At 50.8% G+C, this 70,851-nt stretch overlaps 4 protein-coding genes across 4 annotated transcripts; 2 read left to right on the forward strand and 2 right to left on the reverse strand.

Moving 5' to 3' along the window:
- Positions 1-321: 321 nt before the first annotated feature.
- LOC311203133 (olfactory receptor 14A16-like) lies at positions 322-1,248 on the forward strand (the record flags this gene model as incomplete). Its single annotated transcript, XM_084277767.1, has 1 exon — positions 322-1,248. One exon carries the CDS (start codon positions 322-324, stop codon positions 1,246-1,248), a length of 927 nt encoding a protein of 308 aa, XP_084133893.1.
- A 12,266-nt stretch (positions 1,249-13,514) lies between these two features.
- Positions 13,515-14,438, forward strand: LOC311203134 (olfactory receptor 14I1-like; the record flags this gene model as incomplete). The annotated part of the gene is made up of 1 exon (XM_084277768.1): positions 13,515-14,438. One exon carries the CDS (start codon positions 13,515-13,517, stop codon positions 14,436-14,438), a length of 924 nt encoding a protein of 307 aa, XP_084133894.1.
- An 8,366-nt stretch (positions 14,439-22,804) lies between these two features.
- LOC311203135 (olfactory receptor 14C36-like) lies at positions 22,805-56,081 on the reverse strand (the record flags this gene model as incomplete). Its single annotated transcript, XM_084277769.1, has 2 exons — positions 22,805-23,295; positions 55,805-56,081. The coding sequence occupies 2 exons, from the start codon at positions 56,079-56,081 to the stop codon at positions 22,805-22,807; spliced, it is 768 nt and encodes a 255-aa protein (XP_084133895.1).
- A 9,894-nt stretch (positions 56,082-65,975) lies between these two features.
- LOC311203034 (olfactory receptor 14A16-like) lies at positions 65,976-66,899 on the reverse strand (the record flags this gene model as incomplete). The annotated part of the gene is made up of 1 exon (XM_084277672.1): positions 65,976-66,899. One exon carries the CDS (start codon positions 66,897-66,899, stop codon positions 65,976-65,978), a length of 924 nt encoding a protein of 307 aa, XP_084133798.1.
- Between the last annotated feature and the right edge of the window lie 3,952 nt (positions 66,900-70,851).

Consider the following 70,851-nt stretch of genomic DNA (forward strand, 5'->3'; position numbering starts at 1 on the left):
GGAGAAAGAAGGAACTGCTTCCAGAAATGCCCTGGCAAGGGAGGATTTGGGAACTCCCTCATATCGCCTGCAGCGCAGACACTGATATTCTACAGAACTCAGGCAGGAATGAGTTTCTAGAGAGGCAACAGCTGACCAGGGAGTCCCAGCAGTGGCACGTTCAAGGCAGCACAAAGCAGACCTGCCAAAAATGTCCTGAAAAAAGTCCTCCTTAATACAGAGAGTCAATGTGAATTGGAAGAGGTTGTCCTCATAGAAGTGTTCCCTAACCTTTCGTTGCATTTTCCAACTCTCACAGCTCTCCCCACTTGATGGCTGCAGATGTCCAACAGCAGCAGCTCCATCAGCCAGTTCCTCCTCCTGCCCTTTGCAGACACACGGGAGCTGCAGCTCCTGCACTTCTGCCTCTTCCTGGGCATCTACCTGGCTGCTCTCCTGGGCAATGGCCTCATCATCATCACCATAGCCTGTGACCACCACCTCCACACCCCCATGTACTTCTTCCTCCTCAATCTCTCTCTTCTTGACCTTGGCTGCATCTCCACCACTGTTCCCAAATCCATGTCCAATTCCTTGTGGGACACCAGGGCCATTTCCTTCTTGGGATGTGTGACTCAAATCTTTTTCTTTACATTTTTGTTCTCAACAGAGTACTTTGTTCTCACCATCATGGCCTATGACCGCTACGTTGCCATCTGCCACCCCCTGCACTACGGGACCCTCCTGGGCAGCAGAGCTTGTGTCCACATGGCAGCAGCTGCCTGGGGCAGTGGGTTTCTCTATTCTCTTCTGCACACAGCCAATACATTTTCAGTGCCCCTCTGCCATGGCAATGCTGTTTCCCAGTTCTTCTGTGAAATCCCCCAGATCCTCAAGCTCTCCTGCTCAGATGCCTACCTCAGGGAAACTGGAGTCCTTGTGGTCAGTGCCTTTTTGTATTTTGGTTGTTTTGTGTTCATTGTGGTGTCCTATGTGCAGATCTTCAGGGCTGTGCTGAGGATCCCCTCGCAGCAGGGACGGCACAAAGCCTTTTCCACCTGCCTCCCTCACCTGGCTGTGGTGTCCCTGTTTCTCAGCACTTCCTTCTTTGCCTACCTGAAGTCCCCCTCCATCTCCTCCTTATTTCTGGACCTGTTAGTGGCATTCCTTTACTGTGTGTTTCCACCAGCAGTGAACCCCCTCATCTACAGCATGAGGAACCAGGAGCTCAAGGATGCCATGTGGAAACTGGTGACTGGATGCTTCTAAGCAGCAATAAACTGCTCATCTTCTTCTGCTTATCGCTGGTCATGTAACTCATATTAGGACCAGTCTGTATTTAGTAGGGACTTTTCGTTTCTGTGGGCTTTTTCCATCTGTTTTGTCTCTGATGTAATAACACCTTCATCCCATTCCTCATGCAGTGTCTCCAGGTCTTGTTTGACTCAGACATGGCAGCAGGAGAAACACTCCCCTTCCCCTGTACCTGCATCACCACCAGTCTGCCTCTTTCATCTCCATTGTCATTCAGGTGTTTCCACCCATACTGATGTTATGGCGATGCCTAAGGACATCTTTTCAGCAGTCTTGCTGGTTTTATGCACTTCACTTTGCTCACAGCTTTTCACCTCTGCTTGTTCATCGCTCAGATGCCGTTCAGCTCTCTCGTACCTGCTTTGAGCTTCAGAGAGCTGGAAAACATCCCATCTTTCAGTAGTCTAATGAACTGTTCTGTGAGAAGGTCAGTGTGTTGAAAAGTGACCTTTCTATGGATCTGATTGAAACTGTTCTGGGAGAGAATCTGCTCTGAAAGCTGACCCCCTGCACACGCTGCTTGGCCGTAGCAGCAGCTGAGGAGAGAGATTTCATGGGTATTAAACTGTGTCATGTTGAACTGCTGTTTGTTGTCAGAGAAATCTGTCTGTGCCTGTGAGCACAGATGATGGGAGGAAAAGTGCTGGGAGTCCCAGGAGGCCAGTGAGGGAACTGCTGGGCTTGGGGAAGAGTAAGATTCTTTATGCAGGGCTGGATCTGAAAATACTGCTTTTCCTGCCCGTCCAGATCTCCTTAGGAGACTGACACCCATTGCGTAATGTGGCTGTCACTGCTTCTATCAACTGAGCCATGACAGGAAATAGTCATGAAGAGAAAATATCCTCCATTGTAATATTGCTTTGAACTGTTCATCATTAAATACCTAACTGAAATCCAATTATTTGTAGAAGTCTGGATTTTATTAATGAAATTGACTTGAACAGATATGCTTTTTAAGGCTTTCTGTATTTCCATGAGCCCCTATTGTATATTTGCTTCTGAGTCCACAGAACTCAGATACCAAGATGAGAGTGAAGAAACCTCTTAAAATGTCAGTCAGACCTAATGCCCAAAGTACCTTGAAGCGTTCATGGGCCCTACTGGGAGCCATTACTGACAAAAACTCCCCATGAACATCTTACACCTCACAACTGGAGGCCATGAGGACAAACCCAGGCAAAGCACAGGCAGCTCTGATGCTGAGGACACCCTGGCTTGGTCTGATGAAGCAGAAATGCCAAGTGCTGAGCCCCAGCCCCTGAGCAGGGAGATCCTGACCCCCAACTGTGTCTCAGGGCTCTTACATGGGATGTGGGGAGTGTGATACCAAGGGTAGGACAGGGATGTGACACATGGATGCCTCCCTACGTTGAGTTCAAGGAAGCAATGATGTTCCATGGCCACGAGGACAATGTGTCTTCACTGAGGCCTCTGCAGGGACATCAGCCACAGCCAAGGGCTGTGATCTCATTTCTATCAGGCCCTTTCAGCCTGGCCAGCACCCTTGGCCATCTGCACCACAGCCCATCTCACACTGCCCCACACCTGTGCCAGTTTCCCTGCAGGCTGCAGGCACCCAACGCCTTTCCCCACCTTGTTCTCACCTCATGATGTCCCCGCCTGTACTGCTGTCTCCCCCTCCTCGCCAGCTGTTCCCAGAAAAACAAAGCCACCAGCCCATCCACACTTCCACCAAGTAACTCCAAGCACCACAGCACTACCCTCAGAATGGCATTTCTCCATGCTCATAACCCATCTGCACCTCTAGTTTTAATTGTCATTCATTTGAAAAGGAAATTTCAAGCTCTCTGGAGCTACCCCTATACTCTCCTCAGATTCCCCTTCCCCAGGCTAAAGAAGCCCAGATCTCCCAGCCTCTCCACACAAGACCCCTAACCCTGTCTTAGCAGAATTTCTTTCAACCTTATGACTGTTCCTCCACACTCGTGCTTACTGGGGACCTCCCACTGCTGGACTCTCTGCTGGTGTCCACAGCAGTGCTGAGTCAAACTGACAGTGAGTGCCTTTGCCTGGGTGGCCGTACTGCTCCCAGTGCTGCCCAATGTGCTCATGGCCAGGTTCCTGTGTAGCAGCCCTGGCTGCTGTGGCATCCCTCAGAACGCCCAAAGCCTCCTCCTTGACACTGCTGCTCCACCAGTCATGTCTGAATTCCCTTGATGTGCAGGTGTTGAGGTTTAATCCTGCTCACTGATGATGTCATCGTGCATGGGAGATTCTTTTGGGCAGTTGGCAGCAGCTGCCCTGGCAGTCCTTCCTCACAACAACCAGTGCTCCCTGAGCTTACTTTCTGGTGGAACAGCAAGTGAATCAGGAAGGGCCTTGATGCTGGGCAAGCACTGGGCACCAATGAATAAATTATCATGTGTCACCAGTGCTGGATTGGTCACAAAACAGTACGATGTGTTGGTTCTACCCCTGTTGTGGTTATCCCCTGATGCAGAACATCACAAGATCAGAAGGGGCAGATCAGCTCTGGTTGGAAAAGTTCTTGAGGTTTCTCTCTGTAAAACCACGGAGGGTTTTGCCAGGGTCTGCTGGAAGTGAAGCTCCGATGTGTCAGTGGTTAATGTGTGAGTGTAGAAGCCTCAGCTGACTTGTGGTGCCTCAGCAAGAGGCATTAAAGGACATGATAGAAAATAAATAAAAAGAGGAGAGAGTGCTGTAAATGCTTGTGGTGGTTCAGCCCCAAACAGTGTCTCAGCACCACACACCACAGGCTCACTCCCAGAGGAGAAAGAGACAGAGCCTCTGTTGGTTGGGATAAGGAGAGTTCACTGAAAAAAGCACCATGAAACTAGAACAATAAACAGCCCATGACACTCATACCCGGTGAGAACACAGAGTACCTTACCCACCTGAGGATTACAGAGTGCTGCAGGACAGGAGGACCAACCCAACACCCCAGCTGCACTCAGACTGCCCTGGAGGCACCCAGGAGTGGTGCCCAAACCAGCTCCTTTATGGAGAAGTGCTGTCAGGTGGTGTGGAAAACAGCCAGGGCTAACTCAGCGTTCCCAAGCAGCCAGCACAGGTGAGATAACTGTGGCCTGACCAGAACCAGGACATTATCCACCCCTTTTTGCACACCGTCTACATCATGGCCAGATGGGTTTGCCTCTGCACTCCCAGTTGCTTTGTTTCCATTGCTGCAACCACCCCCACAGGGCACCCCCACAGGAGTTGGCCAGACACCTCAGCCACTGTTGGTGCTTCTTCCTTTCCCCAATCTATTACTGCCAGGCAGTTGGCGTATGATGCTGGTGCACTCCACACAGACTTACACAACGTGGGTGAAGAACATTGGACTTCGTCAGGATTGGTGGGTAGCTGCAGATCATCAGGATCATAGGAATTCATCTCTCACGTGGCTGATCCCCTCAAACACAGCACACTCTGCTCTGTGGTCATGCACTTGCCTGGCCAACACATGACATCTTCACTGAACGGGGACCTTTCCCCCACACTGGACAGAAGTGGCCTCCAGAGGCTGAGGGCTTGAGACTTCTTTCCAATCACCTTGTCAATGGCTCCTTCTCTGGACAGGGATCCCAGCTCCTTGGCCTCCCTGCCTTCTAATTCCAGGCTGTGTTCCCCATTGTCCCAGCATCAGAGTAGCCAGAGGATGATGTGCTCCCCTGGAAGGCAGCTGAAATCTTTTCTCATTTCTCCCAGCTCACTCATGTACAAGGATCAGGTTATAATGCTCACTCCCGGAGGAGAAACAGACAGACCCTCTTTGGGTTTGGAGGAAGACAATTTACTGACAAAATCACTGTGAAAAAATGATAACAGCACATCACAAACTACACTCACATCCAGTGATAACAGAGAGTACTTTACTGACCAAAGGATCACAAGGTGCTGCACAATGCAAGGACAAACCAAACACCCCAGCCACACTCAGACTAACCTTAAGGAAACCATGAGTGCCCCTCCCCAGCCAGCCCCTTTTATGGGGGAGAGATGTCAGGTGGTGTGGAAAACAGCCTGGACACACTCAGCTCAGCTGTGCTAACTCAGGTCACCTCTGCTAATTTAGCTCACCTCTGCTGGCTGCTTGGGGAGGTGAACTCTTGCCTGGCCAGAAACAGGACAGCTGTGCATTTAATCTCCCCTGTCTGTCACATATTTCTACCTGTCCAAAGTCAATTGACCATGTCTGAAATCATAGTTCCAACAATGGATCTGCACACCAGCGCTTCTGGTTGCTCTCTAGATATCCCTTCCTCTTTCCCTTGGACCATTCAGACACCTCTCAACCATCCAGCTGCTGCTCTGAGTTTCAGGGAGTTAAACCCTTGCCTTTCTGGCAGTTGTCTGACTCATTCTGTCTTTAGCCAGCTCTTGACTGTGGTGATGTCACAGTCTCCTTCCTCACTAGAACATCTCTCACAGGGTTAAGCTTTGTGGCAGGTGAACCTCACTGGTGGCAGATTGCACTTGGCACAGAGTGAGGAGTGTTTGATTTAATGGTGAATCTTGTCAGGTTTCTCCTGTTGTTGGGAAAATAACTCCCTGTGTGCTGCCTGTGTGCAGCCAGTTCTCTAAGGAAAGCAGGGGAGCTGGTACAGAGGGGCTGTAATGCCCCACTGTGGAGTGCAGAGAGAGACCTGATGTAAGGACAAGGGATGCAAGTCCCAGTTGGCTGGTGAGAGTCATGGTGGGCTTGTGGAGATGTGCACCAAGGTTGTCCCCACTGCCTCAAGGGACCCTTTTTCAGAGCAGTCCAGACCTCCTTAGGAGGCACCCTGGATCAATCTCAGTCAGAGGATGTCACCTCTCCTCTACAGTGAAAATAATAACCTACACCCTGAAAAAGAAATCAATTTTACTCTGAGCTCCCTTTGAAACAGCTTCAATGATCTGTACATCTCTTGAAGACCTGAAGATCTTTACATGATGAGATATAGCTCGTTAGTGCTTTCTTTTTCTTACAATGAGCCCTGGGGTGCATTTGGTGGTGAGTCCTTGAAGCTCAGGTACTGAGAGGAAATTACACAAAAAACTCCATGTCAAAAGCAGAAGCCAAAGTACCTGAAGTATTAATGAGTCCCACTGAGAGCCATTGCTGGCTGAGCCTCCCCAGGGACTCGTTAGCACAGGTAATTGGAGGCCATGTTGGCTGGTAGGCAAAGGCAATGTACAAGCAGCTGAGATACTGAGCAAGCACTGGGTCAGTTTGATGAAGCAGAAAGGCCAAGCCCTTACCCCCAACCCAGGGAAGACAGGTCCTGCCCCTCAGGCATTGCTCAGGCTCTTCCTGGGGCAGCGTGGGGTGTGTAATGCTGAGGGAAGTACAACAGGATGAGAGTTTCTCCTCATTGTTGGTCCAAAGCCCAGCTAGAAATTCATCTGTCCTCCATTTAAATAAAAGAAAGAGCAGGGAGACCCTCCATCCCCTATCAGATTCAGGAGGAAACATTGTGGAAAGATGAGGACAAGGCTGAGGTTCTTAATGAAATCTTTGCCACTGACTTTGGCAATAGGAGCAGTTGCACAGAGAGAATCCAATTCCCTGAGCTAGGAGACAGGGACAGGGAGCAGAATGAGCCCACCTCAATCCAGGAGGAGATGGTCCTGCTGCACCACAGAGATGTGCACAGATCTGTGGGGCTGAATGGGATGCAGCCAAGGGTGCTGAAAGAGCTGGCAAGGGGGGTTCACCAAACCACTTTCCATCAGTCCTGGCTGACTGGATCAGTCAATGTAACCCCCTGTATAAGAACGGACAGAAGGATGATCAGGGAAATTACAGGCCTGATGGTTTGACTCCAGTCCCAGAGAAGCTGATGGAGCAGAACATCCTGAGCAGCATTAGCCAGTTCATGAAGAACCCCCAGGTGATCTGGTCCAGTCAACTTGGGTTCATAAGGGCAGGTCCTGTTTGACCCACTGAATCTCTCTCTATGACAGAGTGACGTGCTTCTTGGACAAGGGAAGGGCTCTGCATGTTGTCTACCTTGACTTTAGCAAGGCCTTGGACATATTTTTCCAGAACTTTCTCTTAGAGAAGCTCGCTGCTTGTGGCTGGAAACTGTGGTGGTTCAGCCCCAAACAATGGCTGAGTCCCACATGCTGCTCGCTCACTCCCAGAGGAGAAACAGACAGAGCCTCTGTGGGCTGGGATAAGGACAGTTTACTTACAGAAGCACTATAAAAGGGGAACAATAACAGCTCAAATTGCACTCATACCCAGTGATAGCAGAGATAGAACCTTACAAACCCAACAATAACAGAGTGCTCTGCCATGCCATGACCAGCCCTCCCCAACCAGCCCCTTTGATGGGGAAGTGATGTCAGGTGGTATGGAAAACAGCCCAGGTGAACTCAGCTCAGCTTTGCAGCCTGCTTGGGGAGATGAGCTCTGGCCTGTCCAGTAGAAGGACATTATCCACCCCTGTTTCCACACCATCTAAATCATGCCCAGATCTTACATTTTCACAGTACTGGGGAGGTTCATAACAGTATTTATTATTTAGACTATCTGCCATGGACCACCATCCAGGAAATAGTATAGAGAAATATGTAATATTTGGCCTTTTTTCTCCTTTGGCATTTTCTAAAGCCAACTGGATGGCTTTCACCTCTGCAAACTGGCTGGATTTGCCTTCTCCATAGGCAGCTTCTGCAATTTGTGTAGGACTCCATACAGCAGCCTTCCACCTCTGATGTTTACCAGCAATGCCAGAGGACCCATCGGTGAACAGGGCATATTTTTTCTCATTTTCTGGACGTTCACTACACACTATGCACTATTCAGCACATCACCTGCTTCTCTGGTGATATTCCAAAATCTTTGCCCTCTGGCCAGTCTGTGATCACTTGCAGGATTTCTGTGCAATTGGGGTTTCCTATTCCAGCCCACTGTGTGATAAATGTGACCCACTTGCTCCACATAGCATGAGTGGCATGGTGTGTAGGAGGGGCCTTCCCTTTGAACATCCCGACCAGCACCAGCAGTCGGGGTGCCAGGAGGAGCTGGGCTTCAGTTCCAATCGCTTCTGAAGTGGCTCGAACCCCTTCATAGGCGGCCAGTATTTCCTTTTCTGTTAGAGTGTCTGAATCCTCTGTAACCCTGACTCCAAAACCAGAGAGACTGACCTTAAGCCTCCCCTGGTGCTTTCTGACAGAGTCTCCAGGTAGGGTCATTCTCCCAGGCTGTCCTGTAGAACACATTTTTTACATCTGGCACAGTCTGGACTGGCCCAAGGGCTACTACACAGACTATCTCCTGTTTGATCTCTTCAAAGGCTTCTCACTGCTCAGGGACCCATTGGAAATTGTTCTCTTACCAGGTTACACGGTAGAAAGGGCTGACAATGAGACTGTGGTTTGGGATATGCATTCTCCAGAAACCCACAGTGCCTAGGAAAGCTTGTGTCTCCTTTTTGTGGGTGGGTGGAGACATAGCTGCTATTATATTGATAACATCCAATGGGATCTGATGACACCCATCCTGCTATTTTATTCCTAAAAAGTGGATTCCTTAAGGAGGTCCCTTGCCCTTACTCTGTCTGATGGCAAAACCAGCTTTAACAGAATTCAGATTATTTTCTTCTCTTTCTCAAAAAATTCCTCAGGTGTGCTGTCCCATGCCATGACATCATCAATATACTGTAGGTGCTCTGGGGCTTCGCCCTGCTCTAATGCAGACTGGATCAGTCCGTGGCAGATGGTGGGGCTGTGTTTCCAGCCCTGGGGCAGTCAATCCCAGGTGTACTGGATTCTCTTCCAACTGAAAGCAAACTGTGGCCTGGATTCTGCTGCCAAAGGAGTCAAGAAAACCACATTTACAATGTCAATTGTAGTGTAGCACTTGGCTGCTTTTGACTCCAGTTCATACTGGAGTTCCAGCAGGTCTGGCACTGCAGCACTCAGAGGGAGCACTCAGGGCACGATAGTCCAGCATCAGCCTCCACTCTGCACTGGGCTTCCCCACTGGCCAGATTGCACTGTTGAAGGGTGAGCGGGTTCTACCAATCACTCCCTGACTCTCCAGTTGATGATCAGTTTCTGAATGGGAATCAGGGAGTCTCTGTTGGGTGTGGTATTGTTGCCTGTCCACCATCATGGTAGCAATTGGTACTCGCTGTTCTTCAACCTTTAGCAGCCTCACAACAGCAGGGTCTTCTGACAGCCCAGGCAGAAGAGACACTTATTCAATTTCTTCTGTCCTTGAGGCTGCTATTCCAAAAGCCCCCTGGTACCCTTTTGGGTCTTCAAAGTGCCCTCTCTGCAGGAAGTCTATGCACAGTATGGACAGAGCTGCAAATCATCAGGACCACACTAAATCATCTCTCACATGGCTAATCCCCTCAGATAATGGATATCCTGCTCCATGGTTGTCCACTTGTCTGGCTAATAGACAGCATCTTCAATGAACTGGTACCTTGCCCTTACACTTGATCAAAGTCACCTCCAGAGGCTGAGGGCTTGAGCCTTCCTTCCAATTGCCTTGTTACTGCCTCCTTCTCTGGACAGGGATCCCAGCTGCTTGGCCTCCCTGCCTTCTCCCTGCTGCCTGCCCCATTGTCCCAGCTTCGGAGTAGCCAGGTGATGATGTGCTCCCCTGGAAGGTGGCTGAAGGCTTATCTTTCAGCTCAAGGACAAGGATTGGGTTATAACCTCTGGTATTGCCTCTTCAGGGCCTTGCAATGGTCCCATTTCATCATCATCTTTCACAATGAGGAGTGATTTCTCCATGTATTTCTTCTTCTGGATAGAGGTGACTGACAGGCGTACTGGTTGGCTGTCTGGATCAGCTCTGGGGTTGGCCTCTGAGGTTTGAGCACCCATGGTGCTTCTTGGTGAGACTGGAGGAACTGCACTCTCTGAGTCATGGGTAGCTCCAGTGCCTGTTGTAAGGGTTCTTTCTGGCTCAGCTGTGGTGTTGGTTTCTGAGGCCTGGGCAGCCACAGTGCCTCTGGATCTGTTTTTCTTGTCTAGGTATTTTTTAATGCCCTCCCACACCCCATGCCACCCCGACCCTTCAGCCCAGGAAAGACCTCTTGGCAATATTCTTGGAGCAGTTTTTGGTTACACGTAGGTCCAGACAGACATTCAGGACAGAGAGCAAGACACATATGCTGGTCTGAACATCCCAGGATAGTCAACATTCTCAACAGATGCTGTAAAAAGCCTAAAGGGAAAAGGGGAGGAGAAAGCACCCCTGACCTCATCCTCTACCATTATCAAAACCTTCAGGCCCCACCTTGTGATTTAAAAAGGCGTGTGGTGGTTCAGCTCCAACCAGTGGCCTAAGTACAGTTTACTGACAAAATCACAATGAAAGGAGGACAAAAACAGCCCACAGTGAATTTCACTTATACCCAGTTATGACCCAATAACTGCACAACATTATGACCAATCCGATGACTTGGATGCAGTTGCACTGCCCTGGAGGCACCAGGAGTGCCCCTCCCCAACAAGCCCTTTTTATAGGGGAGTGATGTCAAGTGGTGTGAAAAACAGCCTGGGCTAACTCAGCTCTCCTGTGCTGCCTGCCTGGGGAAGTTAATACTGCCCTGGCAAGATGCAGGACAGATGGGATGTGATTGGGATGGGGATGGGATTGGGATGATGTAGTCAAGGCACCCATCGATCATGAGGCGTGTCAGTTTGCCAGGGTTGTTTGCCTGTGCAGCTGTAAAGTCACAGGCTGTAAGAGGTTATAACTGCCCTATGACCTGCCCAAATTCTTCCACAAACCCTGCCAGCCAGGGACTGGCTGCTGAGGGAGGGGAAAATGTTGGAGAGACTATAACAGTGATGATTAAACTGTTGCCCAGAGGAGCAGCCAGGAAGATGCCCAGGAAGAGACAGAATTTCAGAAGCTGCAGCTCCTGTGTGTTTGTAAAGGCCAGGAGGAGGAAGCAGCTGATTGACCTGCTGTTGAACATGTGGTGCCTCTGGGTATGGATGGTCCTAACTGTGACCATCTGCTGTCATAGAATTTTGCCAATGGAATTCCCCACCAAGCTCAAAACTGCTGCTCCCAGGCACTGTCCTCTTTCAGCATTGTTCTATGGAACCTTGAACCCACTCATGTCTCTTGGACCATCTCTGGCCCTTCAGGTGACATTAGGGGTTGGTGTCTGAGCAACTGTCTCCTGGCCTCCACCCTCAGTAATTCCCATGGGCACCGGGACCAGCAGCTCCCAGGCAGCAGGTGCCTGTTTTGTGCCCACTGGAATTGGGGAAAGAGGAATCCCAGCTCTGGTGGCTTTGAGACAATCACAGTCAACAGCTGTGTCTCTTATCAGCCCCAGGGCTGCAAAGAAAGGATGAGGTGCCTGGAGGGTGCAGCCATACTCCTTAACCTCCACAGGGGAAAACAGTCCCCTCGCTGTCCCTGCCTGGGGGTCCTGTCTCATGGGGAGACAAGGAAAGGTGATCCTCCTGCCCAGCTCTGGTTGGATCAGGAGAAAGGACTCTGCTGGACTGGAGGATTTATCACCAGAAGAGGGTGGGACCATCAGTGAGGACTTCAGTGTCTTTCAAAGTAGGTTCCCTGGAGCTCTAGGGAGGAGCCCGGAAAGGATGGAGGGCATGATGTCTTCAACTCTTCTTCTGCTGTGAGCTGGGCTGGGCTCCTGGGATGGACAGTGGGAGCTCAAGAAATATTGCAGCGCTGCAGAGAGACAGCTCTGGCCAGGAGCAGCTCCTCTGCCAAGCACACAGGGCTGGGGACACTGCCTGGAGGCACCGAGGGGAGACCTGGGAGGCTGAGAGAGCTGATGGATGCTGAGAGCTCACTGGAGGAGAAATCTCCACAGCATTCTGCCTGGTATGTCTGTGGGTGCAGGGCAATGCAGGTTCTGTTCCTGGAGGGATCTCCTAAAGCTGGGACATGGGGCAGTGTGTGGGGTCTGTCAGGAGGACAGGTTCTCTCTAGGACCAGAAAGTGTTGCCTGGAAGGGCTGCCCTTCTGCCCCATCAGAGGGACAGGGCAGGACAGCTGTCTTCTCCTGGGCATGGCTGCAGAGGTGTGAAGCAGCGTGTGCACCCAGGGGTGCCCAGGGCTTTCCCTGTGAGCAGGGTCCCTTTGCCTGCCGGGACTGTGTGCTGGGGCAGGGACTCTGCTGCTGCCAGGGTCAGCACTCAGCCTGGCTCATGGGCTTTCCACAGGGATAGAGAAGGACCTGTGGGTTGGAGTGTGATCCATCAAAGGACAGTATAGGCTCCTTCTGCTGTCAGTGTGCTGCGTAGAACAGGTTTGCTCCCAGCTCCAGAGGATCCCTGGCGACTTCCCTGGGTATGTTCAAGAACACCAAGGATGCATTTTCCACTCAGGTGAAGAGACTTTGCTTTGAATTTTCTGCTCCTGTGTACTGGTTGGGAACTGGGAGCTGAGCTTTTCTCAATCACTTTGCAGAAGGCAGTCCAAACTCACTTGTCATTAGGACTTGTCAGAGCTTCTCCTGAGCCCTGCACACACAGAGGATCCCCGGGGCAGTGCCCTGATGCCAGGAGGGCTCTGCAGAGCAGAGCTCAGTACAGGGCAGGTTGGATGATGTCTGTGAGCACAGAGAAGGAGGTGACATGGGCAAAGAGAAGCAGCTCAGGCAGCAGAAACAGAGGGAGCTGCTCCCAGAAATGCCCTGGCAGTGGGGATTTGGTAACTCCCTGACACCCCCACAGTGCTCACACTTTCCTACTGCAACTCTCTGGTTTCATCCACCCAGCACAGACTCTGCATGCAGAGTTCCAGGGTTTCTGACTGAGTCTTGTCCTTGATAGCAAACACAAAGTAAGAGGAAACTCCTGAGTGCCTGTCTGTCTGTTTCTGTCCTTCCAGCCTTGGCTGGAGCATTTCGCACTGTTTCCCCTCCTGTCCTTGCTGTCTTTGTCCCACAGTTACCAAAGCTTCAAAGCTCTGCCCTGCCATCAGGTGAAACTGGAGTGACAGTGCTGAAAAGCTCATTCCTATCCACAGGGGATTAGGCTGAGATCTCACCATCCTTCTATTTACTGACTGCTGTCAGGGAGGACTGAGTTCTCGAAAGCCCACGGCTGACCCTGCTCCCAGCAGTGGCACGCTCAAGCCAGCACAAAACAGACCTCCCTCTGTATTCAGGAGGACCAGTCAATCTGAGTGTAATCCCTAAGAGTTGCAAGAAGATTTCCTCAAAGAAGAGTTCCCTAACTTCTTTCCCCAACTGCCTTTTCCTTGAACAGGTCTCCATGCCCACAGAAAGGAAATGTCCAACAGCAGCTCCATCAGCCAGTTCCTCCTCCTGCCCTTTGCAGACACAAGGGAGCTGCAGATCCTGCACTTCTGCCTCTTCCTGGGCATCTACCTGGCTGCTCTTCTGGGCAATGGCCTCATCATCATCACCATAGCCCGTGACCACCACCTCCACACACCCATGTACTTCTTCCTCCTCAACCTCTCTGTTGCTGACATTGGCTACATCTCCACCACTGTTCCCAAATCCATGGCCAATTCCTTGTGGAACACCAGGGCCATTTCCTACACAGGATGTGTGGCTCAACTCTTTTTCTTCGTATTTTTAATTGCAACAGAGTACTATCTTCTCACTGTCATGGCCTATGACCGCTACGTTGCCATCTGCCACCCCCTGCACTATGGGACCCTCCTGGGCAGCAGAGCTTGTGTCCACATGGCAGCAGCTGCCTGGGGCGGTGGGTTTCTCAATGCTGCACTGCACACAGTCAATACATTTTCACTGCCCCTCTGTAAGGGCAATGCTGTTGACCAGTTCTTCTGTGAAATCCCCCAGATCCTCAAGCTCTGCTGCTCAGATGCCTACCTCAGGGAGATTGCAGTCATTGTGGTCAGTGCCTGCTTAGTTTCTGGTGTTTTTGTGTTCATTGTGGTGTCCTATGTGCAGATCTTCAGGGCTGTGCTGAGGATCCCCTCAGAGCAGGGACGGCACAAAGCCTTTTCCACCTGCCTCCCTCATCTGACTGTCGTCTCCCTGTTTGTCAGCACTGCATTGTTTTCCTACCTGAAGCCCCCCTCCATCTCCTCCCTATTTCTGGACCTGGTACTGTCATTCCTTTACTCAGTGCTTCCACCAGCAGTGAACCCCCTCATCTACAGCATGAGGAACCAGGAGCTCAAGGATGCCATGTGGAAACTGATGGCTGGTAGTATCTAAGCAGCAATAAACTGCTCATGTTTTTCTGCACATAGCTGTCCATGTAACTCACGTTAGGACCAGTCTGTATTTAGTAGGGTTTTCAATTGCCATTTTTCCTTCTACTTTGTCTAAACTATAACATGGTTCATGTTCAACCCATTTCTGATGCAGTATCTCCAGGTCTTGGTTAAGCCATTCACGTCAGCATAAGAAATGCTCACCTTGCCCTGTACCGGCACTACTGCTACTCAATCTCTTTCATTTCCATTATCATTCAGGTGTTTTCATTTCTCCTGATGATACAACTACGACTAAGGACACCTTTCAGCAGACTGGCTGGATGTATGAACTTCAGTTCCGCACAGGTTTCCACCTCTGCTTGCTTTTTGGTCATTCAGATGCCACTCATCTCTCTGGTTTCTCTTTTGAGCTTCAGAGAGCTAGAAAACATCCCATCTTTCAGAAGTCTAATGAAGTGCTCCGTAATGTCCAGAATAGAGTTAATTTTCCTTCTAGCTGCCAGAGGAATGCAAAGTATGGGAGCTGGGATGAGAACAGTGCTGATAGAACGTGGATGTTTCTAGTTGTTACCAGGCAATAAAGGACTTTTCAGTTGTTCATATTTCCCTGCTAAGGAGAAGGGAATGGACACAGCCAGGACAGGTGATCTGAACTGGCTGAAGAGGAGATTCCATTCCAATTACTAGATGCTCAGCATAAAGGGTTGATTGGTGGGGAAAGGAGGAGGCAGCTCCAGGATGCACGGATTTGGGAACGGTCCATTTTTGGGATGGCTCTGACCTGTATGTTCTGAGCTTTCCAGTTGGGTGAGAAACCACACTGTGTATCACCAGATATGTATATTTTATTACAAAGACTTACTGTTGTTTCTCCCTCTCTGCTGTCCCAGTAAGCTGTCCTTTTCCCTGTCCTCGAGGTTATGGATTCATTGGTTTTCCTTCTCCCTCCCTTTCCCCCTCTCTCAATTCCTCCCTCCCCACACCCTCTTAAAGAACAAGCAGCTGCTTGGTGCCCGGCTCTCAGCTGGGGCAAAACCACGACATGTCAGAAGTTCAGTCTGTCGATAGCTGAGGTTATGGGGCTGCTGGTGTGTTACCTGCAGAGGTTTCATGCCAGGAACACCTTTTCTTCAGGAGCTATTACACTACGTGTTATAAGTTGGAAGGTGGATCCTGGTAGAGCCGGAAAATTATGTCAAGGAATATTAGGGTCGTGTCCATTGTAGGAATCTGCAGCTTCCTGTCAGCTCCCTGGGAAGGCTTCAGGCCAGGAACATCCTTCATCCCTCACACCTTTTGCTTGGGACGTACTGCTGGATGTTTAACAGGTTGAAAGTTGGGTGTTGGTATAGCCGGAAAGTGCAGCACCATATTACTGGCCTAAACCTCCCCTTTCCCTCCTCAAATGCCCACCTATCCAGTCCCAGAACCCAGCTAAAACATCCCCACGCCCCCTCCCAGCACCCATGAGTTCCCCTGCCACCCCTTAAATGCAACCCCAGCTCCCTCAGCACCCCCCTAGAACTCCTGATAGCCCCCCAGCATGCCATTGTCACCCAACCCTCCCTTTTTCACTCCCAAAAGTCCCCAAATGACCCCAGAGCCCGCCAACGACCCCAAATTCCATCTCAGCACCAACTGGTTCCTCTCATCCTCATCCCCACGTTAACTCACCTAGCCCATCTTTTATACCTCCCAGCATCATATTACCCCCCCAAAATAACCTCCCTTTTTCATTTCCACATCCCTGCATATCTCACGCAAGTGCTCCCATACACTCCCCTCCTTCATCAATCACGGGTACCCCTCCACGCCTTGACCCCCTCTCAGCCTACACTTAACCACACCCAGAACCCTTGGTGGCCTCCCACCTCCCTGTATCCTTTTCAAACCCCTCTTCCCCTAAGAAATCTCACCATACCCCCCCAGCACATCCTACGCCACCTCCATGCCATTGCAGCGCATATGCTGGAATGCTCTGTGCAATGCTGGAGGTGCCACCCCTCCCTCTCTAGCCCTCCTTTATGCACCCCAGCACTCCTTGGTGGCCCCCCAACACCCTCAAACACACCACAACCTACTCTTTCCCCCTTGATTTCCTTGATATCTCTCCCCATCATTCCCATATGCCCCATGCCCCCCACAACCTCTTAAGACCCCCCACCCCAACTTTAACTCCCCAGCACCATCTATACCCCATATTACTCCCCCAAACTCCCTCTTTTTACCCCCCTACATGCCCCCCAGAAAAAGAAGTGATCCCACTCTGTCCCCAGCCTCTTCTTAACTCCCCCCAAAATCTTCTATACCCCTAAATACCATATTATCCTGCCCCAAATCCCACTGTAGTGAGGGAGATAATATGGTGCTCAGGGGATGTGCAAGTAAATGGGAGAGAAGGGTCTCTTTTATGCCAGTGCTGAGATCAGCCATGTTCAGTCTCGTACTGGCCATCTTGCTTTGCCTCATCCTTCTTGCACTGACTTGTTTTGCTCCTCGGAATGAGCTTTTGCTCCTGAGCCTGGTTATCTGCAGACAGGGAAGGGACTGGCATGGATAGACAGAAAGCAGGTGTGCTTGAAGAGCAGCCACACAGAGGAAAATGGATGAGGAGAAAATGCTTTTGTCCTATACTGTAAAAAGCCCAACACCAGCCCCACCCCCCGATAAAGCAAGGAAATGGGAATAGCACTTCTGAAGTTAATGGAGACTTTGCAACAGGTGAAGGAAGTACTGTCACAGAATCACAGAATGACAGAACATCCAGAGTTGCAAGGGACCCCGAAAAGATTGTCTAGTCCAACCCCCTGCCACAGCAGGATCACCCAGACTAAATCACACAGGAAAGTATCCAGACAGGTGTGAATGTCTCCCGAGGAGGAGACTCCACAACTTCTCTGGGCAGCCTGTCCCAGGGCTCTGTCACCCTCACAGTGAAATAGTTTCTCCTTACATTCACATGCAACTTCCTCTGCTCCAGCTTGCACCTGTTGTCTTGTCCTCTCTCTTGCAATTGCTGAGAAGAGCCTGGATTCCTCCTACTGACACTCACCCTTTATATGTTGATAAACCTGAATAAGGTCAGCCCTCAGTCTCCACTTCTCCAAGCTCAAGAGGCCCAGCTCCCTCAGCCTGTCCTCATAAGGAAGGTTTTCTACTTTTGGGGGCCCTGAGCTGGGCTCTTTCAAGGAGTTCTTCTTCAACTGAGGGGCCCAGAACAGGACACAACAATGCAGGTTCAGTCTCACAAGGGCAGAGGAGAGCAGGAGAAGGACATCTCTTGTCCCACTAAGCACAGCTGTTCTGATACACCCCAGGATGCGACTGGCCTTCTTAGCCAGGAGAGCACATTGCTGGCTCATGGTCATCCTGCTGTCCACCAGCACCCCAGGTCACTCTCACCTACGCTGCTCTCCACAGGCCACTCCCCCTCCTATACTGGTATCTGAGGTTGTTCTTCCCCAGATGCCAAACCCTACACTTGCCCTTGTTCAATCTCATTAAACTTCTCCCCACAAGTAGTAGTGTCAAGAACAACTCCAAATACACAAAAGAGTCACGAGGCAATCACAGTCCTGCCCTGCTGTCGTGCACTGGGGAGCTGGAAGAAGATTCATGAACTTAGACCAAAAGTTAACCCCGATGACGTCTGTGGGTTATACTAAACTCAGCAGGGAAAGTAGACACTTGGGAAGGGATTGCCACCCAAAAGGAACACATGGACAGGCTGGAAGAGTGGGCAAGGTCAAGTGTAGGGTCTAGGAGGTGAGAAAGCATAATCCAGGAGTGCAGCACCGACTGGGATCCACCTTGCTGGAGAAGAGCTCTGTGGAAAAGGACCTGGGGGTTCCTTTGAACAAGAAGCTCTCTAGGACTAAACAGAGTGCTGCTGCAGCAAACAGCTCTGAGGTGCCTCAGCATGGGGATCACCAGCAGACATAAAGAAATCACTGTCCCACTCTACTCAGCAATTGTCAGCCCACACCTAGAATTCTGGGTGCAGTTTTGGTCGCTGCTCTAAAAAAAAAGTTCTATCCAGTCTGGAGAAGGTCCAGAGAAGGGCCACAAAGATGACCCAAGGCCTGGGAAGCTTAAGGAAAGGCTGAGGGAGCTGGTTTTTTTTTCAGCCTTCAGAAAAAAAGGCTTAGGGGAGACCTCACAACCAGGTGCCAGTACTGAAAGGCTGTCTACAAAGAAGGGAGAGACTCCTGTTTTTAGAAGGAATCACATGGAATAGCTGAGGAATAATGGGTGCAAGTTCCTGCTGAACAGATTCCCAGAGGACATAGGAAGAAACCTTTACCCTGAGAACCAGGGTTTTGCACCATGTTCCATGGGAAGTGATGGATTCCCCAACATCAGACATTTGTAAGAGTCAGTGGGATGGGGGGTGGGGCCAGTTGGTCTGTGTGGTGCTTTTCTTGAGACTGAGCCCTTGCTGAACATGGTTGGACCAAATAGTCCCTGAGTTCCATTTCAGCCGGGTACTCTGTGGTTGTCCGAGTCTAGTAACATCATCACTGTCCTTCCAAAGCATTCTCATGAGTTGAGCCCTCCTGTTTTGATCCTCTGGAAGTACAACTGTGGTTCTGTTCTATGACGAGGGGGAGCAGGCTGTGAGGACATGAGGCTTCTTCCAGGGGTCCACTCCAATGTCATTTAGAAAGGATCTCTTGGTTTTATTTCTTATTTCTCACCTTCTTTAACACCTGTTGCTGTCACTTTGTTAGTGGCATCACAAGTTGGAGAGCCATCTGCAAGCAGACAGGAAGCATTAACACAATGGAGTGTCACTTCAAACCAACCTTGAGAAACTCTAGGGTTAGATTTGAATAAAAATATCAAGAAGATTCCCATCCAGAAGAGATCTTCTTATTCTGATCTTAATTATCTGGCGTGGAATTAATTTCCATGTGGTCACCCCCATGAGGTGAAACCATGAGAAAAGGTTCCAGCACAACACCCCCACATCAAGGCAGCTCAGAGATGATGGGTGGAGAACTGGCTGCAAGGAGAAGAATTTGGTCATTCCAGGGGAAGCCATAGCAGTCAGAGGTGCTGAACAGGAATCTGGCCATGAGCACACTGGGCTGCACTGTCAGGAGTGTGGCCACGCAGACAAGTGCTGTTCTGGTCCATCTGGACTCAGCACCAGTGAGGCCAAGTCTGGAGCAGTCAGTCCCAGTGTGGGACTCCCCAGTCTGGAGGAAGGAGAGGAGCTGTCACGTTGTCAGATAAAAGTCTGCCCAGATATGGCTAGGGATCTTGTGTGGAGAGGCTGAGACACACAGCTTCTTTAGCCTGGGGAAGGGGAAACTGAGGGAAACCCACTCTGTGCAACATGGAAAGAAAACAAGAAAGGAAGTTTGTGTGAAACTGCAGCTTTGAAGGTCAGAGTGGCCATGAAGATAAAGAAATCTCATTCTGAGGATAGTGCCGTGGTGCAAAACGTCACTCAAGAGCAAGTGTGGGTGAGCTGGTGGCTTTGTGTTTCTGGGATCAGCTGGTGAGGAGGGAGAGGGAAGTGTGGGGTGGGCTGTGGTGCAGATGGCCAAGGGTGCCAGCCAGGCTGAAAGCACCTGATAGATACGAGGTCTTTGTGGGAACAGCAGGCGAGGAGGGAGAGACAGCAGAACAGGCAGGGATATTGTGCGGTGAGAGTGTGGTGGGGGAGGGGTTTTGATGCCTGCAGCCTGCAGGAAAACAGGCAAAGGCATGGGGTAGTGTGGGATGGGCTGTGTTGTAGATGGCCAAGGGTGCTGCCCAGGGTGAAAGGGCCTGAGAGAAACAAGGTCTTTGCCCCCTTGGCTATGGCTGATGGCTCTGCCACAGAGGCCTCAGAGGAGACACATTGTCCTCATGGCCATGGAACATCATTGCCTCCTTGCACCCACCCGAGGGGAGGTCACCATATGTGTTACCCCTGTCTTTCCCTGATACACAGGTGAGGATCAGAATCTGCCTGCCCAGGGGCTGAGGGTCAGTGCTTGGCATTTCTGCTTCCTCAGACCAAGCCAGGGTGTCCTCAGCATCAGAGCTGCCTGTGCTTTGCCTGCGTTTGTCCTCATGGCCTCCAGTTGTCTGCTCTAAGGAGCCCATGGGGAGGTTTTGTCAGGAATGGCTTCCACTAGGGTTCCTGAATGCTTCAAGGCAGTTTGAGCATTATTCTTTACTTGAACTTCTTGAGAGGTTTCTTCACTCTCCTCTTGGTATCTGAGCTCTGGGGACTCAGAAGAAAACACACCATGGGGCTCATTAACAACCAGAAATCCCTTACAAGCATGGCTCTCCACGTAATTGTCTTTAAAATAAATAGAACTTTTGTAACTAATTGGAGAGGTTTTATTTGGGTGATGAAAATTTCAAAGGAGTTTCACAATGCAGGATTTTTTCATAGGAAAAAAGTTTCTGTCATATCTCTGATCATGGAAGAAAGTTCAGCAGCATGCTGCAATGGGTGCTGGTCCAGAGGTCTCCTAAGGAGATCTGGACAGGCAGGAAAAGCAGTCTCTTGAGATCCAACCCTGTCTGGAGAACCTTGCTCTTCCCCAAGCCCAGCAGGTCCCTCACTGGCCTCCTGGGACTCCCAACACTTCCTGGCATCATCTGTGCTCATAGGCAGGGACAGATTTCTCTGACAACAAACAGCAGTTAAACAGCTGCCTGCTACGGCCAAGCAGCGTGTGAAGGGGGTCAACTTTACTGGTTCCACTAGTGCACAACTGTCCTGGTTTTGGTCAGGATGGAGTTAACTTCATTTGTAGCAGTAGATGGAATGCTGTGTTTGGGAGTTAAAATGAAAGCAGTGCTGGTAACACCCTGATGTTTTTAGTTGCTGTAAGACAGTCAGGGACTTTCTCAGCTCTTCATATTTCTCTATTCATGAGAAAGTAGGGGTGAAGCCAGGACAGGTGACCCAGCTGACCAAAGAGAGTATTCCATGCTAATTCTGTCCTGCCCAGGAAACAGGGGGCTGAGAGGAGGAAGAGCAGGGGCGGCTCTGGGACGCACAGTTTTCGGGGGACTGTCGGGTTCCGGGACGGCTCTGGGTGGCACGGCCTGAGCTGTGGGTTTGGTGAGAAACTGCATTGGGTATCAACAGCTTCATGTATTTTTGCTCTAAAGTCCTGTCAGCATTGTTACATTGTATCTTTCTGTTATCTTAGTAAACTATCCTTATCCCAACCCACGGGCCTCTTAGTTTCTTGGGTTTGGGGTTATTTGCCCCTTCCTTTTCCCTTCCCTTGCCTCTCACCCACCCCCCCTTCCCTCTTCCCCTGCTCTTTAAGGAGCAGGCAGCTGCGTGGATCTCGGCTCTCAGCCAGGGTAAAACCACGACAACAACCTCAGGAGGTTTCAGGCCTGTAAGATCCTTCATCTGTCACAATTTCTGATTGCCACTGGCCTGAACAGCTGGATTCAAAACTGGCTGGATTGTTGGGCCCAAAGGGTGGTGGTGAATGGAACAAAATCCAGCTGGAGGCTGGTCATGAGTGGCATCCCCCAGGGCTCAGTCCTGGGTCCAGTTCTGTTCAACATCTTTATCAATGACCTGGATGAAGGGATCAAAATGTTCCCTCAGTAACTCTGAAGATGACACTAAGCTGGGAGGAAGTGTTGATCTGCCTGAGGGGAGGGATGGTCTTCAGAAGGATCTGAACAGGCTGGACCAAATGGCTGAGACCAATGGGATGAGGTTTAACACCACCAAGTGTAGTTGGTGTTAAAGGTCTTTTCAAACCTTGTGATTCTCCGATTCTGTGAAATGTTTCCATTTGCACCAGGGGAGAGTTAGGTTAGATGTCAGGAAGAATTCCTTTACTTAAAGGGTAGAAGAGTATTGGAATAGGCTGCCCAGGGAAGTGGTGGAATCGGCTTCCCTGGAAGTATTTAAAAGGCATGTAGATGTTGCGCTTCAGGTCACAGACTAGGCATGGTGAGGCTGTGGTTGGACTCAATGATCGTAAGGGTCTCTTTCAACCTTAGTGGTGCTATGATTCTATGGCACAATTCCAGGAAATTCCTGTTGTGTCATTGTGTGAAAGCATTGCCATTTCAGACAAGAAGTCGACTAATTCAGCTGATGCAAATGTGCTTCTAAATATTTAATAAATGCTAGGAGATAGTAAAAGAAAAAAAAATTTCTGCACATTTCCAGGCAGACATGATGCAAAGAGAGCCCAGCTCCTCATTACAAAGTGTATGGGTCACACTAGATGTGCAGATACCTCATTAGGAATAAGATAAACGTGTCCCATCATATTATAGCTCAGACAATGAAGAAAGACAAAAACTGTAAATAAATAAAAACCCTACTAAAAAGGGCCAGTGATATGCAGAAGAAGACAAGCAGTTTATTGCTGCTTAGAAACATCCAGTCATTAGTTTCCACATGGCATCCTTGAGCTCCCGGTTCCTCATGCTGTAGATGAGGGGGTTCACTGCTGGTGGAAACACCGAGTAAAGAAATGTCAGTACCAGGTCCAAAAATGGTAAGGAGATGGAGGGAGGCTTCAGGTAGACAAACACGGCAGTGCTGACAAACAGGGAGACAACAACCAGGTGAGGGAGGCAGGTGGAAAAGGCTTTGTGCCGTCCCTGCTGCGAGGGGATCCTCAGCACAGCCCTGAAGATCTGCACATAGGACACCACAATGAACACAAAACACCCAAAACCTAAACAGACACCAACCACAGTGACTCCATTTTCCCTGAGGTAGTCATCAGAGCAAGAGAGCTTCAGTATATAAGGGATTTCACAGAAGAACTGGTCAAGGGCATTGCCATGGCAGAGAGGAAGGGAAAATGTACTGGCTGTGTGCAGCACAGCACTGAGAAACCCACTGCCCCAGGCAGCTGCTGCCATGTGGACACAAGCTCTGCTGCCCAGGAGGGTCCTGTAGTGCAGGGGGTGGCAGATGGCAACGTAGAGGTCATAGGCCATGACAGTGAGGAGATAGTACTCTGTTGCAATTAAAAATACGAAGAAAAAGAGTTGAGCCACACATCCTGTGTAGGAAATGGCCCTGGTGTTCCACAAGGAATTGGCCATGGATTTGGGAACAGTGGTGGAGATGTAGCCAAGGTCATTAACAGCGAGGTTGAGGAGGAAGAAGTACATGGGGGTGTGGAGGTGGTGGTCACAGGCTATGGTGATGATGATGAGGCCATTGCCCAGGAGAGCAGCCAGGTAGATGCCCAGGAAGAGGCAGAAGTGCAGGAGCTGCAGGTCCTGTGTGTCTGCAAAGGGCAGGAGGAGGAACTGGCTGATGGAGCTGCTGTTGGACATCTGCTGCCGTCAGCTGTGGAGACCTGTCCAAGGAGGAAAAGGCAGAGAGAATTGAGGGAAAATCCCTTTTACTACTTATGGAATGCCCTCAGTTTGACTCTTTGTATTCAGGGAGACTTTTGGCAGGTCCCTTTTAGGAGCTCTGCTTTGTGCTGGCTTGAGTCTTTCACTGATGTAAAGAGGGAAGTCCTGTGGGATGTCTGTAGATGGGGGTTCTGAAGTGAGGGTCATCTCAAGGTCATCCCCACCAATGGATGTGCCAAGAGCACAAAGTAACAGGGTGAGTAAGGCAGCAAGGACAGAGGGAGAAACTGGGAGAAATGCTCCAGCCATGGCTGGAAGTACAGGGACAGATAGACAGGTACTCAGGGGTTTTTCCTCTCTGCGGGTTGTGCTGCCAAGGAGAAGACTGAGCCTGAAACCCTGGAACTCTGTGTGCAGAGTCTCTGCTGGGTGGCAGAAACCAGGGGGTTGGTGGGGGAAAGGGTCTGCATTGCAAGGAATGTCAGGGAGGTACCAAATCCCCACTGTCAAGGCATTGTTGAGAGCAGCTCCTTCTCCCTCCCTGACAATGTCTCTGCTGCCTGGAGCTGTCCCTGCAGCTGCTTCTCTCTGCCCATGTCACCTCCTGCTCTGTGCTCACAGACATCATCTAAACTGCCCTGAGCTCAGCTCTGCTCTGCAGACCCCTCCTGGCATCAGGGCACTGCCCCGGGGAACCTCTGTGTGTGCAGGGCTCAGGAGAATCTCTAACAAGTCACAGAATCACAGAATCGCTGAATTGTAGGGGTTGGAAGGGACCTCGAGAGATCATTGTGTCCAACCTCTAGATCATCGGGTCCAACCCCTAATGAGCAATGAGTTTCCACTGCCTTCTGCAAAGATATCGAGAAAACCTCAGCTCCCACTTCCCACCCAGTCACCAAGAGCAGAAAATTCAAAGAAAAGTCTCTTTACCTTTCTCCTCCAGTGAGCTCTCAGCATCCATCAGCACTCTCAGCCTCACAGGTCTCCCCTCGGTGCCTCCAGGCAGTGTCCCCAGCCCTGTGTGCTTGGCAGAGGAGCTGCTCCTGGCCAGAGCTGACTCTGCAGCGCTGCCGGGTTGCCATGAGCTCTTTCCATCCTAGTTCTTGTAGGCTCCCTCCTGGTGTCTCAGGCCTCATGGGGATCGCTCTATGATCTCATCTCTGAGATCATTCTGCCTGGGAGCAGAATGATCAGGACAGGGAGAAATCATGCAGGGAGAAAGCACAGGGGGAGGTCATGCAGCTGTTACTCTCATTGGCAATACAGACTTGACACCAACAATAAAATCAATATATTGCATCACTCAATCCAAAGAGAGCAGAGGAATGAGAAAAGAACCTAGAGAAATGAAATTTTTAAACACCCACCGATGACTCTCCCTTCATATCCCAGGGTCCACTTCACTCTTTAACTCTCTACTGTCTCCAGCTGAGTGGCACTGGGGGACAGGGAATGGGGGTTGGGGTCTGTTCATCGCACATCGTCTCAGCTGCTCCTTCCTGCTCAGGGGGAGGACTCCTCACTGTCTCCCCTTGCTCCAGCATTGGGTCCCACCCACAGGAGACAGTCCTGCATGAACCCCTCCAACGTGAGTCTTTCCCACATAACTTCAGATCATTACAGGCTGCTCCAGCGTTGGTCCTCCACAGCCCTACCAGCAAACCTGCTCCAGCACAGGCTTCCTATGAGGTCACAGCCTCCTTCAGTGTCCTCACATGCTCAACCTTGGGGACCTCTATCAGCTGCAGGTAGAATCACTGTTCCACATCATCCAATATGGGCTGCAGAGAACAGCCTCATTCACCATGGTGTTCTCCACGGGCTGCAGGGGAATCTCTGCAATGAGGCTTGGAGGACCTTGTCCCCCTACTTCACTGACCTTGTTGTCTGCAAAATCCCTTACACTTTCTCACTCCTTTCTCTGGTGGCAAAAAGGAGCTGCTGGTTATTATTTCCCTTCTTAAAAACACTGTCACAGCGTTGTGATTCACAGTGCTCTGCTTCCCACGGCCAATACATTGTCACTGCCCCTCTGCGAGGGCAATGCCTGGGACCAGTTCTTCTGAGAAATCTCCCAGATCCTCAAGCTCTCTCACTCATGGTCCTACCTCAGTGAAACTGTCATCAGAGCATGTCTAGCTTTTGGGTGTTTTGTGTTCATCGTGGTGTCCTATGTGCAGATCTTCAGGGCTGTGCTGAGGATCCCCTCGCAGCAGGGATGGCACAAAGCCTTTTCCACCTGCCTCCCTCACCTGGCCGTGGTCTCCCTGTTCCTCATCACTGCTGTGTACACCTACCTGAAGCTCCCCTCCATCATTTGCACCTGGTAGTGACAGTTTTTAGTCAGTGGTTCCTCCAGAATTATAGTTTCCCATCTACAGCATGAGGACCCAGGAGCTCAATGATGCCGTTTGGAAAGTGATGACTGGATGTCTCAAAGCAGCAACAAACTGCTCATTCTGCATATCACTGGCCATGTAACTCATGTTAGGACCAGTCTGTATTTCGCAGGGTTTTTAGCTGTTGGGTTTGTGTTTTTTCCCCCTCCTAGTTTGTCTAAGCTTCAATAACACAGACCAGCTTCATCCCATTGCTAATGCAGTATCTCCTGGTCTTGTGTGACACAGACACTGCGCAATGATGAGCTGGGCTCTCTTTCCATCATGTCTGCCGGGAAAGGGGCACAAATTTTTCTTCCTTTTTTTTCCCCTGACATTTATAAAAATTTTACAAGCACATTTCCAACAGCAGAACCACTCAACTATGTTTCTGAATGACAATGCTTTCCCACCATGACAGAACAGGAATTTCCTGTAACTGTACCACAGAATCATAGAATCACTTAGGTTGACAAGAGGCCTTTACGGTCATTGAGTCCAACCAAAGCCTACCCCTGCCTAGTCCACCTCTAGGCCATGTCCTCAAGCACAACATCTATAGGAACCTTTTAAATCCCTCCAGGGATGGTGACTCCACCACTTTCCTGGGCAGCCTGTTCCAATACTTGACTAATGCTTCAGTAATGAAATTCTTCCTGATATCCAACCTAAATCTCCCCTGGTGCAATTTGAAACCATTCCCTCTCATCTTGTCACTTTTTCCCTGAGAGAAGACACTGGCTCTCGCCTCTCTACATTCCTCCTTGCAGGTAGTTGTAGAGAGCGGCAAGGTCTCCCCCTCAGCCTCCTTTTCTCAAGGCTAAAATGCCCCAGTTGCCTCAGATGCTCCTCAGAGGACTTGTCCTTCAAGTCCTTCATCAGCTTTGTTGCCCTTCTCTGGACATGCTCCAGCATCTCAGGGTCCTTCTTGTAGTGAGGGGCCCAAACCGGACACAGCACTCGAGGTGCAGCCTCACCAGAGCTGAGGCTAATGGAACAATCACTTCCCTCCTCCTGCAGGTCACACTATTCCTGATCCAGGCCAGGATGCTGTTGGCCTTCTTGCCCTTCTTCTGGACACAGTGCTGTCTCATGTTCAGCCAAGGTATCCACGGACACCCCCAGATCCTTTTCCTCCAACCACTCTGCCCCAGGCCTGTAGCGTTGCCTGGGGTTATTCTGATCAAAATGCAGGACCTGGCACTTGGCCACAGGAACCCAAGGACCTCATACAATTGGCCTCTGCCCATCGATCCTGCCTGTCCAGATCACTCTTCAGAGCCTACGTGTCATCCAGACAATTAATGCTCCCACACAATTTGGTGTCATCTGCAAACTTACTGAGGGTGCACTCGATCCCCTCGTCTAGATCATGAATAAAGATGTTAAAGAGGACAGGTCCCAGCACTGAGTCCTGGAGAATACACCTTTTGACCTGCTGCCAACTGGGCTTAACTCTGTTCACCACATCCCTTTGGGACTGGCTGCCCAGCCAGTTTCTAACCCAGCACAGAGTGTACCCATCTAATCCATGAGCGACTAGTTTCTCCAGCGGGGGAAATGCTTTGGCAGACAGCTTTGAAGGCTTCACTGAAATCTAGATAGACCACATCCACAGCCTTCCCCTCATCTCCTGAGCAGCAGGTCACCTTGTCATAGAAAGAGATCAGGTTGGTCCATCACGATCTGCCTCTCCTACACCCATGCTGACTGGGCCTGATCACCTGAGTGTCCTGCATGTGCTGCATGATGGGACTCAAGATGATTTGTTCTATCACCTTCCCCAGCACTGAGGTCAGGCTGACAGGCCTGCAGTTCCCTGGGACCTCCCTCTGGCCTCACTTCAGGATGGGCGTTGCAGCTGCTTGTGGTTTTTTTCTCCTCTGTGTGATTCCCAGAGGCTCTGTGACCATCGCAGATTCGCACGGCCCTGGTCAGCAGCACCTATGGCCTTGAATTGGCCGATGTTTGCTCTTCAGGACCTGCAGAGAGCTCGAGCTGTTCCTTACATGAGACATTTTCTGCAGCCCCAGTTCTCTCCCAGCACCCAGCTACACAAAACTGCGACACTCACAAACTCCTTACCTCACAATCCACTTAACTCACAATCTGTCTAATTCCTTACCTCACAAACTATCTCTCAGTCAATCTCCTGACCTCACAATCTATTTCTCAGTCAATCTTTTTACCTGACAGTCTGTCTATGAATCAATCTCTTTACCTCACAAACTCCTTAAATCAACATCCCCTTTACCTCACAATCCCCTTTCCTCAAAATCTATTAGTTACTCTCCTTACCACACAATCTATCTCATTCAATCCCCTTACCTCACAATCTGTCTGTCAATCAATGCTGTGACTTCATAATCCCCCTCTCAGTCATCATACCTCACAATCTCCTTACCTCACAATCCCCTTACCTCACAATCCCCTTACCTCATAATCTATCAATCTCATTAACTCACATCTATCTATCAGTCCATGTTCTTACCTCACAATCTATCTATCAATCTCTTTACCTCACAATCCCCTTATGTCACAATCTCTCTATCAGTCCCCTTACCTCACATCTATCTATCAGTGAATACCCGTCTACCGGCTTACCTCACTATCTATATATCAGTCAATCCCCTTACCTCATCTTTCAATGTATCAGTCAATCCCCTTGCCTCACAATCTATCTATTAGTCACAGAGTCACAGAATTTTAGGGGTTGGAAGGGACCCCGAGAGATCTTCAGGTCCAACCCTCTGTCAAAATAGCTTCCCTAGGACAGGTCGCACAGGTCAGTGTCCAGAGGGGTCTTGAATATCTCCAGAGAGGGACACTTCACAACCCCCCTGGGCAGCCTGTCCCAGGGCTCTGTCACCCTCACTGGGAAAAAATCTTTCCGCATGTTGGTGTGGATCTTCCTGTGCTCCAACTTGAAACAATTGCCCCTTGTTCTGCCCCCACAGACCATTGATAAGAGGCTGAAAATTTTCCCCTGTGTCCTACACTTCAGATACTTATAAACATTATTAGGATCCCCTCTTAACCTTCATTTCTCAAGGCTGAATAGTCCCAGCTCACTCAGCCTTTCCTCATAGGGCAGATGCTCCAGGCCCTTAATCATCTTTGTAGCCCTTCTCTGGACTCTCTCCAGGAGATCCCTGGCTTTTTTGTCCTGGGGAGCCTAGAACTGGACACAATACTCCAGGTGGGGCCTGAACAGGGCAGTGTAGAGGGGGAGGATCACCTCCTTTGACCTGCTGGCCACGCTTCTCTTGATGCCCCGCAGGATCCCATTGGCTCTCTCAGCACCCAGGACACACTGCTGGCTCATGGCCAACCTGTCACCCACCAGGACCCCCAGGTCCTTCCCTTCTCTGCAGAGCTCCTCTCCAACAGGTCATCCCCCAGCCTGTACTGATTCCAGTGGTTATTCCTTCCCAGGTGATGATGTCAGGCACTGTTAGGAACGATCCCTTGGTAGGGGCAGACATGAGTCCCAAGGTTACTGGGGCTGCTACTGGGCTGCGTGGGATGATCTCAGGACAGGAACCTATTTCTGCCCTCAATCCTCTTGTTTGGGAGCTACTGCTGGACCTTTATCAGTTTGAAATATGGACACTGTTAGCACACGGAATGACAGAGGCATCGTTAGGACCATTCCCTTGCCAAGGAAAGACCTGAGGGTCGTAGTTTTACCCCAGCTGAGAGCTGAGATCCAGGCAGCTGCCTGCTCTTTAAAGGAAAAGAGGAGGGGGAGATGTGATGACCAAAAGCCTCCCCATTTCAGTGGGCATTGGACTACCACTGGGCCCTGTGGTGTGACAGGACACATCCAAGTGGCTCCATGACACAGCATGTCTGTATCTTCTCACTTTGTCGTCCTGAAATTGCTCCCTCTGATTTTCTGCTCTAATCAGCATTCAGGGAAGCACGTGTCAATGTTCTGAAGGAGTTTCATCACCCACAGCCCTGAGCAGCTTCTACTAAACCTCGAGGAATCTTCATTCCTGCCATGGCCCTCCACACTCAGTGCCTTTCCCCTGGAAGCTTGTTAGTGTGCAGCCACTATCATCAGTTTGTTCTTGCCTCTCAACTTCTGGACAGTTGCAGGGGGACTTTAAGGAGACACTGTCTTCTAGAAAGAGTTTTGCTGATGTGATGATGTCAGCTAATACAGGATACAGCACAAGTCCATTTCTTTCTCAGTCCTGACTCACTAATATTTTCAGCATCAACAAACATTTTCATTTGACTGTAAAATGTTACCCAAAAAAACTCCAATTTCATTTTCTAAAGATGGGCCTGGGGTCAGGGGACACAGTCAAGTAGAAGTGACTATAGGAGGCTGGGCAGGGAGTTCACTATGGTCATGAGTTGGTGACAAGGCTCTGGGCAGGAAATTTGGCCAGGAATAAGGTCAAAGTGGGTGCTGGAGCTCTGCCAGATAAGCCTGAGAAATTTCTTCACATTTAAAAAGATACAAGCACATTTTCACTGACTGAATATTTCCAACCAATCAACTGTTGTTTTTCCCAAATCAGACTAAGTTAGGAGCTCTGGGGATATGCATTAAAAGTAGGAGAAGAAATAAACATCCTCCTGAGTCCTTGGGGTGTCAGGACACTGTCACACTGTGCACTGAAACTTGCCTTTCGGGTATTTCCACCTGCCCTGAGGAAATGGACTGTGTCTCAGGGTCCCTTTTCAGCAGACTCTCTGGCAATAAGTCCTGTCCTTTGCTTTTGGGATTTACTCCACCCCCTTACAGTCTTTTACTCATAGTTGGGGAATGTGTTTTACTTCTTTTATAACTTTTTTCAAAATGAGGAAGAATTCTGTTTCTATTCCCAGCCAGTCCTCAGGGTAAACGGGTTGGGAATTGCAGCAAAGAGGATGCAACATTCAGCTGCAGACTCAGTTCAGAAGCCTGATGGAGGAAAAGAGTGCAACTCCCAAGCATCCCTTGGAGACATGGTGGGGCTGGGGAGGTGTAGAGGAAGGTCATCTAAGCAGTGTGAGAACTCAGGGAGACAGCTGTTGTGAGCTTTCCACACCTCCTTAGGAGATCCTCTGGTTCCCTATCAATTGGAGAAAGCTGCTGTCACTTCTGTAAATTGAAAAACTAAAAAGCCTGAAAATATTGAAACATCTTTTTTTTTTTTTTTAATGAAGTGCTCACTGATATCTTCCACTTTAATTAGAGTCCTGAAACTTCAATTAGCTGTACAAGTCTTGAAACTCTGAAGAAAAGACACATAGCTCATTAGGGCTTTTTCAATTTTAATGAGCCCCATGGTGTATTTGGTGCTGATTCCATAAACTGCAGATCCTGTGAGGAGATTGAAGCAGTCTCTCCAAGAGTTAAGGTCAGGAGAAAAAGCTGAACTGCTGTAGAGTGTTAATTGGCCCCACTGAGGCCCATTACTGAGAAAGCCTCTCTCCTCATGAATGGGTTAGAGCAGAAAACTGGAGTCTGTGATTTAAGGTAGACTAAGGCACTGTGCAGGTGGATCTGATGCTGAGTAAAGCCTTGATGTATTTTAGCAAGCAGAAGAGCCAGCCCCACAGAAGTGGGATTCTGCCCCCCACACTGCCTCAGGGCTCCTCCTGGGCCAGTGTCACATGGGGTGTGTGATGCAGAGTGTGGTACAAGGGTAGCACAGCTCCCAGCATCCTGAGGGGGTGCAAGGAAGCAGTGAGGCCCCAGTTCTGTGAGATTAGTATGTGTGGTGGTTTAGGCCTGGCTGGAGGCCAGATGCCCACCACAGCCAGTCTATCACTCCCCTTCTTAGTTGGACAGGGGAGAAAATATCTATTGAGAGGCTCAGGAGTCAAGATAAGCACAGGGAGAGATCATCCTGTGATCAACAACACGGCAAAACAGACTCAACACAGAGTGAAGGAAAGAAAACTCTCTCATCTATTACACTGCATGGCACAGACAGTGACACCAGAGTCAGATAATGAGAAACATGACCAGATCTTAAAGCACCTTCCCCCACCCCTCCCTTCTTAGCAGACTTCACTTTAGTCAGGATTTTGCTCCCTTCTCCAGAGGCAAAATGCAGCTGCTTGTGTTTTTCTTTCTTCTCTATGTGATTCCCAGAGGTGCTGTGACCATCCCCAGTTGGCTCGGCCTTGGTCAGCAGCAACTCCAGCCTTGAATCAGCCAATGTTTACTCTCTGGGGTCTGCAGAGAGCTTCTGGCTGCTCCTTACAGCAGCCATTTTCTGCAGCCCCCATTCTCCCCACCAGCCTCACCTCTAATTTTCCCCCAAATTCTCTTAAATTTTCCTCAAATTCTCGTATTTTTTTCCACAAATTCCTTAATTATCTTCTAAATTTCCTTAATTTACCCCAAAATTCCCTCATATTTTCCACAAATTCCTTCATTTCCCCAAAAATTCCTTTATATTCCTCCAAAATCCTCTATTTTTTCCAGCTGGGATACTGGTGGAGTCCAGAGGGGCTTCAAGACACCCGGGAGGTCCCTGCGCCTCCTCTGCAAGGCCTCTGGCTTTGACTTCAGCAGCACCCACATATTCTGGGCTTACCAGGTTCCTGGTAATGGGCTGGAGTGGGTCACACACATTAGCAACAATGGTAGCAGCACCGACTACAGGTCATCGGTCAAGGGCCGGTTCGCCATCTCCAAGGACAACTCCCAGAGCATGGTGACGCTACAGATGAACAGCCTCAGGGATGGTGACATGGCCCCCTACTACTGAGCCAGAGCTCCTGGTGGTGCTACTGGTGGCCTTGACCCCATCCCTGTATCCCCACCTCCCTGGAGAACCGGTTTGGCCCATTCTCACACTCTTTTAATTCTACTTGGAGTGTTTCTGGCCAAAATCTCACCCAGTTTCCTTCAGAACCCAACTGTGGGGCCAACTGACCCCTTGAAGGAAATCTTGGCGGCACAATAACAGGCTGTCCCAGGCTGTGGGAAGAGGAGTCGGCCAGGAAGGAAGCCAGTTTGCCTGAGGAGAGACATCCAGGAAGTCACCTCCTCATCCATATCCTCATCCTTCATAGGGAGCAAGTCTGGGCTGAGCCTATGCCATGGCTCCAGGGGTCAAGGTTTGTGTTGGGGTTTGGGGCAAACATGGCCGAGCCATGAGGGGAACGGGTAAAAAATGATTTTAGGAGGCTGGGGAAGTTAGTCGATGGAGCAGGCATGCAAGTTGTGTTTACCAGTATTCCTTTGGTGGCAGGGGCAAACACTGAGATAAGCAGAAAAGGCCATCTTATAAATGCATGGCTGAGAGGCTGGTGCAAATGCAAAAATTTTGGATTCTTTGCTCACGAGGCGGCCTACTCGGCACCTGGCCTGAGGACAGCTGATGGGAATTGCCTGTCTCCGAAAGGGAAACGGATACTTGCCCAGGAGCTGGCAGGACTTGTAGAAAGGGCTTTAAACTAGATAGGAAGGGGGAAGGGGATAAAGCCAGGTCTGATAGAGATCGGCCTGGGGAAGTGGTATTGGGATTAGGAGAGAGGCAAGGGGCTCAGCTGAGGTGCGTCTACACTAACGCACGTAGCATGGGCAACAAGCAAGAAGAGTTGGAAGCCATAGTGCGGCAGGCAAACTATGACCTGGTTGCCATAACAGAAACATGGTGGGATTGCTCCCATGACTGGAGTGCTGCAATGGATGGCTACAAACTCTTCAGGAGAGACAGGCAAGGAAGGAGGGGTGGTGGTGTGGCTCTATACATTAGGGAATCCTTTTCTGCTACTGAGATTGTGACTGGGGATGATAACATTGAATCCCTATGGGTAAAGATCAGAGGAAGGGCTGACAAGGCAGACATCCTGGTGGGCGTCTGTTATAGACCGCCAAACCAGGATGAAGAGACAGATGAGGTGTTCTACAAGCAGCTGGCACGAGCTGCACGGTCATCAGCCCTTGTCCTCATGGGGGATTTCAACTTCCCTGACATATGCTGGGAGTACAGCACAGCACAGAAGAAGCAGTCTAGGAGGTTTTTGGAGTGCATAGAGGATGCCTTCCTGATGCAGCTGGTCAGAGAGCCCACAAGAGGAACTGCCCCGCTAGACCTGCTGTTCATGAACAGGGAAGGTCTGGTAGGAGATGTGAAGGTTGGGGGCTGCCTTGGACAGAGTGACCATGAAATGATACATTTCTCAATTCATGGTGGAGCTTGGAGGGGGAATTGTAAAACTGCTACCTTGGACTTCCGGAGGGCGGACTTTGATTTGTTCAAGAGACTGGTAGGGGGAGTCCCTTGGCATTTAGTCCTAGCGAACAAAGGGGTACAAGAGAGCTGGTTGCTCTTCAAGAAGGAAGTCTTAAGGGCGCAGGAGCAGGCGGTCCCCCTGAGCCGCAAAATGAGCCGGCGGGGAAGAAGACCGGCGTGGATGAATAGGGAGTTATTCTTGAGGCTCCGGGAGAAAAAGAGAATCTACCGCCTGTGGAAGGAGGGACGGGCAACTGAGAATGAATTCAAGGAAGTCGTCAGGATGTGTAGAGGTGAAATCAGAAAGGCAAAAGCCCAGCTTGAATTTAACCTGGCCGCTGGGGTGAAAAGGAATAACAAACTCTTTTATAAGTACATTAACAGTAAGAGGAGGACAAAGGAGAATATCCACTCTTTACTGGATGAGGCTGGGAATATGATCACTGAGGATAAGGAAAAGGCGGAGGTTCTGAATGCCTTCTTTACGTCTGTCTTTAAAGGTCAGACCAGTTATGCTCAGGGTACTCCTCTCTCTGACCTGGTAGTCTCGGCTGGGGAGCATGCTAACTCCCCTGTGATTCTGGAAGAAACGGTCAGAGACTTCCTACTCCAACTGGACTGCCACAAGTCCATGGGGCCTGATGAGATCCACCCGAGAGTGCTGAGGGAACTGGCAGAGGTGGTAGCCGAGCCGCTTTCCATTATCTATCAGCTCTCCTTGTTGACTGGTGAGGTCCCAGAAGACTGGAGGCTCGCCAATGTGACTCCCATTTACAAGAAAGGTTGTAAGGAGGATCTGGGGAACTACAGGCCTGTTAGCCTGACCTCGGTTCCAGGGAAGGTTATGGAACAGATAGTCTTGAGGGAGATCATGCGGCATCTGCGGGATGGCCGGGGGATTAGGCCTAGCCAGCATGGGTTCATGAAGGGCAGGTCCTGTTTGACCAACCTGATCTCCTTCTATGATCTAGTGACCCATCTGCTGGATGAGGGAAAGGCTGTTGATGTGGTCTACCTAGACTTCAGCAAAGCCTTTGACACTGTCTCCCACGGTATTCTCCTGCAGAAGCTGGCAGCCCGTGGCTTGGATGGGTACACCCTGGGCTGGGTAAGGAGCTGGCTGGAGGGCCGGGCTCAGAGAGTGGTAGTAAATGGAGTTAAATCCAGCTGGCGACCGGTCACGAGTGGTGTTCCCCAGGGGTCGGTGCTGGGGCCTGTGCTCTTCAATATCTTTATTGATGACCTAGATGAGGGCATTGAGTGCACCCTCAGTAAGTTTGCAGATGACACTAAATTGGCTGGGAGTGTGGATCTGCCTGGGGGTAGCGAGGCCCTACAGAGGGATCTGGACAGGCTGGAGAGCTGGGCTGAAGCCAATGGCATGAGGTTCAACAAGAGCAAATGCCGAGACCTGCACTTTGGCCACAACAACCCCAGGCAGCGCTATAGGCTTGGGGTGGAGTGGCTGGAGGACTGTGTGGAGGAAATGGACCTGGGGGTACTGATTGATGCACGGCTGAACATGAGCCGACAGTGTGCGCGGGTGGCCAAGAGGGCCAACGGCATCCTGGCTTGCATCAAAAATAGTGTTACTAGTAGGAACAGGGAGGTGGTTGTCCCCCTGTACTCAGCACTTGTGAGGCCGCATCTCGAGTACTGTGTTCAGTTTGGGGCCCCTCACTACAGGAAAGACATTGAGGCCCTGGAACGCGTTCAGAGGAGGGCTACTAAGCTGGTGAGGGGTCTGGAACACAGGCCTTACGAGGAGCGGCTGAGGGAGCTGGGATTGTTCAGCCTGGAGAAGAGGAGGCTCAGAGGAGACCTTATGGCTCTCTATAGCTTCCTTAAGGGGGGTTGTAGTGAGCTAGGGGTTGGCCTCTTCTCCTGTGTAGACAGTGACAGAACTAGAGGGAATGGTATCAAGCTGCGGCAGGGGAGGTTCAGGCTGAATATTAGGAAGCACTACTTCTCTGAAAGGGTAGTCAGGCACTGGAATGCACTGCCCAGGGAGGTGGTGGAGTCACCGACCCTGGGGGTGTTCAAGGAAAGACTGGACGTTGTATTGAGGGACATGGTTTAGTGGGAGCTAGTAGTAATAGGTGAATGGTTGGACTGGATGATCTTTTAGGTCTTTTCCAACCTTGATAATTCTGTGATTTCTGTGATTTCTGTGACATGTTATGGTGCATGTTGAGCAACACCACTGGTGAGCAAAACTCATCTCTCAGTGGCTAAGTTGGGCATGGGTCAATGAAATTGGTCATAAGAAATGATTTGATAGCTTTTGGTCTAATAGGAATCTTACAGGAGTTGAGATATTGAGGGAATCCAACCCTTTGGCTTGTGGTAGAACCTGGTTGGCATAACCAACCAGGAAGTTACCATTCAGTGTAACTATAGCAATCGGGTAGGAGCACAGAGAGGCAACCTTTGGATTAATGGAATAAAATCAAATAATTGAATTAAGCATCCTTTGGGTTTAAAAAACACCACATATTTTGAAACTCCCTGTAGTTCTGATTTAAGACTCAAAGTGAAATGACCATTTGGCTTTAAATGTCATTACTGGATTTGTGGCCACAATGCTTATTGAAAATGACCAAATAATTGGAGCAGAACATGTTATGTAGGTTATATACACCCCTTCTTTTTGTTGTTGTTCTGTCCAGACCAAAGTGGAAACAGTTTGGGAATGAAGGTCTATGACGACCTCAGTCGGTATCGAGGGTTCCTTGATGTTTCTATAGCAGGTCATTGCAAAGTGTCTGGGTCACACAGGACCAAGAGCTGCTGGATTAGGAAAGGATGGAAGTGAACCATGTTATTGCAGCCTAGACAAACTAGGAGGAAAGAAAGAACAACTTACAAAGCTACTAAATACACACGGGTCCTCACGGGAGTTACATGGCCAGCTCTGTGTAGAAGAGGATGAGCAGTTTATTGCTGCTTAGAAATATTCAGTCCTCAATTTCCACACGGCATCCTTGAGCTCCTGGTTCCTCATGCTGTAGATGAAAGGGGTTGACAGCTGGTGGAAACATTGGGTAAAGAAATGCCATTACCAGCTGCAGAAGGTAGGCAAACACAGCATTTTGAGGATAGTGCTGTGATGCAAGAAGTCACTGGGAGGGCATGTGGATGAGCTGGTGGCTTTGTGTTTGTGGGAACAGCTGGTGAGGATGGAGAGACAGCAGTACAGGCAGGGCCATCGTGGGGTGGGAATGAGATTGGAAAGCGTGTTGCGTCCCTGCAGCCTAAAGGAAACATGCAGAGGTGTGAGGCAGTGTGGCACGGGCTGTGGTGCAGATGGCCAATGGGCCTGATAGGTCTTTGCCCCCTTGGCTGTGGCTGATGTCCCTGCCACAGAGTCCTCAGGAAAGACACATTGTCCTCATGGCCGTGGAGCATGGCTGACTCCTTGCACCCATCCCAGGGGAGGCCACCATGTGTCATACCCCTTTTCTTCCCTTGGTGTCACACTGCCCACATCCCAAGGAAGAGCCCTGAGACACAGGTGAGGGTCAGGATCTCCCAGTCCAGGGGCTGGGGGTCAGCACTTGGCATTTCTGCTTCATCAGACCAAGCCAGGGTGTCCTCAGCATCAGAGCTGCCTGTGCTTTGCCTGGGTTTGTCCTCTTGGCCTCCAGTTGTCTGCTCTAACGAGCCCATGGGGAGGCTTTGTCAGGAATGGCTCCCAGTGGGACCTGTTGGTGCTTCACGGTACTTTGGGCATTACTCCTGACTTGAACTTCTTGAGAAGTTTCTTCAGTGTCCTCTTGGCATCTGAGTTCTTATGACTCACCAGAGACACCATGGGGCTCATTAACATCCAGAAACCCCTTACAAACATGGCTCTTCATGTAATTTTCTTTCAAAAATTAAGACTTGTATAAGTAATTAGAGAGGTTTTAATTGGGTGATGAAACAATCACAGTAATTTCACAATGGAGGATTTTTTCATAGAAAAAAAAAAATGTGTCTGTCATTTTTCAGTCCATGGAAGATGTTTTAGCAGCATTCTACAAGGGATGTTTGTCCAGAGATCTCGTAGAGGGTTCTGGACAGGCAGGAAAATCAATCCCTTGAGTTCCAACCCTGGATGGAGAACCTTGCTCATCCCCAAGACCAGCAGGTCCCTCACTGGCCTCCTGGGACCCCCAACACTTTTCCTCACATCATCTATGTTCACAGGCACAGACAGATTTCTCTGACAACAAACAGCAGTTCAACATGATCCAGTTTAATACCCATGAAAACTCTCTCCTCAGCTGCCTGCTACGGCCAAGCAGCGTGTGAAGGGGGTCAGCTTTCAGAGGACATTCTCTCCCAGAACAGTTTCAATCAGATCCATAGAAAGGTCACTTATCAACACCCTGAACCTCTGACAGAACAGTTCATTAGACTTCTGGAAGATGAGATGTTTTCCAACTCTCTGAAGCTCAAAGTTTATCAGCATCTGAATGACCAAAGAGCGAGTGGAGGTGGAAACCTTTGAGCAAAGTGAAGTGCACACATCAGGGTAGTCTGGAGAAGGTGTCCTTGGGCATGGCCGTATCACCAGGAGAGGTGGAAACACCTTAGTGATGAGGGAGATGAAGAGACAGACTGGGGGTAATGCAGGTTCAGGGGAAGGTGAGTATGACACTTCCTGGAAATTCCCAAGTCGTGAAGTGATTCAAGGAGTCAAGTGATTCAGCTGATGAAGATGCTTGTAAAGTGTTTATAAAAATAAAATAAAGAAAAAAAAAAGGAAAACTTTTGGCTGTTTGCAGACAGACATGATGCAAAGAGGGCACAGCTCGTCATTCTGTAGTGTCAGGGTCACACAAGGCCTGGAGATACTGCATGAGGAATGGGATGACTGTGGCCCATGTTATTACAGCTTAGACAAACCAGAACGAACAAGGCCCACACCTTTTGAAATACCAACAGGGATGGTGACTGCACCCCTTCCCTGGGCAGCCTGTTCCAATACTTGACTACCCTTTCAGGAAAGAAATTCTTCCTGATATGAGAAATAAATCTCCCCTGGAGCAATTTGAAACCCTTTCCTCTCATCTCAACTCTGTTCACCACAACCCTTTGGGCCCGGCCTTCAGCCAGTTTCTAACCCAGCACAGAGTGTACCCATCGAACCCATGAGTGGCGAGTTTCTCCAGCAGGATGTCTTGGGAGACAGTGATGAAGGATTTACTGGAGTCCAGGTAGATCACATCCACAGCCTTCCCCTCCTCCACTAAGCAGGTCACCTTGTCATAGAAGATCAGCTTCCTCAAGCCCAATCTAAACCAGGCCTGATCACCTGAGTGTGCTGCATGTGCAGCATGATGGTACTCAAGATGATTTATTCCATCCCCTTCCCCAGCACCGAGGTCAGGCTGATAGGCCTGTAGTTCCCTGGGTCCTCCTTCAGTCCCTTCTTGTAGATGGGTGTCACATGTGCCAGTTTCCTGTCAGGCAGAACCACCCTGGTCAGCCAGGACTGCTGGTAAATAAGGGAAAGTGGCTTGGGGAGCACTTCTGCCAGCTCCCTCAGTGCTGTCAGGTGTGTCCCATCCAGACACATTGACCTTTGCAGACCTAATCGGGGCCTCAGTCTACTTCCTGTCCCCATCTTTCCACTCCGGGATCTGGGAATGGAGACACAACTGGTCTTACCACTAAAGATTGAGGTAAAAAAGGCATTCAGTACATCAGCCTTTTCTTCAACATCCATCACAGTTGTTCCTCCAGGATCCAATAAAGGTGGGAGATTCTCTCTGTCTCATGTAATATTAATGTATTCTATAAATACATTAATAACCAAAGGAGGGCCAGGGAGAATCTCCCACCTTCATTGTTGGTTGCAAACAAAACGTGCAAGGGCTGAAAAAGCTTCCTGGACAGAATCCTCCCAAGGTAGCCCCCTAGCAGCCCCACTAACCTCGTGGGTCAGGGCTTTCCTAGCCAAGGGAATGGAGCTAAGAGTTCCTGACGTCATTTTGTGGCTCTGCTAGTGTCCTCCTGTGAAAATTCTAATCATACATCAATAGTTCCTAAATAAATCTGTGAAGGCTGAATGATGTTCCTGGGCTAAAACCTCCCCAGGCAGCCCACACGCAGCCCTGGGAACTTTGGGGAGAAGGCAATTCCTAGCCAAGGGAATGGTTCTATAACACTAGACATCATTCTTTGGCTCTACCAGTGTCCACGTTCAAAAATGCTAAGCATCCAGTAATAGCTCCCAAACAGAAGGTTTGAGAGCTGAAATAACTGGGGAGCCCTAAACTTCCTCTGGCAGGGGGAGCAGCCCCAGTAACTTCGGGGCTCAGAGCTTCTGTAGCTGAGGGAATGGTCTGCAGAGTGCCTGGTGTCATTTTTGGGTTCTAACCGTGTCCCACTTCAAAAGTGCCAAACGTCAAGAAAGAGCCCCCAAACAAAAGGTGTGAGGAATGAAAGATGCTTCTGGCCTGAAACCTCCCCAGGTAGTAGAATAACAGTGCAACAAACCTTGAGGCTCAGAGCATTCCTAGCCAAGGCAACTGTCCTAAGAGTGCCTGACATCAGCTTTCAATCTACCAGCAACAACCTCTAAAACTGCTAAACCTCCAGCAACAGGTCTCAAACAAAAGAAATGAGGGCTTGAAAATATTCCTGGCTTGAAATCTCCACAGGTATCCCACTAGCAGCCCCTGTATACCATTGGTCTCAGGGCATTTCTTCCAAGGAACTGGTCCAAACTCTATCAGAGATAATATTCCTGATCTAAAAGCATCCAAATTTGAAACTGGTAAATGTCCAGTAATAACTCTAAACCAAATGTGTGAGGGCTGAAAACATTCCTGGCTTGAAACCTACCCAGATGGGACACTAGCAGCCCTGTTAACATTTCAGCTCAGGGCTTTCATGCTCAAGGGTATCATCCTAACAGTGCCTGCAGTCATTTTCAGGCTCTACCAGCGTCCATCTTCGAAACCTCTAATCATCCAGCAACAGCTCCCAAATAACAGTGCAAGAGCTTAAAGATGTTACTGCCCTGAAACCTGCTCCAGGTGTCGACTAGCAGCCCCAGCAACCGTTAGGATCAGGGTATTCCTAGTTTGGGGGAATAGTCCTCACAGTCCCTGATGTTGTTTCCAGGCTCCACCAGTGTCCATATTTTAGACTTCTAAATGTCCAGCAATAGTTCCTAAAAAAAGGATTGAGGGCTGAAAGAGGTTCCTGGCTTGAAATCTCCCTTGTTAGCACTCTAGCAGCCCCAGTAATCTTGGGGCTCAGATTTCTCCTTACAAAGGTAATGCCATAACAATGTTTCATGTTATTTTCGGACTCTCTAAGTGTCCAACTTTGAAACTTCTAAATGTCCAGCATTAGCTCCCAAACGAAAAGGGGCAAAGGCCAAAGATGATCCTGGTCTGAAACCTCCATAGGTCACCCACTTGCAGCAAGAGTAACATTAAGGCTCAGCACATTCCTAGCCAAGGGAACGACCCTACTGGTGCCTGACATCATTGCAGAGCTCTGCAGTCCTCCACTTTTTCAATTGCTAAACTGCACAAATAGCTCCAAAACAAAAGGTGCAAGGGCTGAAAGAAGTTCCTGGCCTGAAACCTCTGCAGGTAGCGCAGTAGCAGCACCAGTAACCTTGAAGCTCAGGCTTTTCCTTTCCACAGGAACAGGCCTAACAGTGCCTGACATCACTTTCAGGTTATATCAGCATCCAGCTTCAAAAATGATAAACCTCCCACAAGAGTTCCAATCAAACTGTGTAAGGGCTGAAAGATGTTATTGGCCTGAAACCTCCCAGGGTAGCCCACCAGCAGACCAGGTTACCCTCGGGATCAGGGCATTCCTAAAGTTGCCTGACATCTAATTCCGACTCCACCAGGGTCAAACTTTGAAACTGCTAAATGTCCAGCAATAGCTCCCAAACAAAAAGAGAAAGGGTCTAAAGAGGTTCCTGGCCAGAAACCTCCCACATCGTTCCATAAAACATCACAAAATTAAACAAGTACTAAATACAAAAATACCAATCTCCCTGGGGTAGGCATCTGAGCATGTGAGGCTGAGGATTTGGGGGACTTCACAGAAGAACTGGTCAACAGCATTGCCCTTGCAGAGGGGGAGGGAACATGTCTTGGTTGTGAGCAGCACAGCATGGAGAAACACGCTGCAGCTCCCCTGTGTCTGCCAAGGGCAGGAGGAGGAATGGGGAATTAAGCTGCCATGGGACATTCTCTGCCTCTTTGCAAGGAGAACAAGGCAGTGAGAACTTGGGGCACACTTCTCTCAGCAGAACGTTCTCATTCGAGACGCAAGGACTGTCTCTCCCTGTTCTATTAGACATTGGAAAGGTCCTTTTTGGGAGGTGCATTTCCTGCTGGCTGAGGGTGCCACTGTTGTATGGGGCTCTGATGGGAGCTCTCCAGGGGTCAGTTTGTCCTTGCAGCAGCAGGACAATCTTTTTTGATATATATGACATTTTCTGGATTGTGGTTTCCAATTCCCCCAACTGCAGAGCAGAGCTTTGTAGATTTGTTTTTCCTGATTTTGTTCTTTTGAAACCCTGAGAAATGCCCAAATGTTCACCTAAACCCCTTCCTTTCACAGGGGAAAGAGTCCAATCCCTGTCCCTGCCTGGGGATCCTGTCTCATGGGGAGACAAGGGAAGGTGATTCTGCTGCCCAGCTCTGGTTTGATCAGTAGAAAAAAATGTGCTGGACAGAAGGATTTCTTCCCAGCTGAGGGAGGGAACATCAGAGATGAGATCACAGAATGATCCTCATGAGGCCTGAGGCACCCGGAGGGAGCCTAGAAGAACTGGTCTTCTCTTGATGAGGTGGGCCAGGCTCCTGGGTTGGAGGGGGCTCATGGCAACCTGGCAGCGCTGCAGAGAGACAGCTGTGCCCAGGAGCAGCTCCTCTGCCAAGCACACAGGGCTGGGGACACTGCCTGGAGGCACCGAGGGGAGACCTGGGAGGCTGAGAGAGCTGATGGATGCTGAGAGCTCACTGGAGGAGAAATCTCCACAGCCTCTCCCTGGTATGTCTGTGGGTGCAGGGCAATGCAGGTTCTGTTCCTGGAGGGATCTCCTAAAGCTGGGACATGGGGCAGTGTGTGGGCTCTGTCAGGAGGACAGGTTCTCTCTAGGAGCAGAAAGTGCTGCCTGGAAGGGATGCCCTTCTGCCGAATCAGAGGGACAGGGCAGGACAGCTGTCTTCTCCTGGGCATGGCTGCAGAAGTGTGAAGCAGCGTGTGCACCCAGGGGTGCCCAGGGCTGTCTGTGCAAGCAGGGTCCCTGCACCCCAGGGGGCTGTGAAGTGGGGCAGGGACTCTGCTGCTGCCAGGGTCAGCACTCAGCCTGCCTGGTGAGCTTTCCACAGGGATAGAGGCAGCAGCTGTGGGTTGAAAGAGGAAGGACAGCGTAGGGTGCTTCTGCTGTCAAAGTGTGCTGTGTACAACACATTTGCTCCCAGCTCCAGCTGATCCCTGAGAACTTCCCAGGGACTTTTGAAGAACACCAGGGATACATTTTACACTCCAGGGAAAGAGACTTTGCTTTGAATTTTGTGCTGTTGTGGTCTGGGTGGGAAGATGAGCTTTTCTTGATACATTTGCAGAAGGCAGTGCAAACTCATTGGTCATTAGGACTTGTCAGAGCATCTCATGAGCCCTGCACACACAGAGAGGTTCCCTGGGGCAGTACCCTGATGCCAGGAGAGGTATACAGTGCAGAGCTGAGCACAGGGCAGGTGGGATGAGGTCTGAGAGCACAGAGCAGGAGGTGACATGGGCAAAGAGAAGCAGCTGCAGGGACAGCTCCAGTCAGCAGAGACATTGTCAGGGAGGGAGAAGGAGCTGCTCCCAGAAATGCCCTGGCAGTGGGGATTTGGTACCTCCCTGACATCCCCCTCAGTGCTGACACTTTCCAACAGTGACACCCTGTTTTCTGACACCCAGCACAGAGGCTGACCCTAGACTTCCAGGGTTTCAGTCTGAGTCTTGTCCTTGGCATCCCAACCCCCAGTGAGGAGAAACCCCTGAGTTCCTTTCTGCATGCCCCTGTCCATCCATCCTTGGCTGGAGCATTTCTTGTTGTTTCCCCTCCTGTCCTTGCTGCCTTTTTCCCACCATTTCCAAAGCTCCAAAGCCCTGCTCTGCCCTCAGATGAAATTGGAGTGACAGTGCTGAAATTTCATTCCTATCCACAGGGGATTTAGTCTCAGATCATGCCATCCTTCTGTTTACTTACTGCTGCCATGCAGGACCGAGTTCTCGAGAGCCCTCAGCTGACAGTGCTCCTAGCAGTGGCACACTCAAGCCAGCTCAAAACAGAAAAAAAAAGGGACCTGCCCGAGTTTTCCTGAATCCAGAGAGTCAATCTAAAGGCATTCAGTAAGAAGAATGGAATTTTCTTTTTCCCTCAGAGAAGAATCCCCTAACTTCTCACTGCCTTTTCCTCCTTGTACAGGTCTCCACACTTGACAGCAGCAGATGTCCAACAGCAGCTCCATCAGCCAGTTCCTCCTCCTGGCCTTTGCAGACACACGGGAGCTGCAGCTCCTGCACTTCTATCTCTTCTTGGGCATCTACCTGGCTGCTCTCCTGGGCAATGGCCTCATCATCATCACCATAGCAGAAGCTCCTGAATTCAGCCACCCCTGCAGCCCCCCTCTTCTTTACCAGTACCCAGCTCCACAAAGCTACGACAGGCTCTGAGCCCCAAGTCCAGCTTGAAGCCCCGACGTACAGGACTCCAGTCTCTCTTCTGAGCCCCAGGACTGGCCCCATGAGCTGGGTTTCAAGCCCCCGACACGCCAGACTTGGGCTCTGCTGTAAGCCTGCACCTGTAGGGCCCATTTCTGCCTCCCATAGGGGTGCCCCGACACTATGGGCCTGATCCCAGGCCCACCAAACACAGCCGCTGCGCCCAGCCTTACCCCACGTATCACAGGTGAGGTTTAAGCCTGGCCCAAGGCTCCTGGGCCAGGCCTAAGGCAGAGTGGGATCTGAGCCAGAAGCCCCCTGTGGCCACTCTCAAGGCCCCAGCAGCCTGGAGCTCACACCCTGACACCATTACCATTGTTGTGGTCGTCGTGGGGACACCACGTTGGTCCTTGTCCTCCCCTCCTGACCCCGGGCCAGAGCTTGGTGCAGCAGGTTTCTCCCAAAGACCCCTCCCCACAAAGCTTCTCCCCTTCTCCCTGAGAGCGCAGCTCAGAGCAGCCCAGGCCCCTCAGCCCCAGCGCAGCCCACGGCTGCCAGCCCCCAGATCAGACACAACGATAGAGGAGCCATGTTTAGTTTATTGGCAGGCTGTGCTGTCCTGGGGCAGGCGGCCCCCGCTTCCTGGGGACCGCCTGCCGCCTCCCCGGCACAGGTCCATCGACGGCTGGAAGGGTCCTGCGCGGGAGGGTGCGGACGCTGCGCTTACGGTGCCCTCCTCCTGCGCCGCCGCCTCATCCTCTGCTTGCGGGTGCGGCGGCGTAGGACAGAGCGGACACCTGGGGAAGAGGGAGTCTGTGAGTCCCCTGCCCCGCTCCCTGCTGCGCGGCCGCCCTTCCATCGCCCACTGCCCACAGCCCCAGGACGTCCCACGGCGCCTGGGGACAGGCCCCCGTTTCCATCGCCTACCTCGGCGTCGCCGCCTGCGGCTGGCAGCTGGCTGCCTCCACCTTCTCCGGCTGTGTGTCTGCCCGGAGCGCCTGGAGCGGGGTCTCTGCCGTCGTCTGCTCCGGCTCCGGCTCCGGCTGTGGCTGCGGCTGCGGCTGCGGCGGTACCTGGCCATGGCTCCTGCTGCCACGGCTGGTCTTGGGCTTCTGGCAGCCCCACGGCCACGATGCCCCGATCTGTAGTAGGGGTGAGTGTGACGTGTGATGACGTCACAGTGTCGAGGGGTGACAGTGCAAGGGGGCAGCCAACCACTTGCCACCCCGTGGGCAACGTCAGCTCCTGGTGTTGCCCGGCAGACCAAGAGGAGCCGGCGCTGGCCATCAACATGCCCCCAGCCCCTTGCCCGAGGAGCTGAGGGTCAGCCAGGGGCTGAATTCATTCCAATTTCTAAGAAAAGACAGGGTCATGCAAATTGTTTCCAGGAAGTCATTCACATTCACTCCTCCTAGATAGAGCACACTCGGGGACACTTAGGGGGTCTTCTGGTGGTCTTCAGGGGTGAAGGCTGGATGTCTTCCTCTTTCTCAGCACATGTTCTTCACGGTTTTCTCCATAGTTTCTAAAACTCATTCCTGCACAACCTCATTAATAGCCCTTTATAGCTGATAATTGGTTGTTGGTCTCATTTATGACTCCCCTGTCTTCTTTATCTTCAAGACTGATACACTGTTTGGGTTAAATTCTGTAGCTGCTCTCATAAAACAGCTCACACAGCTACAGCCACATTCTACTAACATCCAAACCAGATCTATTCTCAAAACACACCAAGTCTTCTCATATTAAAGTGATATTAATTAATTGTCTCCTAAGCTACATCTCTATGAATCTACTCAGCATTACTGCATTTCATTGAATCAGTATTTGAGAGGATTCTTTCCACTTTTCAGGTGAGGACGTTCCCACTTGGCTGCTCCGATGCTGGGATATGGAGGCCAGTAGCCTGGAATCATCCGGCAGGGAGGCCAAAGCAGCTGGGATCCCTGGATAAGGAAGGAGGCACTAACAAGGTGACTGGAAAAAAGTCAAAATCTCTTCAGCCTTTGGAGGAGACTTCTGTGTCAGCCAATTCAATGGCCCGAGAAAGCCATCCAGTACCGGAGACAATGAGCTGTGCCAGAGATGCTTTATTACAACCCGGACAAGGCGCAGTTTCCCACCCATCCTGATGAAGCCCAATGGACCCAAGCCACGGGGCGTAAGGGTGTACAAAGCCGCCATCCCTGTACGCCAAGGCACTGGCAAGAACAGACTGGAAAGCCAAGCAGCACCAGCATGGAATGAACTGGCAGTCAGACTCCAACAACAGGAAAAGAATCTTGCTTCTTCCCTCACCTCACCAGTGGAGAAACTGGTCCAGCAACTCCAAAGACAACCTGCCCTACTCCTCACCTCTCCAGAGCAGTATCCCAGCTCCAAGGAGAAGGCATCCCTCTGCTCTAGAGAGACACTAGAGAAGGTATTTGCCACGACTCCTGCAGGGTTTGTACCCGTGTGACAACAAACACACCCCTCCCCAAAACCCCACAACAAACCCCAGGTGAAGAGGAGAGAATGGCGCTTCCAGCCAGCTTGGTCTGGTTTTGTCTGGCAGCAAAGCCACTGGTATCCTGGAAGTGCCTTGGGCAAGTTCTCTTGGGCATGTGGTGGAAGCCATCCCTTCTGTAGGATGCCACGCCCCCTCGGTGTGCTGAGGGGCGGGGCAGGATGGCCTTACATGGGCAGACCATATAAGGCAATGCTGTCCTTATATGGACAGATCATATAAGGCAATAAAGTGATGACAGACCATATAAGGGCATACTGCCCCGCCCCTTCATTGTGACCTCAGCACCAGGACACCTATATAGAGGCCACCCCGGCTCAGGCAGAGTCAGTCTCTGCTTCTGCACCGCGACAGAAGCAGCGGCAGCCGCAGGGTCAGGGGGCTGCAGCCCCTCGCAGACCCAGCACAGGCAGCTGTAGGTGACGTTTGGCAGCAGCCTTTGGGAGCCGACACCATGACACGCAAAGCCGTGGGCCAGGGGCTGGTGGCACGAAGCTGTGCCTCGGCCCGCTGCAGCCCAGCGCAAGCCCCCGGCAGCCTTGCTCAGAACGAGGAGCAGCAGAGGAGGGAGCTGGAGGCTCTGAAGGCTGAGCTGAAGCAGGAGCGGCTCCGCAACCGAGAGCAGCGCCGCCGCTTCGCTGCTGAAACCCGGGAGCTGAAGGCGGCTTTGGCCAGGGAGAGGCAGGTGCTGGCGGAACGGCTCGAGTCCCAGTGGGAGCAGCGACGGGTTCTGTCGGAGCACCAGCTGCAGGAGCTGGACCAGCGGCAGCGGGTGGCAGAGACCCGCCAGCTGCAGCGCTGGAAGGAGGCTGAGCTCCGCCAGACACAGGCGCTGCTGCAGCAGGAGTGCAGCACTGCCGCTCGCCGGGCTCGCCACCTGCAGCAGGCCCTGGCTGAGGAGATGGGGAGGCCCATCAGGGGCAGGAGGGAGGCCCTCAGCAAGCTGCGGGATGTCGTCAGCCAGCTCCACTGGGAGAGGGATGGCAACCAGCCCGCCCGTATCCGCATCCTCCAGAACCAGCTGCGGCTGGAGAGGGAGCTCTTCACATCATTTCTGCAGCGCTTGGAGGGTGAGGTGCCCACCTCCCCTGGCACAGCCCAGCCCAAAGACCCTTCTGGGCAGCAGGGAGATGCGGAGGAGCAGAGCTCCTGCTCCTCTGGCAGAAAGGAGCCCCAGGCCCTGGCAGCCCCACAGAAGAGTCTGCTGGAAAGCCAGAACCCTGGACACCTCACACCAGGCAAGGCTGTGGCAGATGCTCAGATCCAGGTGCCAGAGGGGGAAGAACTGGTGCTGCCTGGCAGCATACGCAGCCGTCTACTGGAGAAGAAGAGCTGCCTGCAGCGACTTCTCCAAGACCTGGAGAAGGAAGGGAGGGCCATTGAGATGAAGATCACCCAGCTGAGAAAGGATGGCTCTCCAGAAGCAGGCAAGGAGGTAGAGGAGCTGCAGCAGACAAGGGCTAAACTCGCTGCCCTTGCCATGAAGCTGGATGAAAAGTCCAGGCACCTGGAGCAGATCATGGATCACCTGGGCAATACTCCAGTGCCACGGCCCATCCACAGCTCTGCTGAGGAACTCTGCACGGCACCAGTTCCTCAGCAGCAGGATGGAGAAACGGGAGAGCCTGGACAACTCACACCAGTGTCAGGGGAGCCAGACTCTGCCACCCAAGGAAACATCTGTGTTCCCACCCAGCCTGAAGAGGCCCAGTGGAAACTGGAAGCCAAGAGAGAAGTGGTGGACAGGAGCCCACAGCTGCAGAAGGAGCCAAAGGGGACAATGTTCTTGCTTCCGAGGAAAGGCAGGCGTTTGTGGAGGTCTGAGGCTGAGCTACTCAGGCAATACAGAAAAATCCTGCAGGGCTTTCAAGCCTGCTTGGTTGACCTGAATGTCCTGTTGGGCATGCAAAATGGACACCAGAAGGTGTATCAGGAACGGGAACAGCTGGAAACATCCAGCTGTATCAATTCCAGGCAGCACCAGGCTCCCCGTGACAAGGAGTCCATCCTCCTGGAGCCCATGAGAAAACAACCGTTCAACCTTCGAGCCTTCACAGCTCAATACAGCTACAACCCTTTCCAGGGTCCCAACCAGCAGCCTGAGCTGGAGCTTCCTCTTTTTGCTGGACAGGATGTTTATAGCTGTGGAGATGTGGATGCAGACGGGTGGGATGTGGGCGAGCGGACAGACGGCACCAGAGGATTCGTCCCCTCCAACCTTGTTGAAGAAGTCTCTGATGAGGCACCACCTGATGACATTGGAGACTGTTCAGACGACATTGACTGGTCCTTTCTTCCTAGAACTTGACTTACTTCCTAGAACTTACATCCTAGAACTTACTTTACTTCCTAGAACTTTACTTACTTCCTAGAACTTACTTCCTAGAACTTCCATAAAGCTTTTCTTGACAATCTCTGTGTCATCTCAGTCTTGCCCCTCTGTGTATGTGAATGGAAAAAGATCTCTGTCATCACCACATGCCACTGCTTCAGGAAAAGGGTTTCTAGGATGCTGAGTTGGAAAAAGAAATGGGAGGGGAAAAGGAACAGTGGGGCAAAGAGGAGGAGAAGGGAGAGGAAGAGAACACAGAGGAAGCACTATGCTGACAGAAAGAGAAAGTATCAGAAGAGTGGAGGAAAGGAAGAGAGGGAGAAAGAGAGGGAGAGAAGGAAAGGAAAGGGAAAGGGACAAGGGCAGGAAGGGGGAGAGAGAAATTTCGTTTCTGGTGAAAAATAATCAATGAAACTCAGAAAAGAACCCCTCAAAAAAAAAAAAAATCCCACAACAAGTTCTCATATTTGGAAGGGGTAAACTGGTGTGTCCAAAGAAAGAGAAACGTGATCCAAATCCCAGAAACACTTTCAGTATTGATTCTTGGGACTATTGGGCAAAGGCCTAAAGTGAAGTGATTTCTTCTGTGAGCCAGTCCATGAGAACATAACTGAAAGGAGCTACAGAGGGATGAGAAAACACTCAAGGCAATGGCAGAGCTGATTCTTTTCTTCCACTGGAGCAGCTGGGCAGTGACACCACCCGCATCAGGACATCACAGAATCACAAGGTTCAAAAGACTTTTAGGATCATCGAGTCCAACCATTCCCACCCTGTGCTAAACTATATTCCTAAGTACCAGATCTCCCCTTTTTTGAAACACATCCAGGGATGGTGACTCAACCCCCTCCCCTGGGCAGCCTGTTCCAGGCCCCAACAACTCTTTCAGTGGAAATATTTTTCCTAACATCTAATCTGAACCTGCCCTGGCAGAGCTTTGTGCCCTTTCCCCTCGTCCTATCTCCTGTCACTTGCAATTTTAGCATAGAAGGCAGGTTGGTCAGGCAGTTGGTAAACTCATGCCGACTCTTCCTAATCCCTTTCTGCCCCCAGCTTTCATCACGAATCTCCTGAAGGACAATGCTCCAAACCCCAGGGGATGGTGGTCTTCCTTTCTCTGTGCCAACACACTTGCAAATCTTTGCATAGTGTTTTTACTTTCTCATTTGAACACCCAGAAAGCACTGAGCAGATTAAAGAGCAGTTTGCCACTTAGTCCAACACTTTCTCTTCGTGGCTCTTCCTGTTGTCAGTGTTGGTTAGTGCATAACCAGCCCAGGAGGAAATATTTCTGTCTACTGCTGAAGGGAAACTCTGGCAGAAAAATTGATTTACTCAACATCACACCTCACGTCTGTTGTCGAGGCGGGAGCAGAACTTGGGCCATGCTCCCTCCTGGTCACATACTCATCCCCAAATTCATCACATGCCAGCTATTGCCACGAGCATACTCTTCCATTCCAACCTGTGAGACATAAATACTTCTTCCATCCCGTGACCTCAGCCTGAGGTTTCGTTTACCTTATAAACACACGTGTCTAATTTACAAACCAAAAAGCGACACAAGGGCAAAGTGGGGTGTCTGAACTGCAACAGGCACTTGGCTCTGGAATTAGGCATTACTGGGACCACCAGCTCCCTGGGGATGGTGAAAAGAAAGCATGTACACAATTGCAAAAGCACAAAGAAAACTGGTTTTGTTGGAAATGGGAAGTGAAAAATCTCTTATTCCGGGTTTTAATAGGAAAACGCTCAGCAGGGTGATGTCCTGATGCTCCAGGGAAGATAAAGCAAGGGCAGGATGTGATTGTGGGGTGGGTTTCACGTCTCCTCTCTGTTTTGTAAGAGCCTGTGGAAGGATGTGTTACACAGCAGGACTGCTGCCACGTGAGACCTGAGGTTAGGAAAGGTGCTGCGCTTCAGCGTGACTCCCTGAGTTACGTCTGCAGCAGATACAGACAGATTTGCTCTCTCCGGGGTGGTGGGAAAGAGGCCTGCAAGTGGATCCCGGCTGCTCCTCGGGGTGGCAGTCAGCAGGTGCTTCCCTGTAAACGCTTCTATCCCCCACCCGCTTATTCAAGTTCATGTGGATCCCAGAGATCTCACAAAAACAACCCCCCAAAATGCCCAGAAAATGCTCCCCTCGGTTCTCCCCTCCCCAGGGGTGTCAGGTTGGCACTACACACGATGGTCAGAGCACCATGGCCGCCCGGCAGCCCCTGCCCCAGACCTGCAGCTCCCAGCATTCCCCATGGCAGGCCTTCCTGCGGCCTGACCCTTGCAGGGGCACTGTGCCCTGGCCCACTCCCGCAGGGCTCGTGGCAGCAGCCCTGGAGCCACGGGGAGAGCTGGGACATGGGACTGGAGGAAGGAAAATGCTGCTGAGGAGCTGGCAGAGGGAACGAGTGGGAAAGAGACAGAGGGGCAGGGGAAAGTGGGGTGCAGGAAGAAACTGCTTGCAGAGCAGCAGCCCTGAGGCTGCTAGAGAGGATCAGAAGGGCCAGGAGGAGGGCAGAGGGATGGGGTGACACAGGCAGAGCGAGGGAGCGGCACAGGTGGCAGCGAGAGAGAAAAGGGGGAAGAGAGCTGAGTGAGAGGCATGTGGGCCGGGGAGCAGGCCAGAGGCACAGAGAGGAGGGGGTGAGAGCAAAACTCCCCTCACATCCCAACCACTCAAATCCTTTTCTGTTCTCCAGACATGGAAGATCAATCCACCCAGTAATATTATGTATCATCCCGCCAATGAAGGAAGGAGTTTGTGGTGTGAAGGATACTTTGTGTTCCAGAGACAGTCAGCGTCTGTCACTGGTTGGTTGGTGAGGGTTAACAGCAGCCAAAGTCCAGCTCCTGGAAGCTGAGCACTGAACAGTTCTTGGCTTTGCTGAGGAAAATGTTATTGAGTTTTGCCTGGCTGGGTTCTGGTGGAGAAGGGGGGCTGCAGAAGCTCTCTGCAAGCCCCAGAGAGTAAACATTGGCAGACTGAGGGCAAGAGTTGCTGCTGACCAAGGCCGAGCCCATCAGCGATGGACACAGCGCCTCTGGGAATCACATATAGGAGAAAAAAACCCACAAGCAGCCGTTTTGCTCCCCCAGAGAAGGGAATGAGAAGATGTGAAGAGCTGTGCAGGCACCAAGGCTGGTGAAGGGTAGGAGGGAGGAGGTGTCCCAGGTAGTAGAGAGAAATATGACCCTGAGCCCCTGGAGCAAACCCATGGTGGAGCAGGTGTCCCCTCACAGCCCAGGGAAAAGGCCCAGACCCCACCTGCAGCCCCTGGAGAGGCCCCATGCTGGAGCAGTGGGAGACACACAGGAGATGCTGTGACCTGTGTTGGAGCAAGTCCCTGCCAGCACCTGCAGCCCGTGGAGAGAGACAGAGACACAGAGATGAGTGAGGGAGAGAGAGATCCATGCTGGAGCAGGTTTGCTGAGCAGGGGGGCTTGTGACGCTGTTGAGGACTGGGACTGAGAGACACAGTGATTTGTGACTGCACCCACAGCAGTGACCCACGGTGGGGCAGCTGGGGAAGAGATCAAGCCCTGTGGGAAAGGACTCATGTTGGAGAAGTTCATGGAGGACTGTCTGCCATGGGTGCAGCAGGGGAAGAGTTTGAGGAATGCCGCCCACCCCCCAACTGACTGAACCCCCTCATTTCGCCAGTCCCTGCCCCCCTGTGCCACAATGGGGGGGAAGAAGGGAACTAAATCATGACTAGAGCGAAGTCTGATAAGAAGGGAGGGGTGGAGGGAAGTTGCTTTAAGATCTGATTGTGCTTCTCATCACCCGACTCTGGTGTCAGATGGGGTGCAGATCAGTATAATAAAAATTTTCTTTCCCTTATTCTGTGTTGAGTCTTTTTTGCCAGTGGCACTAATTATGGGATGATCTCTCCCTGTCCTCATCTCCACTCCTGAGCCTCTCAGTATCTATTTTCTCCCCATCCAGCTGAAAAGAGGAGTGATAGAGTGGCTTTGCTGGGCACCTGGCCTTCAGCCAGGGCTAAACCACCAGAGACACCAGGGCCATCTCCTACATAGGATGTGCTGCCCAGCCCTTTTTTCTAATCTTCTTGATCTCAGCAGACTTTTCCGTTCTCACCATCATGGCCTGTGACCGCTACATTGCCATCTGCCAGCCCCTGCACAATGGGACACTGATAGACACAAACACCTACCTCAGGGCTTAGTATGGTCAGAGCCTGCGTTTCCTCTGTATGTTTTGTTTTCATTGTCCTGTCTTATGTGGAGATTGTCAGAGCTGTGCTGAGCATCCCCTCTGGACAGGGACGGCACAAAGCCTTTTCCATGTGTCTCTCTCCCGTGGCTGTCATCTCCCTGTTTATCAGCACCATGAATTTTGCACACCTAAAGCACAACTTCATCTCCTCCCCACCCCTGGGTCTGGCTGTAGCTGCTCTGTACGCAGTGGCACATTCGACAGCGACCCCCCTCATCTACAGCATGAGAAATTAGGAGCTTAAGGCCATTAGGAAAGTGATCTCATGGATGTTTCACAGACTTTATAAACCTCTTGTCTTTCTTTAAAATGATTTTGAGTCTCTCTGATAGAAGAAGGCCTCTACTTTGGCTGTTTGTTTATCGTTATCATTGTTATCTATTGGGGCTTTTATTGTTTGTGCCTACAGTGTTCCTAAATATATGTTCAGATTCATCTTACTTCACTGAGGAATGATCTTTCTCTGTCTCAGCTGTACACAAGGGGTGCCTAGTCCTGGGTCAGAGGAGACTATAGCACCTCTATAATAAAATAGCATCTCCATAAGGCAGTTCCTTGGGACTGAGCTGTTCTTCCAAAGCTCATGTCAACATCAGTCCCAATGAATTCCACCCTGAGAGGGCCAGTTTCTCTTTGCATTGTAGAGAGAAAAGCTCATAGTCACTTTGGGAGCTGTTAGAGACCAGGGGCTGTGTTTTGGATTCAAGCATTGGGGTGTGGTGAGAGGGAAGATGGCGAGTGGTCACCGCGGCACATACCCAGGGCTGTCCCACATGTATGAGTGCCAAGAACAACCCCCCAGAGGGGAAGCTGGAGCTGCCTGAAGATATCTGTGGTTGGCAGGGACTGGACCCACACCAAGGTGAGCAACTGCCCCAGTCCCCTCTCTGGCTGATCTGGTGAGCAGGTGACCTCTGTGCATCCCCTGCGGCACTTACCTCCCCCAACAGCCACATCCCTCCAGTGTGGGCCTGGGCTTTGGGTCTGCCCAGGTGACCTGCACAGAGCTGGGGACATTACTCACCAGGCCGCCCTAGCCACTGGGTCTTTCCAGATCCTGGTGTCCTCCCCATCCAATCAGCCTCTTTTGACCAGGCCACCAGAGCTCCCACATGCATTCACCCCCCCTGAAACCCCCACACTCTAATGAGAATCACACAGCAAATAGTCAGAAGCAGGTTTTAATAAGAATGCAGGAGAAACCATTCATTCCTTGGAAGAAGTTGGATGAATCTCAACATTTATCAATGAAATCACTTTCCTAATGGCCTTCTTGAGTTCCTGGTTCCTCAAGCTGTAGACGAGGGGGTTGACTGCTGGAGGCACCACCGCATACAGAACAGCCACCACCAGGTCAAGGGATGGAGAAGAGGTGGAATTTGGCTTTATGTGAGCAAAAATGACAGTACTCATAAACAGGCCAACAACAGCCAGGTGAGGGAGACAGGTGTAAAAGGCTTTGTGCTGTCCCTGTCCAGAGGGCATCCTCAGCACAGCCTTGAAAATCTGCACATAGGACACCACAATGAACACAAAACACACAAAGGAAAAACAGGCAGTAACCACAATAAGCCCAAGCTCCCTGAGGTAGGCATCTGAGCAGGAGAGCTTGAGGATCTGGGGGATTTCACAGAAGAACTGATCAACAGCATTGCCATGGCACAGGGGGAGTGAAAATGTACTGGCTGTGTGCAGCACAGCACAGAGAAGCCCACTGGCCCAGGCAGCTGCTGCCATGTGGACACAAGCTCTGCTGCCCAGGAGGGTCCCGTAGTGCAGGGGGTGGCAGATGGCAACGTAGCGGTCGTAGGCCATAACTGTGAGGAGAAAATACTCTGCTGAGATCAAGAAGATAAGAGAAAAGAGCTGGGCAGCACACCCTGTGTAGGAAATGGCCCTGGTGTCCCACAAGGAATTGGCCATGGATTTGGGAACAGATGTGGAGATGGATCCGAGGTCGAGGAGGGAGAGGTTGAGGAGGAAGAAGTACATGGGGGTGTGTAGGAAATGGTCACAGAATATGGCAGTGATGATGAGGCCATTGCCCAGGAGGGCAGCCAGGTAGATGCCCAGGAAGAGCCAGAAGTGCAAGAGCTGCAGCTCCCGGGTGTCTGCAAAGGCCAGGAGAAGGAACCCAGTGATGGAGCTGCCATTTGACATCTGCTTCCTCTGGGCATATTTCCCTGTCCAAGGAGGAGAAGGTAGTGACAAGCTAGGGGAGACTTCTATGAAGAACAGTCCCTGCCCCTCCCCGGGCTGAAGTAGGAAGCACACAGCGCATTCCCCAACCCAATCAACCAACTCCATTTCACATAGCAGTCCCCACACTGCCTCCCTGCTTTCAGGAAGACCTTTCATGGGTCCCATCTGTGAGCTCTGTCTGGTGAGGCTGCCCAAGGGAGCAGGGGTCTCTGCTGGCATTAAAGCCCTGGCATTAGTACTGCATTTCAAGTGGAACCTCGTGTGTCCTGAGAAGCACACGACCTACTCTTCTCACTCATCACTGTCCCTTAGTGATGAGTGAGAAGAGTAGGTCTTTCCATCAACCCTGGTCTCAGCTGCCCTGTGCTGGCAGCTCTTTGAGCTGGGGGATGATCACACCCAGATGTTCCCTCCAAAAGGAATTGGACACTGCTGTGAGCAGAGGAATCCATTTCCCAAAAGAAGACCTCTGACCCTCACATCTTGTCCCACTGTTTCCAAGGAGGTTCTCAGCCCTGCCCTCCCAGCCAGGAACACCAAGCACTCTCTACAGCTCCCTGCACACAGCCAGCCAGCAGCATTTCCATGCCCTGAGCACCACTGAGGTGTCTTCTCCATGGAGCTCTTGGATAACATGGAGATGCCATGGGAGAGCTGTGCCCTTCTGGAAGGAACCTGCAGCCCAGCAAGACCTCATGAAGACGAGGTGTGCAAAAGGAGAGTTGACTTTCTCCCAGCCCTGCAAAATGCCTTGCCCTGAGTTTCCAATCATGGTGGGAATAAATGAAGAATAAACAGGAAGGGAAACAGGGACAAATCCCCTCGTGCTCCTGTGGACAGAGGCAGGACAGACAGATGGGTACTCAGCAGTTTCTCCTCACCAGAGGCCCTTCTGAAACGCAGTGACAGCCTGCAATCCTTAGGGCCACAGGGATGGCAGGGAGGTACCCAGCTCCCCCTCCCACAGTGCTTCTGAGCTCCCTCTCCCTCCCTGCCTATGTCTCTGCTGCCTGGAGGAGTTTGTCCTCAGCTCTCCTCCCTGTCCTCAGCACTCCTGCCTACCTGTGCTCAGGGGGCCAGTCCCAGCAGCTGTGTGCTCAGCTCTGCCCTACAGACACCTCCTGGCTGCAGGACACTGCCCAGGGGCACCTCTGTGTGTGCAGAAGCTAAGGAGCAGCTCAAACAAGTTCCATTGAGACCACCAAGATGATGCTGTCCTGCAGTCTGCAGTCTGAGAAATGCCTTAGGGGATTATATGAGGTTCCTGGCAGACCAGACCAGCCTTACACTTTCCCGGACCCCTCTCCTCTCTTCCAGTGCAGGATGCAATCTGAGGGTCATAAAAGCAATGTTAGTCTCAAACAGGAACTTCACTGACCTTCCTATGCCAAATTCTCCCCTGGAAATAATGAGATAGCCCTGGGATTTCGTAGGGTAACACTAAAGGTTTCTCAGAGCATGGTGCACACTTGATGGATCTATTTGCATTCCCACCCAACCCCGTGGTATAAAACTTAATGCCAAGACTCAGGAATGCCCAAACTGACTAAGAAAAGCCTTTCTTTCTTCAGCAGATCGGAAAGATCCTCTCCAGAGATATTCTGGGGGTGATGAGGAGCTGTGAGAAGCACTGACCCGGGCAGCATCCTCTCCACAGCAGAAGGACCCTGCCTGGCTAGAGGTGTCTCCTTCCATCCTGAGCTTCTCCCCGCAGCACTGTGGGGAGCTTCCTGGGCAAGCTGAGTGCTGACCCTGGCTGCAGTGCAGTCCCTGCCCCAGCACACAGCCCCTGGGTGCAGGGACCCTGCTCTACAGGACAGCCCTAGGCACTCCTGGCTGCACAGCCAGCTTCACACCCCTGACGCATCCCTGGGAAAAGGCAGCTGGGATACCCTGTCCCTCTAAAGGTGCAGCAGAAAATGCCTGATGTGGAGCTCATCCTTCACTTCTGTACTTGGGAATCTGTGAGAGCCCTCCTGAAGGTTCCTACAGAGTATGGGATGAATCAGGCTGTGGAGACCCCTGTGGAATCCTCATTACTATTGCTCTGCAGCTTAGAGACTTACCATAGAGAGGGATGTAAAGGTTTCTTCTCCAGTGAACCCTCAGCTGTCCTCCCAGCCTAGACTGCCTTTCAGCTCCCTCTGTCTCGCTCTTCTCCCCTCAGTGCTTACTGGCAGTGCTGTCAGCTCTGCTTCACTGTGAAGAAGAGCTGCTCCTGGGCAGAACTGTGTGTCTTCAGTGCTGCCTGCTTGCCATGCGCTCCCTCCTTCCCAGGAGCCCAGCCCAGCTCAGCAGCAGAGGACCAGCCCAAGGCAGCACTCTCTGCTGCCCTCTGGGATGTCTCCAGGTCTCTCTGGGGCTCCAGGGGAACCTGCTGTGAAACACCCTGAAGGAACCACTCCTGTAACCTCCTTCAGTTGGAGAGAAACACAGTGCTTTAAGAGGGGGGAGGGGAGAAGAAAGGGAAAAGCCAACAAAAAAACCCCAAAACTTGCAGGTTGGAGTAAGGGTAGTTACTGGGTCAGGAGAGAGAGAACAATAATAGGTCTATTATATTAAACTATATATAAATATATGAAACTGGTGACACACAATGTATTTTCTCACCAAACTGCACAGCTAAGGCAGCACAGATCAGAGCCGTCCCCAAACCAGACTGTCCCCAAAACTGTGCGTCCTGGAGCTGCCTGCTCCTCCCCCCCCCAGCCCCCTTTATGCTGAGCATGGCATGGTTAAAAACGGCCCTGACAAATTGTTCACTCTAGTTTAGAGTATCCAAAGAGAATTTATTTGAGCAAGTAAGAAGCAGCCAAAACAGCCCTGGGGGCCGGGGACTCTCCGCTCCACTAAGCAACAGACCGACCCTACATTTATGCAGTAAAACAATGAATATTCTATTAACACCTGTACGTAATTATTACCTGAACCCACCTACTCTCACTTCACATGTTCATGAGCTTATCAGTCCTTTGCACTTGCGCAGATCCTTCCAAGAACTGTGAGCGAGGGTCTCTGGTGGTCCTTGGAAGAAAGCCATGAGTGCTCCTCACCATGTACTTTTCAACTTTCTCCTGGAATGTGAGGGTCTTGCAAGCTTGCAGTGTTCTTACCAGTCTGAGCTGATTTATGTCCTTGTTCAAGCCAGTTTTTCTGTAGCAAGGTGTCGTGGTTTTACCCCGGCTGAGAGCCGAGATCCACGCAGCTGCCTGCTCCTTAAAGGAAAAGAGCAGGGGAAGAGGGAAGAGAGGGGTGAGAGGCAAGGGAAGGGAAAAGGAAGGGGCAAATAACCCCAAAACCAAGAAACTCAGAGGCCCGTGGGTTGGGATAAGGACAGTTTACTAAGATAACAGAACGATACAATATAACAATGCTAACAGGGCTTTAGAGCAAAAAATCTATGAAGCTGTTGATACCCAATGCAGTTTCTCACCAAACCCACAGCTCAGGCCATGCCACCCAGAGCCGTCCCCCAAGAACCGCGCGTCCCGGAGCCGCCCCAGGCCTTCCTCCCATCAGCCCCCGATATCCTGGGCAGGACGTAACTGGCTGGAATACTCTCTTTGGGCAGCTGGGTCACCTGTCCTGGCTTCACCCCTCCTGTCTCATGAAGAGCTGAGAAAGTCCTTGACTGTCTGACAGCAACTAGAAACATCAGGGTGTTATCAGCACTACTCCCATTTTAACTCTCAAACACAGCATCCCATCCGCTGCTGCAAATGAAGTTAACTCCATCCTGACCAAAACCAGGACACACAGCTAAGAGGGAAAACAACTCTAGAGGAACTGACTGAAACCCCATTCCCCCAGACCCTGCTCCCCTCTGTGCCACTGTTGGGGGGGGGGGGGGGGAATGGGAGAGAAATCATGACTAAAGTGAAGTCTGCTAAGAAGGGAAGGGTGAGGGAAGGTGCTTTAAGACCTGGTCACTCTTCTCATTACCTGACCCTGGCATCACTGGGTGTGTAGCTCTAGTGTAATAAATTAGTTTTCTTTCCTTTATTTTGTGCTGAGTCTGTTTTTCTCATGACACTAACTGCAGGGTGATTGCTCTCTGTCCTTATCTCAAATCCTAAGCCTCCCACTATCTATGTTCTCCCCTTTCTGGATGAAAAGGGGAGTGATAGGGGGATTTTGATGGGCATTTGGCCTCTAGACAGGGCCAAACCACCGCAGACTTCAACAGACCGTGGAGGGGAATAAAGTCCCTGTATTACACATGAAAAACCTGTTGGGGAAGACACTCTGGCTTGTTCCTTCTTCAGATAAAGGCAAACCCATTCATGGGGTTGCTTTTGCTCAGGGACCTGGGTGCGCTTGGTGGGGGATGCGAAAGGATGGGGAAGTCCAGTGTGTACCCCAAGGGGGTTTAGTTCTAGGAAAGGACAGCCAGGAAATTTTTGGTGTATAACTAAATCTGTCCATGGCAGATATTCTACATAATAGATCAATGATGTTATGAATGTCCCCAGTCCTCTGAAAATGTAAGATCTGGCCATGATGTAGATGGTGTGGAAACAGGGGTGGATAATGTCCTGGTTCTGGCCAGGTAAGAGTTAACCTCCCCAAGCAGCCAGCACAGGTGATCTGAGTTCACCTGGGCTGTTTTCCACACCACCTGACACCACTTCTACATAAAAGAAGCTGGTTGGGGAAGGGTATGGGCTTGGTGCCTCCAGAAGAGTCAGTCAGTCAGTCAGTCAGTCAGTCAGTCAGTCAGTCAGTCAGTCAGTCAGTCAGTCAGTCAGTCAGTCAGTCAGTCTGTCTGTCTTTCCTTTCAGCCAGTACTCTATAATTGTCAGGTAAACAAGGTACCCTGTGTTAGCACTGGGTGTGGGTGTAACTGGCCATTATTGTTCTACATTCATGGAGAATTTTGTCAGTACACTGTCCTTATCCCGTCCTGTCACGGTGGGAAAGCATTGCCATTACAGACAAGTACTCCAGTTGTTCAGCTGATGAAAATGTTCTTGTAAAATTTTTATTAATAAAAGGGTGAAAAAAGAGGAAAATTGTGGCTCTGTGGAAGCAGACATGAGGCAAAGAGAGCACAGCTCATCCTTACATGGAAGAGCAGGTGATACTATATTAGGAATGGGATGAAAGTTGACCATGTTACTATAGCTTAGAAAAACTAGAAGGAAACAAAAAACTACAAACTAGAACCCCTATTGAATATGAGCTGATCATAACAGGAGATACATTGTCAGTGGTATTCAGAACACAAGCAGTTTATTGATGCTTAGAAACATCCAATCCTCAGTTTCCACATGGCATCCTTGAGCTCCTGGTTCCTCATGCTGTAGATGAGGGGGTTCACTGCTGGTGGAAACACTGAGTAAAGAAATGCCAATACCAGGTCCAGAAATAGGGAGGAGATGGAGGGAGGCTTCAGGTAGGTAAACACACCAGTGCTGAGAAACAGGGAGACCACAGTCAGGTGAGGGAGGCAGGTGGAAAAGGCTTTGTGCCGTCCCTGCTGCGAGGCGATCCTCAGCACAGCCCTGAAGATCTGCACATAGGACACCACAATGAACACAAAACACCCAAAAGCAAAACAAAAACTAACGACAAGGACACCAGACGACCAGGATGAGCTGGTGGCTTTGTTTTTCTGGGAACAGCTGGCGAGGAGGGGGAGACAACAGTACAGGCAGGGACATGGTGGGGTGAGAACAAGGTGGGGAAAGGGGTTGGGTGCCTGCAGCCTGCAGGGAAACTGTCACAGGTGTCGGGCAGTGTGAGATGGGCTGTGGTGCAGATGGCCAAGAGTGCTGGCCAGGCTGAAAGGGCCTGATAGAAATGCTGACTTTTCCCCCTTGGCTGTGGCTGATTTCCCTCCCACAGAGGCCTCAGAGAAGACACATTGTCCTCACAGCCATGGAGCATTGTTGCCTCCTTGAACTCAACCTAGGGAGGCATCCATGTGTCATACCCCTTTCCTTCCCTTGGCATCACACTCCCCACATCCAATGCAAGAGTCTTGAGACACAGGTGAGGGTCAGGATCTCCCTGGCCAGGGGCTGGGGGTCATCACTTGGCATTTCTGCTTCATCAGACCAAGCCAGGGTGTCCTCAGCATCAGAGCTGCCTGTGCTTTGCCTGGGTTTGTCCTCATGGCCTCCAGTTGTGAGGTGTAAGATGTTCATGGGGAGGCTTTGTCAGGAATGGCTCCCAGTAGGGCCCATGAACGCTTCAAGGTTCTTTGGGCATTAGGTCTGACTGACATTTTAAGAGGTTTCTTCACTCTCATCTTGGTATCTGAGTTCTGTGGACTCAGAAGCAAATATACAATAGGGGCTCATGGAAATACAGAAAGCCTTAAAAAGCATATCGGTTCAAGTGCTTTTCATTAAAAAAATCCAGACTTCTACAAATAATTGGATTTCAGTTAGGTATTTAATGATGAACAGTTCAAAGGAATATTACAATGGAGGATATTTTCTCTTCATGTCTATTTCCTGTCATGGCTCAGTTGATAGAAGCAGTGACAGCCACATTATGCAATGGGTGTCAGTCTCCTAAGGAGATCTGGACAGGCAGGAAAAGCAGTCTCTTGAGATCCAACCCTGCATGGAGAACCTTGCTCTTCCCCAAGCCCAGCAGGTCCCTCACTGGCCTCCTGGGACTCCCAACACTTTTCCTGGCATCATCTGTGCTCACAGGCACAGACAGATTTCTCTGACAACAAACAGCAGTTCAACATGACACAGTTTAATACCCATGAAATCTCTCTCCTCAGCTGCTGCTACGGCCAAGCAGCGTGTGGAGGGGGTCAGCTTTACTGGTGCTCCCAGTGCACAACCTGGGGAGGTTTAGGTGCTCTTGCTGGATATTTTGCATTTTTGAATCTTGACGCTGCTGGAGCTGGAAGATGAGGTCAGGCACTTGTAAGGACTGTGCCCTTTGACAAGGACAGTCCTGAGCTCCAAGATTACTGGGGCTGCTAATGGGATGTCTGAGTAGGTTTCAGGCCAGGAACAGCTTTAATCACTCACTCCTTGTGTTTTGGTGCTATTGGTGGACATTCAGCACATTTGAAGTTGGATGCTGGTAGAGACTGAAAATGACATCAGGCACTGTTGAGATCGTTCCCTCAGCTACAAAAGCTCTGAGCCTCAAGGTTACTGGGGCTGCTTTTGGGCATCCTGGGGAGTTTTCAGACTTCCAAGATATTTCAGCCCTCAAACCTTTTGTTGTGGAGCTATTGCTGGGCATTTCATGTCTTTGAATGTGGACGCTGGTAGAGCTGGAAAATGATGCCTGGACAATTCCCATAGCCAGGAATGCCCTTTGCCCAAAGTTTACAAGAGCTGCTTGTTGGCTAACTGGTAAGGTTTCAGCTCAGGAACATCTTTCAGCCTTCACAGATCTATTTGGGAGCTATTGATGTTTAGAATTTTCAAAGGCAGAAACTAGTAGAGCCACAAAAATTGTGTGGGGCAATCGTAGGACTGTTCCCCTGGCTAGGAAAGCCCTGACCCCCAAAGATACTGGGGCTACTAGTGGGCTACCTGGGCAGGTTTCTAGAAAGGAAATTTTTTCAACCCTTGCAACTTTTCTTTGCGACCTACAATAATGGTGGGTGATTCTCCCTGGTAATCCTTTTGTTATTAATTCTATAAATTCATTAATAACAAAAGGAGGGCCAGGGAGAATCTCCCACCTTCACTGGATCGGGGGGAACCACTGTGATGGAGGATGAAGAAAAGGCTGATGTACTTTGCCTAAGTCCTTAGTAGTAACACCATTGGTCCCCTGATACCCAGACCCCTGAGTGGAAAGATGGGGATGGGAAGTGGACTGAAGTCCCCATCATCCATGGGGAACTGGTTACTGACCTGCTCAGCCGCTTAGATCCACGTGAGTTGATGGGTCTGGATGGGAAACACCCCAAGGTACTGAGGGAGCTGCTGGATTTCCTCCCCAAGCTACTTTCCCTTAGTTACCAGCAGTCTTGGCTGACTGGGGTGGTTCCACCTGACTGGAAGCTGGCACATGTGACACCCATCTACAGGAAGGGACAGAGGGAGGTCCTGGGGAACTACAGGCCTGTCAGCCTGACCTCAGTGCTGGGGAAATAGATGGAACAGATCATCTTGAGTACCATCATGCAGCACATGCAGGACACTCAGGCCATCAGGCCCAGTCAGCATGGGTTTAGGAAAGGCAGATTGTGCTTCAAGCTGCTGATCTCCTTCTCTGACAAGGTGACCAGCTTAGTGGAGGAGGGGAAGGCTGTGGATGTGATCTACATGGACTTCAGTGAAGCCTTCATCAGTTTCCCCCAGGCCACCCTGCTGAAGCACCTGTTCATGGATTAGATGGGTATACTCTTTGCTGGGTTACAAACTGGCTGAAGGCTGGGCCCAAACAGCTGTGGTGAGTGGAGTTAAATCCAGCTGGCAGCACGTCACATGTGGTGTTCTCCAGGGCTCAGTGCTGGGGCCCATCCTCTCTAACATCTTTATTAATGATCTGGACAAGGGGATTGAGTGCAGCCTCAATAAGTTGGTACATGACACCGAATTGTGGAAGGCAGGAAGGCTCTGCAGAGCGACCTGGACAGGCTGGATCAATTGGCAGAGGCTTTATGGGGCTTGGTCATGAGCTTTGGTCACAATAACAACAGGCAGGGTAACCGTCCTGGAGCAGAGTGGCTGGAGAGCTCCCTAGAAGTACAGGATATGGGGGTGTTAGCTGAACATGAGCCAGTGCTTTGCCCAGATGGCCAAGAAGGCCAGCGGCATCCAGGCCTGGATCAGGAATAGTGTGACTGCCAGGAGTAGGGAAGAGATTGTTCCATTATACTCAGCTCTGGTGAGGCCACACCTTGAGTACTGTGTCCAGTTTTGAGCCCCTTGCTAAAAGAAGGACGTTGAGATGCTGGATTGTGTCCAGAGAATGGCAGAGTAGACAGTGAAAGGTTTGCAGCACAAGTCCTGTGAGGATCAACTGAGGTAACTGGGGCGTTTTAGTCTTCAGGATGCTGAGGGAGACCTTATCACTCTCTACAAGTACCTGCAAGAAGGATATAGAGAGGTGCAGGTTGGCCTCTTATCTCAGATAACAAGCGATAGGATGACAGGGAATGGCTTGAAATTATACTAGGGGAGATTTAGGTTAGACATCAGGAAGAATTTCTTTATGGAAAGGGTATCCAGCTAGTGGAACAGGCTGCCCAGGGACGTGGTGGAGTAGCCATCCCTGGAAATATTAGAAAGGTGTTGTGCTTGATGACATGGTCTGGAGGTGGACTAGGCAGGGTTAGGCTGTGGTTGGACTTTGTGAAAGATTCTGTGACTTTATGTTTGTTACACTCCAAGAAAATTCCTGTTCTGTCATGGTAGGAAAGCATTGCCATTTCAGACAAGTAGTCAAGTGATTCAGTTGATGAAAATGTTCTTATAAATATTTAATAAATGTCAGGAGAAATTTTAAGAAAGAAAAATTTGTGCACCTTCTCAGGCAGATGTGATGCAAAGAGAGCACAGCCCATCGTTACCCAGCGTGTGGGTCATACTGTATCAGCAATGGGATGAATGTGGACCATCATATTCCAGTTTAAATAAACTAGAGGCAAACAAAGAAACAGGAACTAAGCCCCATACTAAATAGAGACTGGTCCTAAAGTGAGTTACGTGACCAGTGATAAGCAGAAGAAGATGAGCAGTTAATTGTTGCTTAGAAACATCCAGTCATCAGTTTCCACACAGCATCCTTGAGCTCCTGGTTCCTCATGCTGTAGATTAGGGGGTTCACTGCTGGTGGAAACACCGAGTAAAGAAATGACACTACCAGGTCCAGAAATAGAGAGGAGATGGTGGGGGGCTTCAAGTAGGCAAAGAAGGCAGTGCTGAAAAACAGGGAGACCACAGCCAGGTGAGGGAGGCAGGTGGAAAAGGCTTTGTGCCGTCCCTGCTGCGAGGGGATCCTCAGCACAGCCCTGAAGATCTGCACATAAGACACCACAATGAACACAAAACACCCAAAAGCTAAACATACACCAACCACAATGAGTCCAATTTCCCTGACATAGGTGTTTGAGCAGGAGAGCTTGAGGATCTGGGGGATTTCACAGAAGAACTGGTCAAGGGCATTGCCATGGCAAAGGGGCAATGAAAATGTATTGGCTGTGTGCAGCAGAGCATTGAGAAACCCACTGCCCCAGGCAGCTGCTGCCATGTGGACACAAGCTCTGCTGCCCAGGAGGGTCCCATAGTGCAGGGGGTGGCAGATGGCAACGTAGCGGTCATAGGCCATGACAGTCAGAAGAGACAACTCTGAAGAGAACAAAAAAAAGAAGGAAAAGATTTGAGCCACACATCCTGTGTAGGAAATGGCGCTGGTGTCCCACAAGGAATTGGCCATGGATTTGGGAACAGTGGTGGAGATGCAGCCAAGGTCAGTAAGAGAGAGGTTGAGGAGGAAGAAGTACATGGGGGTGTGGAGGTGGTGGTCACAGGCTATGGTGATGATGATGAGGCCATTGCCCAGGAAAGCAGCCAGGTAGATGCCCAGGAAGAGGCAGAAGTGCAGGAGCTGCAGCTCCCGTGTGTCTGCAAAGGGCAGGAGGAGGAACTGGCTGATGGAGCTGCTGTTGGACATCTGGTGCCATCAAGTGTGGAGACCTGTCCAAGGGGGGAAAGGCAGTGAGAATTTAGGGAATGCTTCTTTGAGGAAAACCCCTTCTACTTCTCATGGAATGCCCTCATCATATCAGAACTATGGGGCTGCCAGGGACGTATCAAATCCCCACTGCCAGGGCACTGCTGGGAGCAGCTCCTACTCCCTCCCTGACAATGTCTCTGCTGCCTGGAGCTGTCCCTGCAGCTGCTTCTCTTTGCCCATGTCACCTCCTGCTCTGTGCTCACAGAACTCATCCAACCTGATCTGCACTCAGCTCTGCTCTGCAGACCCCTCTTGGCATCAGGGCTCTGCCCCAGTGCAGGGCTCAGGAAAAGCTCTATATCAATGAGAATTGTGTTTTCATTTCACATTCTTGAGGAGAGTAATAAGTTCTCATCTACCACAGTCAGCACAGCCCACAGGAGAGAAGTCAAAGTAAAGATTAAGGATAATCAGGAAAGCATCAGGAAAATGTTTGCTTGATGTTATTCTTCCAAGTCCCTTTGGAATTTCTCAGGAATCAGCGGGAGCTGGAGCAAAGCTGACCCATGCAGCACTTTCTTACAGCAGGAGGACCTTACACTGCCTTTCCTTGGGTCACTCCTCAAACCCACAGGTGCTGTCTCTATCACTGCAGAAAGCCCATGAGCCAGGCTGAGTGCTGACCCTGCTCACAAGGACAGCCCTGGGCACCCCTGGGTGCACACGCTGCTTCACACCTCTGCAGCCATGCCCAGGAGAAGACAGCTGTCCTGCCCTGTCCCTCTGATGGGGCACAAGGACATCCCTTCCAGGCAGCACCTTCTGGTCCTAGAGAGAACCTGTCCTCCTGACAGACCCCACACACTGCCCCATGTCCCAGCTTTAGGAGATCCCTCCAGAAACAGAACCTGCATTGCCCTGCACCCACAGACATACCAGGGAGAGGCTGTGGAGATTTCTCCTCCAGTGAGCTCTCAGCATCCATCAGCTCTCTCAGCCTCACAGGTCTCCCCTCGATGCCTCCAGGCAGTGTCCCCAGCCCTGTGTGCTTGGCAGAGGAGCTGCTCCTGGCCAGAGCTGTCTCTCTGCAGCGCTGTAATGTTTCATGAGCTCCCACTGTCCCAGGAGCCCAGCCCAGCTCCCAGCAGAGGAGCAGGTGAATACATCACATACTCCATTCCCCACAGGCTCCTGTGAGGTGTCCCTGGAGCTCCAAGGAACTAACTTGGAAAAATACTGAAGTCCTCTCTGATGTTCCCTGCCTTGGCTGGGGAGAAATCCTTGTGTCCAGCAGAGTCCTTTCTGCTGATCAAACCAGAGCTGGGCAGGACAATCCCCTTTTCTTGTCTTCCCATGATACAGGACCCCCAGGCAGGGACAGGGAAGCAACTCTTGTCCACTGTGCAAAGAAAGGAGTCAGTCCAGTTATTGCAGACCCCTCATCCTTGCTTTGCAGACCTGGTGCTTGAAGGGAACACAACGCTGGTCCATGGAAAAGGCTTCAGCTCCTCATGAACACCTGGGAGTTTGAGAGACAAATGAATATTTTACTTTTCCTTGCTATAAATCTCTCCTCACTCCTGTATTTTACTTCTGAACACTTTTCCATACCCAGAGGCAGCAGATGTCCAACAGCAGCTCCATCAGCCAGTTCCTCCTCCTGCCCTTTGCAGACACAGGGGAGCTGCAGCTCCTGCACTTCTGCCTCTTCCTGGGCATCTACCTGGCTGCTCTCCTGGGCAAGAATTTAATGATCATTACTGTAGCCTATGACCATTGACTCCACATGCCCATGTGCTTCTGACTCTTCAACCTCTTGTTGAAGTGGGTTGACCCAGCTGCTCACCAAAGCTGCTCTATCACTCCCCTTCCTCTGCTGCATAAGGGAAAGAAGATGTAACAAAAGGTCAGGATAAGGACAGGGAGAGATCATGCAGAGGTCACTCTCCTGAGTTACTCTCAATAAACCAATATAATTCCTTACCCAATCAAAGAGAGCAGAGGAATGAGAAAGATAAATAAATTAAAACACCCACCCACATCCCTCCCTGTTTTCCCCAGGGTCCCCTTCACTCTCTAATTCTCTCCTTCCTCTAACTGAGCAGCACAGGAGGATGGGGAATGGGTATTGGGGTCAGTTCATCACACATTGTCTCAGCCACTCCTTCTGCATCATGGGAGGACTCCTCACAGTCTCCCCTTGCTGCACCATTGGGTCCCACCCACAGGAGACAGTCCTGCATGAACCCCTCCAAGTTCTTCCCACATGGCTTCAGATCATCACCACCTGCTCCCAGGTGGGTCACTTGAATGGGCTGCCATCCTTCAGCAACAGACTGCCCCAGCCTGGGTCCTCCACAGCCCTGCCAGAAAACCTGCTCCAGCACAGGCTTCCTATGAGGTCACAGCCTCGTTCAGGGCTCTGCACCTGCCTGAGCATGGTGATGTCTACAGGCTGCATGTAGAATCACTGTTCCACATCATCCAGCATGGGCTGAGGGGAAACAGCCTCATTCACCATGGTCTTCTGCATGGGCTGCAAGGGTATCTCTGCAATGAGGCTGGGAGGACCTTCTCCCCCTACATCACTGACCTTGTTGTCTGCAAAGTTCCTTACACTTTCTCTCTCCTTTCTCTGACAGCAAAAAGCAACAGATAATTTTTAATTCCTTCTTAAATATATTGTCACAGCAAATATATTTTCCCTCCCCCTCTGCCAAGGCAATGCTGCTGACCAGTTCTTCTGTGAAATCCCCAAGATCCTCAAACTCTCTTGCTCATGGGCCACGCTCAGGGAAATTGTGGCCAGAGCTTGTTTGGCTTTTGGGTGTTTTTGTGTTCATTGTGGTGTCCTATGTGCAGATCTTCAGGGCTGTGCTGAGGATCCACGCGGAGCAGGGATGGCGCAAAGCCTTTTCTACATGCCTTCCTTACATGGGAGTGGACTCCCCCTTTGTCAGCACTGACATGTTTGCCTACCTGAAGAGCCCCTCTAAATATCCTCCCTATTTACAGATTAACAGATTCACAGAATTGGAGTTGGAAGGGACCTCCAGAGATCATCAAGTCCAAGCCCCCCCTTCAAAAGCAGAGTCCTCGGACGGGTGGGACAGGATGGCATCCAGATGGGTCTTGAATGTCTCCAGAGAAGGAGACTCTACTACCCACTCAGCAGACTGTCCCAGGGCTCTGTCACCTTTCCTTTGTTCCAACTTGGAGCCGTTGGCCCCTGTCCAGTCTCCAGAGACACTTAACCTGGTAGAGGTATTTCTTTACATGGTGGTTCCACTGGCAGTGAACCCCCTCACCTACAGCATGAGGAACCAGGAGCACAAGGATGCCATGTGGAAACTGATGACTGGATGTTTCTAAGCAGCAACCAACTGATCATCTTCTTCATTGTATTGCTGGCCCTGTCGAGTCAATGAAATGTAATCATGCTGAATAGATTGATGGAGATGTCGCTTAAGAGACAATTAATAGAACTTTAATATAAGAATTTTCATGTTTTTAAGAATAGATTTGTTTTGGATTTTAGTAGATGTGGTTTTGCCCTAGCTGAGAGCTGAGCACCAGACAGTCGCTTGTTCTTTAAAAGGTGGTGGTGGGGGGAAGTTATGGGCGGGAGTAGGAGTGAAGGGACAGGGAAAAAAAAACAAATCCAAGGAAACAAAACCCTGCAGGTTGGATAAGGATAGTTTACTAGAATAGCAGAAAGAGAGATATAAGAATGGTAACAGGACTTTGTAGCAAAATATATGAAACTGGTGACAATAGAGTTTGTCACTGAACCACACAAGTCAGGCCGTGCAGCCCAGAGCTGTCCAGGAACCCCACCGTCCCCTATAAACTGCACGTCCTGGAGCTGCCTTCTCCTCCTCCAACCAGCCCCCTCTTTATGCTGAGCATGATGTAACCGGCATGGAACAGCCCCTTTTGACTGTTCGGG

This window comes from Gallinula chloropus (assembly GCF_964237585.1).
Source record: "Gallinula chloropus genome assembly, chromosome: 35".
Classification (NCBI taxonomy): domain Eukaryota; kingdom Metazoa; phylum Chordata; class Aves; order Gruiformes; family Rallidae; genus Gallinula; species Gallinula chloropus.